Here is a 67,244-nt window from a genome sequence, read left to right on the forward strand (position 1 = left end):
ACCTTTCTCTCATTACATTTAATTAAAACACTTGCATGATATCAAGATATTTTTTGAATGATCTACATACAGTTGTAGCTTATTTCTTGCCAAAGACAATTTTCATTTCACTGTAATTTCTACACCAATTTACTCTATTCTAGAAATATTTTTTTCTGTATTTTAAGCAAATGAAAAAAAAAAAAAGATAAATTCTAAATACTAAAGTTTCTTCTCATAAAACAAAGGTATTCATCCCATAATGAAATGGATGGTGCACGTAAATATTTTTAAACAGAAATACTTTGCAGGTGCCAGATATTAATTTTGCCTTAAAAGATAATTAAGAGTCACAAGAACAGCTGGTTAGGAATAATAATAAATAAATAATAAATAAATAATAAATTTCTAAAGCAAGGATCCATTGATCCTCTAGACCTCACTAATTAAATGTCTTCATTTCTAATCACTGTATATTTTAAAAGGCTGAGGTCAGTAAACTAAACAAGAGGGGTAAAAATCTAGAGTTATATACACAAGCAGCATGATAAATGCAATGAACAGAAAGATCAACTAAACCAAGCTCAGTAAGTAAACTAGTAACTGAAGTATGAGTAGGATAATTATATAGAACAGGTATTATATACATCATTGGGACATTTAAAAAGATTGTTGTAACATTTTTACTCTTTTATTTATTTTTTTTTTGTCATGGTAAGACATAGTGATAAACACTATTAAATCAGAAGGATCAGACCAAAATTCCTGGTGAATGGCAACTGAGCAGTATTTCCTGAAGCTGACAAAACAAAAACAAGAAAAAAAAATCTTTGTTCTAATTAAATTTAATGCAGGTAGCTTCAAATCAAGGAAATGTAGTTGTTAATGAGATGTTAATAAGGGATTTATCCATTGGTTACAGAATATAAGGTTACAAAAATGGAATTTAGGCTACAAAACTAATTTTTTGGGAAAAAAAAAAAGTGGAAAGTATGAGTTATGCTATCAAAAAGTGTATAAAATAGTAATTTCTCATTTAAAAGATGGAAACACTATGTGTGTGTGTGTCATATATATGTGAGTGTGCGTTTAAAATTCACAGCCACAATAAAATTACATTTTTACCTGAGCCTTAAAAACAATGCTTTAGAATAGCGATTGATAAAACATTAGTTCTACAAAAAATAAATATATTTTATAAATAAAGATGTCTAAAGTGTATTTCTGAAGATACAAGAACTTAGTCTTCAAAATACAAAACCAAATACCTTTAAACCCCAAAGCTGCTAACAACAGATAACAAATGCACTCATATCTGAATCATGTACAACATCTGTAATGATTTGGACAACTGGAATTACCAAAAAAAGAATCAGAAGTATAATGTTCACTTAAAGGTTTTTTTTTGTTTAATTTATTTTATTTTAATTATTTATATTACAGATGTATAACTGCAATAAAATGTCTTTTAAATTCCAAATACAATTAGTTCTTGTTATAGGGAATAATTAATTCTTGTGCATTTTGTAGAATAGTTTTATTTTGATCTGTAAGCAATTATCTGAAAAGAAATATATATTTTCTGTTTTGTAGGTATTCATTTGAAGATAAGCATTTTCAAAAGACAAAGTGGTTGGAAAGCTGCCTGGCGGAGAAGGACCTGGGAGTATTGGTGGATAGTCAGCTGAATATGAGCCAGCAGTGTGCTCAGGTGGCCAAGAAGGCCAACGGCATCCTGGCATGTATAAGAAGCAGTGTGGCCAGCAGGGCTAGGGAAGTGATTGTCCCCCTGGACTCGGATCTGGTGAGGCCGCACCTCGAGTACTGTGTTCAGTTTTGGGCCCCTCACTACAAGAAGGACATCCAGGTGCTTGAGCGATTCCAAAGAAGGGCGACGAAGCTGGTGAGGGGCCTGGAGAGCAAGTCCTACGAGGAGCGGCTGAGGGAGCTGGGCTTGTTCAGCCTGGAGAAAAGGAGGCTCAGGGGTGACCTTATTGCTCTCTACAGGTACGTCAAAGGAGGCTGTAGTGAGGTGGGGGTTGGTCTTTTCTCCCACATGCCTGGTGACAGGACGAAGGGGAATGGGCTAAAGTTGCGCCGGTGGAGTTTTAGGTTGGATCTTAGGAAGAACTTCTTTACCGAAAGGGTTGTTAGACATTGGAACAGGCTGCCCAGGGAAGTGGTGGAGTCACCATCCCTGGAAGTCTTTAAAAGACATTTAGATGTAGAGCTTAGGGATATGGTTTAGTGGGGACTGTTAGTGTTAGGTCAGAGGTTGGACTCGGTCATCTTGAGGTCTCTTCCAACCTAGAAATTCTGTGATTCTGTGAAAGCAAATCTAATATGCATTATATATATAATATATATTAAATATATTAAGCACACATTAAATGTATGTATTTATTACAAATGCTTATTTAATTTTATATTCAAGATGTAACAATATAAAAACTTTTGTAGTTTAGTGGGATTTTTTTTCATGAACCTGCTTTTATTTGATCCTAAAAAAATTATAATCATTCAATTTGTAGTTTAGGAACAACAAACAAGACAATATTAGAAAAAGTTTAATGGTTGGTTAGTTCTTTTATGAACTTCAATGCTTGTGAATATGAAGGGTTGAAAATATTGAATAAAGTGAGCCAAGTCCTTAGTGTTTCACAATTACTACCAACAAGTCATCTGTTATTCCTGTTGTCTATAAACTCTGGAGCAACAATAATGGCTACTTTAGTACTACTGTAGTGCCATACTGAGTTTTGAGTTCCGCTTTCTACTATTTTTATATGCTCTTCAACACCATTTTTAATAACTGCTTTCTGTACTGTGCATTTTGTTTTTGTTTTTACTGAGAATTGTTTCTTACAGGAAAAGATCAATTACTTATGAGTAACTGTCACTCAGGTAGTCTTACATTCATTGACCCTGTCCAACATGCATGAACAAATTCACTCTCTTCTGGGTGATGAACTGGCTCAATGGTAGAACGCAAAGGGGTGTAGTGAATGGGACTACATCTGGATGGTCATTAGAGGTGAAGTGCTTAGTTCTAGGGGCCAATCCTTTTCAACATTTTTATCAGAACTGGAGTGCATCCTTAGGAAGTTTGCTGACAATACTAAACTGGAAGGTGCTGCCAACTCCTTGTAGGGACAAGAGGCCTTGGAGAAGGATGTAGATAGATTGGAGCACTGGGCAATCAGCAACGGGTTGAAGTTCAACCTAGGAAAATACCAGGTTCTGCACCTGGGATGGAATAATGCTAGACATAGGTACACATTGGGAGGTGAGCGGCTGGAGAACAGCTCAGCAGAAAGGGACCTGGGGGTGCTGGTCAACAACAGTCTCAATATGAGCCAACATTTTGCCCTGGCTGCCATAGTTGGACATCACTGATACCTGCTGGGGTAAATGATCCCTGATAGTTCTCTTCTCTGGTGGTGCTGGGAAGACACCTTTCAAAGGCAGCTACATGTAGCAGCAACCTTTTCATATTTGTCTGCCACTATATATTAGACAGCAGAACAGATACTTGTAAATGACAGTAGTAACTTCTCTATCTTAATCTCATTACTGAGGTTGCTCAGTTTTAACATTCATACTCAATGATACTTGATAATCACATAGACTGGGACCTACACTGACCCACTTGAAGAAGCATGAATGTCTTCCTATTCTAAAAATGAAGTCTTAGATGTTGTCAGCACAGATTACATTACACCCTCATTGATCTTGCTTTCAAAGCTTTCTTTTGCAGGGGAATTGAGGCAGAAGCATGTTTCTTTCTTGCTCTCTTTTAAAAATCACTAACATGGGAGCACAGTTGTGCACAATGATTAGAACAACACAGTTACAGTAAGATAAGAACAAAATCTTTGCTGAAAAATAGGTCCTAAATGAACTGTTGTTTCTAAAGCAGCACCTACCTCTACATGGTAGCAAATTGTTTAATTGGCAATGATATTCCACCCCACTCCCTCTTATCAGCTTATTAACACCACAAGATTTGTTTATTATTTTGTGCATACTCTCTTACCTTGCAGTTCTGCTAATTATGCTCCTATCAATGCGGTTATTTTCCTTTGTGTTGAGCAATATGAATAAACTGTCAGAAAGCTAAATTTGGAAGTTGCATGTTTGCAAAAAGGTTCTTAAAGAAAAGCTTAAAGGTGGGTGGTTCTTGGACAAAAGCTTTTGCCTCCAATAATACTAACAAAAAAATTCTAATAATACTAACAAGACATTTTGTTAAACAAGATTTTGTTTATAGACAAAAATTCTAATAATTCTAACAAAAATATCATTAACAGAAAACTCAATTCAAGAACAAGACAAACAAACACAAAATCCAGAGAAAGAACGAATCAAGAAAAAGAATACTGAATTTTCTAAATAGCCATGATCTCTGTTTAAATAAATAAATAAATAAATGTTTCTTAAAACAAATATTGGTAACAGGAAAAATTTCGATTAATTGTTAATTCATGGTGAAGTTAGATGTATATATTTGGGTAAAAATATGAGAATATATTTTATTATTTAATTGGTAGAATTTAAAAGGTATTTTATTCTTTAAATAATATACATTGAAATGTCTAGGAATCTTTTTTTCCTGACACTCCCAAGGAATATATGATCTGTCATTTCACAAATACTTAGTTATAGGGAAAAAAAAAAAAAAAAAAAAAAAAGTAGATTAAAATGTACCAGCTAAAAATTCTGTGTAGTCTGGTCATAAAAGCATTGTAATTGTATTTGTAAGAGACTATATATGTCTTTAATTTAATTTGATTTTTTTTTTTTTACAAAGAAGCATGTGAGTTTTGTATACAGCTAAAGAGACAGAAAAGCACAACAAAAGAAGTCAAATCTTCAGAAACCTGTTAGTAAGTTGGATGTGTATATCTGTATGTGAATACTGACTACATATATTGTACCTTCTTAGTTAACATGATTAAATAATGAGATTTTCTAAACTGATTTTCACCTGAGTAAATCTGAGTAAATCTCAGATTCTTATTTCCCTAGAAGTTAGACCATGTTCTTGGTATGAACATAATGTCCTATCTTGTGCCATACTTGTTTTCCATAGAATGCAAGGGCATAGAGTGAGGGAGCCCAGTATAGACCCAATATAGAGTCTTGTGCAGTTAAAAAAAAAAAAAAAAGTCCTATAAAAAAAAGTCTTATAAAGTTTGTGCAAGTATTGAGTTAGTTATGGGTAGGATTTGCATTTAAAACCATACCTTAAAAAGCTCTCTAATGCTTTTTAGCACTCAGTGTAGATGTTAGCACTATAACAGACTACTCAAAACTTCTCAAAATCGGGAGGACTAGTTCTACAGTCTTACCATTATTAGATAGAAGTGCTTTCCAGAAGTTTCTTGCTACCTTTATTTATTTTTATTTAATTTTATTTCAGTATTTGATAATTAGATGTTGAGAGAACTTGAAGTAATCCCACTGTTGACATTCCACATTAATTTGTCAAAATGAAACAGGTCTCTTGACTTTTGTGAACATTCTTTTGTGAGTATTGTGCATTTTATTATTTCTATTACGTGAGGAAATGGTACCAGAATATAGAACTTTTCGATGTCACCAAGATTTAGTTCCTCTTTCAAGCCCTTTAAGCCTTTAAACCTTTAAGAGGTGTTTTGCTTCACTGCTAAACTCTTTGTGTATTTTCTAGAATGAATGAAGCACTTCATACCTTTGGGAGAAGAAAATTTTACTGCTGTTGATCTCTCTTTCAAGTTTTACTTGATCAAACCAAAATTTGTATGATTTTCTTAAAAATTCTTTTCCATAATACTTTTTTTTTTTTTTTTTTTTTTTTGAAAACCAACACTATCAAAAGAATCAGAATCAGAAAGGAGTGTTTTTATCTACAGAGGCATAGACAGCTTGAGGAATCTTCACAGGAACTTGGAAACCTCCCAAAGAATTTCAGGGAAAAGAACTATGTGTTCACCAGGTTCTCCAGCTGAGAATTTCATTCATTAAGTATTAGATACTTAATTGTTGAGTTGCTTAAATGAAGTAAAAGGTATCAGTGTAATCTTAACCATAACCCTAGCTCATCATGAATAGACTGGTACTTCCAGATTAAAAGTCATATTCTTGAATACACTTCAAGATAACACTTTATGTTTCATCATAATTTCTTAGCTTACTACCGAATGTCAACATCTCAGACAGGAGATATCTATGAAGATTTCAGTAATTTCTGTTGCCAGATTTATGTATTCCTTTTTTTAGACTTGACTCTGACTCTGTTAAAGGGAGCTGACTGGTCTATGACAATCATTTTTAAGTTCAGTATCTGTAAATATTCACCCCTGTGTGCTTGTGGCAGTCACAGTACCCCTTGAATTAATCTTAATGTTGTTGAGAGTGGGTACATTTTTTTTTTTTTAACTTGACATCCATCTCTTTATTTATTTATATGCCAAAGACTAGAATGTGAGAATTTCAGTGTATTTAAGAAATATTAGGTTATTCAGTAATATTTACAGACCTAAAAATGGTAGAGTTTCTCAGAGCTGGAAAATTAAATAAGTATGCTTTTACTATTTAAATTTGACTGAATTTTTAAAATATTTATTTTATATGTACATTTATATTAGTACCAACATATAAATATATTTATATATTGTAGCATTTAAATACTACTGTGAAAGTATCATATGAAAACATGTAGGCGTATACATTTTTTAACACAAAACCAAAAATGTTACTGAATTTCAAAATTGTGGAAACTGACAATCAAAATGTTTAACAACAGTAAAGATGATTGAAACAAATGTACGGTACCTCCATCTGGAGCAAGCAAAACTGGTACTTGCAATCAGTTATGGTATATCAATTACAATCATAGAATCACTAAAGTTGGAAAAGACCTCCAAGATCATCTGGTCCAACCATCACCCTATCACCAATATCACCCACTAAACCCTAAGCACCATGGACCTTAAACACCCCCAGGGACAGTGACTCCACCACATCCCTGGGAAACCAGTTCCAATGCCTGACTATTCTTTCTGAAAAGAAACGTCTCCTAATTTCAAACCTATACCTCCCCTGGCACAATTTGAGACCATTCCCTCTAATCCTATCACTAGTTATCTCCAAGAAGAGGTCATCCCCAAGCTTCCCACAGCTTCCTTTCAGGTAGTTGTAGGGAGCAGTAAAGTCTCCCCTGAGTTCTCCAGACTAAACAACCACACTTCCCTCATAGGACTTGTGGTCCAAGCCCTTCACCAGCTTCACAGCTCTTCTCTGGACATGTTCCAAGGCCTTGATATCTTTCTTGTACTGAGGGGCCCCAAACTGAACACAGTACTCAAGGTGTGACCTCACCAGAGCTGAGTACAAGGGAACAATCACCTCCCTGGTCCTGCTGGCTACACTGTTCCTGATACAAGCCAGGATGCCGTTGGCCTTTTTGGCCACCTGAGCACACTGCCGACTCATGTTCATGTAAACATCAGTCAGCACCCCCAGATCCTTTTCCTTTGCACACCTTTCCAGCCACTCTGCCCCAAGCATGTAGTGCTGCATGGGGTTCTGTTGTGATGCAGACGGTTGCAGATATTAACACATTCTTGTTTTTTCTCTGGAAAGAAACTTAGTGGGGCTGTGGCTCTCCAAGTACAGAGGTGCCTACATTTAGTTCATTCTTAGGCAAACTTACCTTTTTCTCTTTGGCATATTTTTTTTCCTTAAGCTTCTTTCATGTGCTGTTCAGACACTTCCACTTCTGCGACCACATGTGAGAATAGTGAACCGAATGGTGTTTACTTGTAGATATCTCAGGATTAAAAAACGAGAAAAAAAAATGCAGTAGGATTTTTCATCTGGATGATCTTCCCAGGCTCGCTCATAACATCACCACAGAAATAGCAGTATGTCCATATATGAACCAAAATTCTTTTTGTGTTTTGTGTCAAAATCAAGTTTACTGTAATACCCTCCAGATAAGAGCCAGGAAGAATGCTTGACGTCTTGTCAAACATCTGATACCCTGTCAGATCACCAGTGAAAAGCTATCAGAAATACATTTAGGGACCATCAGCTCTAATTGTGTTCCAACTGCTTGTCCATCCATATGGGACAATGATCTTTTTTCCTCAGGTAAGCATGAAGGAAACACCTATGTAAAAAAAAAAAAAGCAAGCAGACAAAAATATCTATTTCAGAAAAATCTCCTTGCAGTTTGGTAGGGAATATCACCATAAATAAAAAGGGCTTTGAGTAAGAGACAGCACGGGCAATACTTTTCAGGCCATGAAGACTCTTTTATTCATAAGTGGAAAGACCACATTAGGCAAAGTGTCTCATAGAACCATTGATTTTAATAGAAATAAAGTCTCAATGTTTGGGCTAATTTAGTACTACAGGCTTTTGAAGAATTCTTAAGAATTCTGCTTTTATTTTCTCAGTGTGTCTGATGGAACTGTATTGAGAGGACAGGTATCATAGAATCAATGGCTTAGGTTGGAAGAAACTTCAAAGATTATCTAGCTCTGTCCACACCCTCTCCCTGCTCCCCCTCCCAGCAATGTGCAAGGACACCTCCCACTACACCAGATTGCTCAGAGTCTCATCCAGCCTTGTCTTGAAGACTTCCAGGGATGGGGCACCCACAACGTCTCTGGGCAACCTGTTCCAGTGCCTCACCACCCTCTGAGTGAATTTCCTAACCTCTAATCTAAATCTCCCTTCTTTTAGTTTAAAACCATTCTTCCTTGTGCTGTCATTATCTGCTTGAGCAAAATGTTGCTCTCCATCTTTTTTCATTAGCCCCCTTTAAGCACTGAAAGGTTGCAATGAGGTCCCCCCAGAGCCTATGCTTCTTCAGGCTGAACATCCACAGCTCTTTTACATGAGCCAACAACCCACATGTGCAAACCCAGGAGGCCAACTGCATCCTTGCATCAAAAACATTCAATACATCAAGAGAGGAGTACCCAGCAGGTTGAGGGAGGTGATTCTACCCTGCCCTTGTTGAGGCCCCACTTGGAGTATTGCATCTAGGTCTGGGGCTGAACTTGCAGATTGTAATGTTTTGTTTGTAAACTCATGTCAAAATTTTTGTCCAACAAACCCCCCAAGTTCTTCTCTGCAGGGCTGCCTTCAATGAGTTCTCCATCCAGTTTGTACTCATGTATGGGACTGACCTGGCACTGGTGCAGCACTTAGACTTGCTGAATCTCAGTTTTTTTTAGCAATGTGAGTCACCCACATTTCAGAGGCATCTATCTGAGAAGAGACCTGAACTTAAAATTTAGAGCTAGAAACACTGATGAAATGCTTCACATACTTGGCTTCAAATCATCACTTTGAGGTATGGTAGTACCTGCACAGCCAGACCTTGGCTCACATGGTCTGCTCATGGTACAGCTCACTGATCCCAAGATTTTCTGTTTCTTCAAATACAGAGGAGGTTAACGAGGAGTTAATAAAGAGTTACAAAACATTGCAATCTGCAAGTTCATCAATATCACAATTAAGAGTAAGACTAGATGAGGGCTTCTATTAGCCAGCAACACTCAGACTTAGTAAATCTTTAATTTTTATCAATTATAGTGACATATATTGACAATGTATACAGATTTCAGCAAGGAATTATATTTTTCAGTGAAAAAGTCTGTTTTCATCCAGGAATACCACATGCATTCTGATTAAAAGAAAGACATTACCCAGTCAGTTCAGGATAGTCAGTTCAGGCCTGTCTAAGAGCAAAGTTGGGACCCTGAACATCAGAAGAGTCAGCTTCCAGATGTTCAAAGAATTTGTGGATGAGATCCGATGGGACACAGTCCTTAGGGACAAAGACTCTTATCAGAGCTGGCAACTCTAAGAATATTTTCCTAAGAGCAGAAGAACTCTCTATTCCCATATGGAATAAATCAAGCAGGGAAGGTAGGAAACTGGCATAGTTGAATAAGGACCTGCTGCTCAAACTTAGTCAAAAGAAAAAAATGTAAAGACAGGGGAAACAGGGCCATGTGCCCTAGGAAAAGTACAGGAATGCTGTCTGGATGTGCTAGGATGGGATCGGGAAAGCCAAGGCACTGACAGAACTAAACTTGGTGAGGGATGCAAAGAATAACAAGAAGGAGATCTACAGGTACATTATCCACAAAAGAATGACTAAGATAGTCAGCATTTGTCCTGGACAAATGACCAGATGGAGAACTGGTAACAACAAATGTGGAGAAGGCAGAGGTACATAACAACTTGTTTGCCTTGGTCTTCAATGGTGGTCAAGCTTCCCTGAATCCCTAGGCAAGGCTGGGGGAGCAGAGTCCCTCCCATTGTAAGAGAGGACCTCCTGACGCAACTTAACAACTACAAGTCTATGGGCCCTGATGTCATGCATCCCAAGGTCTTGAGGGAACTGGCTGATGTAGCCAAGCCACTCTCCATCATATTTGAAAAATCGTGGCAGTCAGGTGATAGGAAAAATGGAAACATGCCTCACATTTTTAAAAAGGGTTGAAAGGGGAACCTGAGGAACTACAGACTGGGGAGCCTCACCTCTGTGCCTGGCAAGATCATGGGACAGATCCTCCTGGAGGCCATGCTAAGGCACATGCAGGAGAAGGAGGTGATCTGTGAAAGCCAGCATGGCTTCACCAAGGGCAAATCGTGCCTGACCAACCTGGTGGGCTTCTATGATGGAATAACTGCATCAGTCGACTAATGTCATCTCCTAGGAATTCTGTAAGGCCTTTGACACAGTCCCATGTGACATCCTAATCTCTAAATTGGAAAAATATGGATTGGAAGGGTGGGACATCTGGTGGATAAGAAATTGGCTCAGTGGCTGCTCCCAGAGAGTGGTGGTCAATGGTTCTATGTCCAGGTAGAGGTCAGTGATGAGTGGTGTCCCTCAGAGATCTGAACTGGAACCGGTCCTTTCCTGTATCTTCATCAATGACATAGACGATGGGCTTGTGTGCATCCTCAACAAGTTTGCAGATGACACCAAGCTGAGTGGTGCAGCTGATACCAAAGAAGGAAGAGATGTCATTCAAAGGGACCTGGACAGGCTGGAGAAGTGAGCCCATGTGAACATCATGAAGTTCAAAAAAGTCAAAGTGCAAGGTGCTGCACCTGGATTGGTGCAATCCCAGACAGGAGAACAGATAGGGAGAAGAACTCATTGAGAGCAGCCCTGCGGAGAGAGACCTGGGGGGTTCTGGTAGCCAAAAGGCTTGACATGGGCCAGCAGTGCATGTTTGCATTCCAGAAGGCCAACTACATCAAATGAGGTGTGACCAGCAGGTTTAGTAAGGTGATTTTCCACCTTTTCTCTGCCCTCATGAGGTTTCACCTGAAGTACTTCGTCAGGTTTGGGGCCCCCAGCACAAGAAAGATATGGACCTGTTAGAATGAGTGCAGAGGAGGGCAACAAAGATGATCAGAGGGCTGAAACACCTCTCCTATGAAGAAAGGCTGAGAGAGATGAGCATGTTCAGCCTGGGGACAGGAAGGCTCCAGGGAGACCTCATTGTGACCTTTCAATACTTAAACGGGTCTTATGAAAATAATGTAGTAGGACTATTTACTTGGGTAGATATAATAATATATATATAATAGATATAATAGATATATATAATATAGATTATCTATACCTATTATTATATATATATCTATATTATAGATATTATATAATAGATATAATTAGACAAAGGGAAATGGTCTCGAACTAAAAGAGGATATATTTATACTAGACATTAGGAGGAAATTCTTTGCTGTAAGGGTAGTGAGGCACTGGAACAGGCTGCCAAGAGAAGTTGTAGATGCATCCCCATCCCTGGAGGTTTTCAAGAAGAGGTTGGATGAGCCTTGGCCAGCCTAATCTAGTGGGTGGAATCCCTGTCTGTGGAAGGGAGGCTGGAATTTGGTGATCTTTAAGGTCCCTTCCAACGCAAGTCATTCTATGATTTTATGAACTACAGAAGTAGAAAATTAATGATAACAGAAGTCCTCTTGATCTACAAGATGAAAATGTATTTCAATGAGGTTAAGAGAGAAAGCTAGAAAAAATCATAACAGAAATAAGGTATTTTATTCTAACGGTTTTTGTTACTGAATACTGGACTATACTACCAGGGACATAATAGGTAGTAGATTCTATATGCATCTGGAGTGCATAGTTTTAAAGTAAATGGATTTCTCAATAATAAACATCAGGTAGTAAAGAAGATTTAGAACAGAAATGTTAGTTTATGAAATTCTTTCTTCCACCACAGTAGAACAGGTAAAATTGCTATTCTAAAATAAAAGTAAAAATAAAAGTTTGTGAATTTGAGTATGAATACTCATATTTTATTATTATTAAACATAATTGGTCATTTTTAAAATACCGATGAGTACTGTTTTTTTTTTTTTTTTAGATTATTTAAAGCAAGTTAAGATCACCTTTAGGGGTAAATGAGTACCACATGCTGTCTCAGATGTTGCCTTCAGGGGGCAGTGGCGACCCGGTTCAGGAATGGCACGGCGACCAACCCTAGGCCGCTCGGTCCATCGGCTCACAGACACCAATGTGGTGGATGGCAAATGGTGTTTATTGTCGAGTCACATGGTGTTATATAGCCGAGGCCCACACTTCCGCTTGCTTACGTCAGACCATGTGCTACTGCCCATCAAGGGAGGGGCTCCACCTTTCCGTACAGCGTGACATCTTCCGGCCGCCGGACCCTAACTACCCATACTCAGATCTGAAAAAGTTTTTACTTCTGAAGAATAAACAATAAATAGGCATTAGTCTCCAATTTTTTTTTTTTTTAACTCTGTCTCATAGCTGTCAGTGTTCTTTGAACAAAGGGAATTCTGTGAGTTCTATTTCAAAAGAAGCCAGAGAAATGAAATCTCAAAGTTATGATCAAATAACTTTTTTTTTTTTTTTAAAAAAAAAAAAAAAAAAAAAAGGAGGGGTGTGGCAAAGAGTGCATGTGAAGAATCTTTATGAGAATCTAGATATTTTTCCGAGGAGGTTGTCATAAAATTGGTACTCTGAATTGTTAGAAAATCTGTGATGTTGTTTAATGGTTAGAATAGAAGATTTGAATAGATCTCCTACAGGAAAAATATCCATCTTTTCACCAAAAGATCAATTACTAAATTTAGGGAAACATCCTAAGATCAATTCCCAATGGTCTTTAAGCTTGTTTTCTTCTTTAAATTGCAACAAATTAACCATGTAGAATACCTAATTCAATGGTTTGTTGCCTTTCCTTTTGGGGGCTGGAACTCAGCTTTAACTACGAAGTTATGAAAATTCAAATATTTTAACAGCACTAGAAGGTGTACTTATTTGTTAATATTTTCCCTTTTATATTTAAAGTATAATGAAACAGAACACATTTTAAGGAAAATAATATTAATATTAAAAACTGTAAGAAGAATAAATAAAACCACTGCTTCTAAATATTTAATCACTGAATGTTATTGAAATGAAAATAATTTCATACCTAAGGAGCCCTACAGCTGGGACACTTCACATCTTATTTATATTCATAGTGACTTAAGAGTTTAATTAGGAGCAAGGACAAAAAATCCCTGGAACTGTTATATATATATATATATGTTATATATATTCTTATTTAGAGACTTTATTCTCTCTTGCTTAAGTACCTTTCATATTTTGTGCTAATACATGTAGTTGATTGGACATATAGCTGACTATTAAACCACTAAAAGTGAACAACGTTGACGTCCTTATAACTGAAGTCACAAATAACTACATTAGAATAAGCAAAGATAAAAATGGGTGTTTGAAAACATGATCAATCAGCTGACAGAAGACCTGTCTTTATCACAGAAGGATCTTAAAAAACATAAAAAAAATAGAAATTCCAAAAGGCTACTACAATCTGTCTAAAAAATTCTGAAGTAGAAAGACAAAGATGTCCTTCTTCTTTTTTTTTTTTTTTAAACAAAAATCTAGAGCCTGTATTGTGATTTTTTTTTTTTCCATTTCTCATCACTGGTTTTATCTTATCTGCCATACATATCAGAAAATTTTATGTACTTTATAAAGATTTCTGGAAAAAAAAAAAAAAGTGGGTGTCATATTTCAACTTTGATCTGATTTAACATGATACCAATAAAATATGGGAAATATCACATTAAGTTTTTGCTATTTTTTAAATAAATTAAATCAACTAGTTAAATTGACTTTTTGGGATAAGAATGATAGTACTATTATCTAATTGTGTCTTTGCAGGTAAGGAGGATACTACTCTGTAGAATTACAAATGAGAATTTTCTCTTATATATAAATTTAATAAATATTTTCAAATATTTCTGTTCATTGAAAATAGTCACATCTAATAATTCACAAGTAATGACACATTCCACATTTGAAATCTGTAAATGAAGGTATCATTTATGTTTCTTAAATGATAGATATCAGGACATCTGCTTTATGCACAATAATTTCTAATTTAAAACTTGCTTCTGATGTTGAAAAATCGATACAGTGACAAATCCTCCAAAGTCAAAGAATTTGAGCAGATCATACAAGAAAAAAGAAAAAAAAATTGCTAATATATTTGGTGGACAGAACAAAAATCTGTTCTTGAAACTAAAATTCCAAAGGAGACCTTGAAGTCACTGCTCCTGGGTGTAATAGCTTCCCAGCAGAAACACAAAGTGGAACTTGCTCAGCTAGAACAGCAGATAACAGCTTGAGAGACCTTACAGATGCCACTAAACTTTATAGTCAACAAGATTGAATCTGTTTTTGTTATGAGAATGAACAAAACAGCAGTCTCTTTAAAAATCACATTGCAAATGTGATTTGCTCCAGTGCAGTGCAGGAGCTTGGAATGCACTACTTCATACATATTTCTAATGAATTCTAGAGAAAAAAATACTTTTTGAGATAGCAATGAGGTCAAAATGCATGCTGATAAAAATAAAATGGTCACAGTAATATGACTTCTGTTATGTTTGGAGGTAGTTTTATGTTTGCTAGTTTTAACTGCAAATCTCATTTATACTCATTTTCAATATCTGAAATCTATCTTTTTGAACTTTTTCTTGGGATAAATGGTGCATAGGCTAAGGGGGTTTATTTACTCTTTTTACCTTGCTCTGTGAGTGTTCCTGCACAAAAAATATTCATAAAGTTAAAATGTTGTTGTTTGTTTGTTTGTTTTTATTATTATTATTATTATTTTTTATTGATTGTATAATGTCCACATTACTGAACTACACAATGACCAAAAATAATTTATCCTTGTTTGGGAACTTTGTCAAATACATCATTGCAATTAGACATTACAATTAAACATTGCAAATGTTTAAGAGACTGTTTCTCTATTATTATTTTTTATTAGTGTAATGAAAATAAAAAAATAGAAAGAAAAAACAGAAATCCCCATTTTCTGTTTGGGTTACAGAACGTTGTACAAGATACGTTAAACTGTGTACAGACAGCTTAAAAATCAGACAATGAAGAAAATGTGTTGATTGTTTAAATTCTAGAACTTATTTTTTTCTAAGAAAAAAAAAACAAACAAAAAAAACAAAACAAAAAACAGAGGGAATTACCCCTCCAACAATCTCATTCTTGTAATTAGAACCTTTTTGTTATTTACTGAATAAACAGAATGAAATTGAAACATATTAGCGTAGCAGGATATTATATGCTGTCTATTAAGTTTTACACACCTGAAAAAATATGTTAATACAAATAATTGTTGTCATGTTAACATTGCAGGTTTCAAGCTGTCTGAAACAATTTTACATTCTCAGTAAAGAATGTTTAACATTTGAACCAAAAACAGTACAGCACGAATAATTAAAGGCTTAAGTTAAATACATAGACAGTCATTTAAATTTAGATCTGCAATAACATTTACTATTATTCTCTAAGGCTTTGACTGTGCTTGACAGAAACAAAGTACTCTGGGATTAATTTCAAGAAATGGTGCCAACTGTGTGCAATTTGCTGTAATTAAGACATGAAAGAGTACTAAATATTCAGATTAAAAGAAGCATGATGGAGCATGATAGAGAATCAAGGTGTGGCATCAAGCCAATAAAGCACAGTTACTCATGAATTTACTCAATAGCGATTGATATGAAACATATCTATAAATTTGCAAGACATGGTTAAGTACTGTGTATATAAAAATTAAAACTGTAGCATAGTATTTTAAGGGAAAGGGCTCTTCTAAATACAGAGTAAGTTGTATGTAACATCTTCAGTAAAATAGAGTCTATGTATTATATATAGACTCCATATATAAAATAGAGTCTGTATATCTCTATATAGAGAGTCTTCAATAAAATAGAGTCTATATATTGTTCTTTTACATAGAGAAGAGGTGAGGGGGGAAAACTATAATGTAGTCTTTTTTTTTTTTCCTATGTTTTTTTGGATATCCTTATGGTCATATTAACCTGCTGCATTTTCCTGAGTGCCAAAGTTCTGTAGCAGTTGTCACCAAGAGGTTAACACCAAGAGGTTAAATACCCCCCTACTTTAAAAAAAATAAATAAATATTATTATAATTATTTTATTCATCAAACTTTTTTTTTTTTTTTTTTTTTTTTTTTTTTTTTTTTAAGGAAAATCATTCATTTAGATCAAACCATATTTCCCACTTTTCTCTCATAATTACATGGGATATTTCTTCTTGCCTTTGAACTTATAAGTATTGATTAATGATGTATTTATTGTAATACTGAATATTTTCTTCAACAGACTTTTCTAAATTAAAGTCCTTGTAACTTTTTGATCCTAGAGGAGATGTGGGTACTTGACCCAGTTGCTAATGAGGTGCTGTATAATCTCACATACCCCATAGCTCAAAATAGCAGGATGCAGTATAAAAAGTACATCATAAAAGGCACTATTGGAATGCTTTTTGTCTTCACAGGCAATACGCAAAAGAGATGACCTTCTGAGAAAGTCGGAAGGTGATTTCCTGCAGGCAAGGAAAGGTATCAAAGCAAAAGTGGCTGAGGTGGAGCACCTTGACAGTGTGGTCAAGAAACTGAAAGCCAGTATCCAGGACACACAGAAAGAAAGGAATCAGACGGAAACAGAGACCGCCATACTGAGAACTGAGATTCAGCAGCTAAATCGGGAACTGCAGGGTGTGCATAAGCAGTGCAGAAAGACAGGTAATAATGTACAAAAATAGTAATATTACAGAAATGTGAATTTGGCACAGTCTAATGGAACAGAATTTTCAATCACATGGACGTATGATTGTTGTAATCAAATGACTATAAAGGGTTCCCTGTACTGCTTTAGGGTAAATTTACAGCTATAGACTGTGTCTTCATCAAAACTAAATAAACACAACTGATTTCTTTTATTTCTATTTCTGTTCTCTTATCTTTGTAGTAATTTGGTAAAACAACTATTTCTGTCTCAAAACACCTGCTCATTCACTGGCAATACAAGGTATGATTTGAACTTAACAAATTTGATGTAATTGCTAATATTTAGGTGACTTTTTAAACTGATATGATTAATCCCCACTGTAGAGAAGGTAACAGCTTTAGCAGTAACACACTAATGAATATTATATATATATTTTTTTTTTTTGAGAGAGAATAATATCCACAAAAGCAAAATAAGATGCAAGAAAAACAAGCAATCATTTGATTATGGAAAAAAATGCTTTAAATCATTTTTTCATTGGTAATTTTGGTTTTTACACTTAACATCTGTGTTAGAACTGGTTTTCAAAATAAGCAAATGCAATGAGGAAATCGCTATATTAATATTTTGAAGTCATGGTATAGTAGAGTTTGAAATATACTACTTTTACCAAATAAATTATTAATGAAGTCATTTGGAACATAATAGACAGCCTGTGTCAACCCCTTAATTTTCTCTTCCACTATTCACAACATTGCCAGATACGTGTTTCTGGATAAAACCCCCTAGAGGTCTGCTGCAAATTCTTTTTCAATACAACCAGATCATTGCAGATAATTGTATTACACAGGGTATTGATCCAAAATCGTTGTGCACCGGAAACATCTGAAAAAACATGATTATAGCTTTCTGTTTATTGTTCGTACATCATATAAGCAGGCTTTTGTGTGAATCACCTGTAAGAAAGGCAAGGTGGAAACATCAGAGAAATTACCTCTTTACAAGAATCTATTGATCACTTTAAATCAAAGAAGTATGTTTGACATAAGATTACCTGCCAGTTTGAACATTAGGTACACTATGTTATAGCCTGGGGCAGTTGTAAGTCTGACAAAGGGATTGTAAATAAAGCATGCAGCTGCTAGCGCCTCTGGCTTGGGATCAACCAAGGCTCAAGTCCAAGGCATAGGTAAACTTAAAATAATTTAACCCTTTTTTACCAGGACACTGTGAATTAAAACAGGCTATTAAAAACAGTGACTAAGTGACTTTTTGCACGTTTAAATTGATATACTAATTGCACATACTAATATACATTGTTGGATCCATTTGCGAATCAAAACCAGTATAAATAAAATAGATTTAGAATGTACTTCGGTCTCCAGAAAACAGACAACACCTCTAAATGAATTCTAAGAACTTTAAAAACATTTTTAAGTATCTATTTATGGATAATACTGAGAATGTTATTTCAGATAAATTTGACAGTGACTTAATAAGTTCTGAAATTTGAATACATTTCATACAAAGGATTATCTTTTACATAAATAAATCAACAGCTGAAAAACTTTAAAGGGAAAAGGTAGGTATTACATGTAAAATATTTACCATTCTTTTGATTTCAAACTCAGATTGAATACTAGGAGCCCACAGATAATTAACTGTACTCAAATAAGGAGTCATGTTTTTTCAGTGAGACCATCTACCTCAGGAAATTTGCATACAAATGTATGACAGAAATGAGTCCAAAAAGCCCCAGTTTTGTTTTATATTATATTTCTTTTTGAATTATGGTAGTTTAGGCTTATTTACACCAAAACTATTATTGCTTAAAAAACTCATTTTTATATATGAACAAAAACTTGTAATAAGTTTTTCTATTAGACTACATTGTTATTTCAGCATTTGTTGGCATTACTAAACATTTAACTCATTAGTTAACAGACATTCAGATGTGCTTGAAATTCAGTAAAGATGAGCTGTGGCTCATATGTGTCACTTGTTAAACAATTAGCTGTTCTTCTCAGTTGTGTACTTTCCTTGGGCACAAATTTAGATAATTTGTAAACAGTACTTTTTTTTTTTTTTTTTTTAGCTTACAGAAATGGTTACTATTGTCTTGTTTTGTAAGAATTGCGGTTTTGTTATGGTCATAGAGAACAAAGCTTTTTTTTTTTTAATATATAGAGAGAAAAATAAATTGTTCTGGATGATCTAGGTTTGTAAAGATAGATATGATAGCTGTTCTTGTGCACAAGGCGAATATTGTTGGACATTAAAGACAATAAATGCAAAATCATTTAAACAGAAAACAAATGTTATTCTTTAAAGTATTCTATACATCTAAGCCCAGAAAACATTGTTTTTCTTGACTTCATTGAAGCCTAGTGTACTTATCACTCTTTAATATTATATTACAACACATTAAAACCAAGCTTTTTTTTTTTTTAATTTATTTATGATCATGTGAACTCCACTTGTATGGTACTTACTGCATTGCGATCACTAAAAGCTTCTTCATTTTTTTTTTTTTTTAATTCTCTCTTGTCAAATTTCAAAATAATTTTATTACCTACTGATGTGAATGCTTCCTATAACATGTCTGTTGTACTTGTTTAATGATCAGTTCAACTCCAGTATATCTAATATTAAAACTGGTACCTAAATGTGTGAATGTACCTGAAGCTGTATATTTACAGAACAAAAACAAATATGTGTGTACACATACACCCATACCTCCCCACAAATTCATACGTGCATATAATAAGGGTCAAATATTTAAATTAAAACCTATGTACATATATGTTTTAGGAAAATGGTCAACAAAGAACAAAGGAAAAATGTCTTTGTCTTAAATCACTTATTTTTCTGAGAGAGCTGGCAGCGTACAGCTATCTGGTTTCTTTTGGTCTAAGGAAAGATTGCCATCTATTGGATGACCTTGGAAACGAATGGGTTTTTACTATGTATGTAATCTGTAATTCAAAAAAATAATAATAAAAAAAAATAAAAATAATAAAATACACACACACACAAAGAAAAGTACCATAATGAAATTGAAGACTTTGAACTTAAATAGTATACATTATGATTATGAAACAGGAGAACAACTGCTATCGTCTCAAAACTGAGATTTTAAATTCCAGAATAATTTACATTATATGAAAACAATAGCTATTTGCTTTAGAATGAACTAAATACTGAATGTCTGTATATACAGTAATATTTGGTAGCAGTTTAAATGTTTTGCAGAATACTGAATCCAAGTTTCTTTATTTAACTTTACTGAAATATAAGGAAAGAGTTTTAAACCAGGTTTTAATATATTTGTAGCATATATTCCTCTCAAGATTTGGGAACAGAATGATGCTCTTCTCCTGCAAACAATATTTGTCCAGCTTTCACAGACTGTTGCACTGCATTACATTTAAAACAAAGATATCGCTTGGCTTGGGTTTAAAATGTAATGCTTTTTTTTTTTTTTCATATATATCTTTCAGCCCAAGAACTTGCCAGTCAAGATGAAAAACTTCTTCTAATGGAATCCAGCTTGAAAGCAACTCAAGAGCAGCTAAGTGAGCAAATAGCAGAAACAGTTCACCAAGAACAGAACAGTAGAAAATCACAGACAGAGCTGAAGACCCTGAGAGAACATATTATAACATCTGAAGAAGAAATTAGTGATTACAAGTGAGTTATTGCTTTTTCAGTATTTGATAAGCAGAAGACATAAAGTAAACAGTAAATCCTTTTAATAGTATACTGTGTTAAACACTTTTTCAGGTAAGATGTAATATAAATATTTTCTATAACTATTGAATTAAATTTTAAATCTAAATGGTTAAAATATGTTTTAAAATATATTGTGTACTTAAAAATTGAATTTAAAAATATTGTTGTTAGTAGTCTTTTTAAATTTTGAAATGAAAAAGATTCTGTAGTGTTGAAGCAAAATAATATGTATAATTATTACCTATATATTGATTGTATTCTCATCTTCCTCTTTTTAGAGAGCAAAGTTTACTTGTGGGCCTTACTGTCCTTATATATTTTTAAATGAAGCTGTCTCTAAGCAAGACAGTGTCAAATTAAAGGAAATTTGGTAACATCAAGGTACATACATATGAGGTTGCTAAAAAATTAAAATAAATAAATAAATAAAATACATACTGTACTTTAGAAAAGTTTACATTGAAAAAAATACCTCTGTTCTTCTCAGAATAATTTAATATCTATAAACTTAAATGTTAACTCTCAAGATTTAATTAAAAAGTACTAATCTTCAATAACTCTTAGTTATAAATTATCATGATTTTAAATATATTTTTGTATTGAGCCACAAACTGATTAATTATTCAATGATTTAGAGTATGGTAAAAATGATTCACTTCTGTTGATTTTTGCCTTATTGTATGCAAACTGTTACTCTATCCTTACAAATGTCATATTAAAAAAATGTTAAATCTATAAACAAAATCTCAAGCTGTTTTTTAATATCACAGAACACAGATGAATACTTTATACAAGACAGTTTGACTGAAAAAGTCTGTTCATTCAGTGGTACATTGAACACTCAAAGCTAAATATTTTATCTCAGATTTGTGGCAAGCATCAAAGATTGCCTCAGCAAATCTCCTCTGGTTTGCTACGTTTAGATGCAATAAACATAATATGTCTAAAATCACAATATGACAATGTTGTAATTTTTACACTCAGTGTAAATGACTTTCAGACTGAAGCTTCACCCTTTCTGTAGTCAAAAGGTTAAAATCAATTTTATTTGCAGAGGACTGGGAAAAGGTCCATAAAAAAAAACAAAACAAAACAAAACAAAAACAAAAACATTGTCTTCAGTAATGTGTCTTCATTTCTTTAAATAAAATAGCTTGGTGGTTTTCAACCTCCAGTTATATCTCTAAAGACATTACTACTACTTCTCTAGGGAGACTAGTGACACTGATTTGCTTTCCTAACCTAGCTTGACTCTTTTTCTACAGTAGGTTTTCTTAACCATTTCAAGCGACTCCTCAGTTGCCAAAATATCATGTTATGCAAATTCCTGTGGATACTTATTTGAAAATAAAAAGGTTAAAAACTTCTAGGACTACTGGTTGTAACTTACTGTGAGATAGTGGTGGTGGTGGTGTTGGGGGCAGGGAGGGGAGAATTGAAAATTCCAGCTGTATCCGATCAATCGTATGATGAAATACATTTGAGGGAGAAGGAATCTTGCAAAAGTTGAATGAAATGAGTCTTTCTGTTGTTGAACTAGAAATTCAAATGGTAAATGTTAGAAGACTTTGTGAGATACTTTTGTTTTTACATTTTTACAGTATACATTGTGTGAAAAAATCAAAACTTGAATGAATCTATTAACAAAAAAAATATTAACTAAACTACCCTTTTCTATTTTATTTCATATATTAGTTTAGTAACTTCAGAAGTTTGTTATTTTAGTACAGGAACTGAACTTTGAGCAATGGGAGTTTTTTGATAACTGTATAGATTATTAAAATATTTTATTGACATTGGTTAAGTTTTAACTTTAAATTTGTAATACTTGAATGTTAAGAGTACTATGACATTACTGCAGGATCATAGAGAAGTATTTGTCAAATTAAGAAAACTAACACTGTAGATTTAAAACAACAGTTTTAACTAAGTTGAGCTAATAAAGCTAAACTCTTAAAACTAAATAAAATATAGATTTTAGAAGCTGAAGTCTTCCTATAAAATAACATTTTACTGTATACCTGAAAACAAACATGTTGTGCCAGTCAGTATCTGCTGTGCTCAGTTCCTTGGGAGACAGAAAGAACAATGGATCTCTGTCCCCTGGGTCTTCTGGGACAGGGAATGTCATAAAGGTTATGTTCAGTCACTATGAAGGGTACAGCACATGTTGTAAATCAGGATCCCTTTGGTGCTGACTTCTTCGGAGTCATACAGTCCTGGACTTTACCTACTGCCCTACTTAGTGATTCTGGCAAATGCATCTGGTATCAAGGTGAGAGCATAGGACCTTACAACGAAAAATACAGTGCAGCATAAATTGATGGGTTTAAACTGCACAGAGAACTAAGATTCTGTTATGGCTGTTGTGGGGCCTTTAAGAGGAAAAGTCTATTTCTGCCATTTCTGCGTGTTTTTATTTCTTTATTATGAAATCATATATTAAAACTTATTTCTCCTGGAAGTGGTAAAAAGAGAAGGGATTGAAGAGCGCTTAAAAATAATAAAAGGAGCATTATTTTCATTAGATACACAAATAAAAATAATTAGTTTTAAAATAGAATAAAAATATTTCCTGCTAACTTCACAAGATGCCAAAAATGCATGCATTCCAGGTGGAAACAGCTAAATGTTTTAAGTAGTCACAAGATCTGTTCACTGTATACTGATTCTGGAAGAAATAAACTTAAAGTAACACCTGCCCCACCCCCCCACCTCCAATATAAGCCTGTTACACTTGAAAGATTTGTTCGGAATGTCCAGTGGGAACCTGGAAATCGTAATAATTTGTAGTATCGATTGTGTGAAGCTATGCAGCTGGGGCCTCTGGTGAATAGACAGGAATAGACATTTTATTGATTAACTTTTACAGTCATATTTTCAAGACTCTGCTGCAACATAATTTTCACTTCCCAGCTTTGTGCTGCTGCATCATGAAACTTGAATTCTTCTCTCTTAACATTTACCCACCTGAGGGAAACAGTATGGACTTGTCTCTTTTAAGCTGTGCTCTGCAGAAATGCATAATACTTGGTGCAATGAATTCTTCAGAATTTTCCCTCTGCTGTCACAATAAAATGAAAAATCTTCAGAAGTGATGTTAGTAAGTATTACATAAGTTGAACCTTTCATCCACAATAGATTATATGCTATTGTGTAATACCTTATAATAATTTTTATCCACCTTTGCTTTTTTATTATTTTTATTTATATATATTTTTATTTTCTAAGTGGCTAAGATCATTGCAAAAGCAACCCTTGTTCCTTACACCACCAAATTCCAGAAGTGTTTAATGGAATTAGTCCCATAATGATATAGGTGATTATAGTAGTCAGTGGAATTTTTAAAGAAAATATTAAATGGTTCCCTGAAAAACTGAAGTGAACTATGAATAAGAAAATACTCACTTTTAGGAGTGACAACATGCATTTACTAAAATTCCTTGTAAGAATACCAAAAGGGGAGTATTTGAATTTTTATCATTTAAAAAAATAAAAGTATATGTACTGAAGTCTAAAGTAGGTGAATCTTAGAAAGTGTTACTTTGTATTTCTGAAGTTACTCATTTCCAGAAAAGAAAGAAGTGGCATTATGCCATTTTGCAAAGAACTGTTGCATTTTTTTCCCCAGCATGGGTTTGCTTTCTAAATTATATGCCTAAAACATTACTCTTTCATGCACATACACAATTAGTAGGAAAAATCCCTGTCTGTTTTTCATACTTTACTTGGTTACTTTCACTTGGGTCATGTTTGTAAACTAAGTTTAATAATAGCTTTCACAAAATAGGCCGAATATTCACATGTGTTGCAACTGATGCTAGTATGATTTAGACCTCTGTCACGCCATTATTTATTTTTTTCTGAAATTTAATTTTTAATGTATTCTAAGTATACAAATATTTAAGATATTTGTGGTCATGTTTCCTTTTATCCTCCCCCTCTCATCAGAGACATCCCACTGTGCTCCACTTCATGGAGCCACCACTAAGGTGGAAATGCTCCCAGCCATTACTAAAGGTTCAGCTTGTTTACCAGAAAGAAATAATTCCTATTTTCACTTAAAAATTCAGAAAAAATGTGAACAACTTTAAGTTAAGAAAACAGCATTAAAGAAAGAGGGAGAACAGGAGCTACTGAAGGCCCTAATGCCTATTAGACCTGGAGTAATGTCGAAACAGAAACAGCCTCAGTCAGATGAAGAACTAGAAAAATTGTAAAAAGTAGGTAAGATTCTTTTTATGCAAGGAAAGACTTTATTATCTAGGAAATTGAGAAAAGTAACATCACATCCTACATCCTAAAGGCTTCCTAGGCCTCAGTCTTTCAAGCATTTATGAATGTCAACAGTTTCATGAAACCAATTACCTTATATACATGTCAAAGTCTGTTCACAGGTTTGCAAGATTGAAGATGAAAACTGTCTTAATATAACTATTGTTCATGATTTTATTTAGTAGTTGTGATGCTTTATTACAGATGTTAGGTAGTGAATCATAATAATAGGAAGTAGGTGAAGTGACTGATTATGTTAATTTAGATAAATTTAACAGAAATTCAAATGAATGTGATTTATGTGTGTGTGTGCACATGCATGTGATTTACTCAAAGAAGGGTGAAATAATATTATTTTTTTCTAAACATGTGTGGATATGTTTAAATGAGCTTAAAGTAGTAATTGAGTAAGTTTTTTATGTTCTAGGTAGATAATCCTCTAAGTGTTCAAGACTCCATGAATAGCATGGTAACTTCATTGCTTGATTTAATGTTTAGTTTCCTATTTCTTTTCTATTTTGAAATATCAAGGTTAAGACTTCTTACAGTTATCAGAAAACATTTTCATTATTAAATAAGAAAATTAAATTTTTAAATTTGCAAGTTAAACAAATTTGAAATATTTAAATTTTTTACTTATAGTAATTTAAAAAAAAAATCTCTATATAGCAAAATGTTCCCCAGGAAGTGCAATTATTTAGACTGCACAAATTCAGGACTAGTTCTATTTCTCAAATTTAACCGTAGAATTCCAGGTTTTACTGAGGGATAACTGAAGGCCAAGTGGATACATTGCTTTAGTTGTTTATCTCAGAGAGAACAGAAAATCTGACCAATTTTAATTAGCTTCTATTATTTAGTTTGATTTAAATGCAGAAGATATAAAATCATAAACATAGAAGTATGAAGTTATAGCTAAGAAACTAAAAAAATGAAATTACTGCAAAAATGAAATTACTGCAAAAATGAAGTCCTGAAGTAAGTGAAAAATTGTGCTTATTGACTTTCAGAGTACCTCTGACACAAATACTTAATTAAATAAATGAAATAATAACAATAATATATCAGATGACCATCCTGGTGTAGAATATGATCCTATACATTGTGTCTTCCCAGGCAGGATAGTTACTACTGGGAAAAGCTAAACTGATGGCAACAGAAATCTACATGACAGTAAGCATTAGCAGTGGCAGGCAAAATTATTTAAGAAAAGAGAATATAAAATTAAGAAAGACAGATGGACTCATAAGAGTGAAATACAAATCAGGATTGATTTCAACATAATGTGGTAGAGGAATCCCCATTTATTGATCAACTTTAAAGCCCATGCACAGCACTTAAAAAGATAAAGTAAGCAAGGTCAGATAATCAAAGCATTTAAATAGTAAAAACAGCAACTGCCACTGTAGACTGCTAAAATAAATCCATAATACAAATTGCTTTAGCAAAAAGTGGATGAGCAGCTGATCTTCCTATTGAACTTTATACTGTTCAGTGACCACACTGGGAAAAGGATTGGGAGAAATGCCTTGAAGATCAATATTGAGTGAGATGTAGCAGGGATTCATTCTGAACATGAAAGAATTACAAGTATGAGAGTAGAGATCTTGAGGAAATGTCATCAAGAAAGGACTGTTCTTTTAAAATATCACATACATTACACAAACGTGATATTAGATCTATTATCCCTGAGCATTGAAAGCTTATTAAATTAGATATTTACTTATTGTAAAGCATGAACATAAGAAAAAGATAACTAATAATATTACTGGAATTAGAAGAATTCAATAACTTCTGTCTTTAAAAAAAAAAAAAAAAGACTTTTTAATATATTAATTAAAATGGTACTCATTTGATACTAGTACTTTCCAGCCGTATGTATTTTAAGATATTTTGCTGACTAGAAATGATAAAACAGAGAATTGTATTCTTTCTTTCTCTCTTCCGCATTCTCTCTTCCTCTCTTTCTCTTCCCCTCTTTCTCTCTTTCGTTCTTTTTTTTTTTTCCTGTATCCTGTTGCTTTTCTGAGTTCAACGTGCAGCTTCAATTAACCTGTTTAAGAATTATTCTTCCAAATTTGTTTTAAATAACATTTTCATAGATGTTTTTAATGTTTTATAGAAAGTATAAAACATTAGAAAGAATCTATTTCAAATGGTCCAAAATTGAATTCCTACTAAACCTTTTCAGGTTTTTCATTTATTTATTTATTTATTTTTAAATAAGATGTTTAAAAAACACTATAGTTTTCACTTCTACATTAATTTTTGCAGCACTTTAAAAAGTATTTATGAGAAAGAAATACTAGATGTAGTAGTACTGTAGTAGTTTATGGTTTCATATATGTTGTATTTTTTCACAGTTTTATTATATAATTTTGTGAGAAATATTGCACTTTCAAGGACATTTTGCCCCATTTAAATGCAAAAGCCTATTTTTTTTATTTGTTTGTTTGCTTGTTTTTGAATTTAATCTTTCCATTTCACATCCACTTCTAAAGGAAAGGTGGGGAGGAAAGTGTTAATTTCAGAAAGCAATAACTCATCGTTTCAAGATATTTGTATTTCAAACAATAATAACAACAACAACAAAAAGAATTAAAACTAGAGTATTTCAAACATTGTTTTCTTTTTAAAGAGAGTGTTCATGCTTTATTTGAAGGCCTTATTCAGCAAACTATGTTAAGGAACTGAGTCCCAAAAGCATAAAATTTGTTCTCTGTGGTAGCTCTATGATAGCCCTTCCCATAATGAATAGTTATTTACAACTAGTACTGGTTCCATATTTGCAATATGAATTGCTGATTACAGCAATTTCAATGGCAAATTGCAAAATAATATTCCTAGTTGTCAGAGAAAGGTCAGCTTATTTGCATTCATTAGGAACTTGGAGGGCCATACTGCAAGCTTTTCTTTTGGGATGCTTACACTTATTGATTTTTATACAGCTGTAGGAAAAATTAATTACAATTATATTTCATTTACCATTGGAGGCTGTATGATAATAATTATAATAATAACAAAAAAGTTCAACATCAAAAAATCATTCAGGAAATTATTTTTTTTTTAATTAAAATTATTAGATTTAACTTATTTAAAATAATGTCTTGAATGGTCTGAGGTTCTTACAGAAAGTTCTTACAGAACTTTTGTGAATAGTCATAATACTTTTATTTTCATGGAGGTGCATAAGCACTTACATTAATGTGACATAAAGTATTCACTACTTTTCTCTTTAGGAGTGATTTTTAAAGATGCTTTTAAACTCAGAAAACATTGAATCATATGCATAACTTTCCTTATGTAAGGAACTTTCTTTATATCACTTGTATAATAATTAACTCCAAAATTTGATTTAAGCAAATGAATAATCCTGGCATAATAAATTATCTTATTTGCACACTTACATTTTTTATCTAGTTCTTAAAGACCTTTCAAGACCAAGAGCTACATAAAATAGAACGGAAATATTTTAGTTGCTGTTGTCTGCTAGCTGCTTAGGTCTGAGAAATGTAAGTAATCTCTTCAAAAAGCTGAAATGGGAAAAATGCCAACAATGTGGGACCAGGAAAGGCAAATTGTCAGACTGAGACAAAACTTTGTGGAAATGGAAAGAGAAATGGAGAACTTAAGATTTACACATAGCAGTGATGCTCAGATGGTATGCATTGATGTATTTGAAATCCTGTTTGTATTATATTGAGAAATACTGTACATGATTAGTGCATATTTCTGTGAACTTTTAACACTTCAGATGGATTAGAATGTCTTATTTTGATCATATCCATATTGTTCATTGTGATAAGATTAGGTCCTGAGTCATTAAAAAATGTTTGGCTTATTTCCATTACATTCAAGCATGTTTTAAGTAGAAAAATATAGAATACAGTTTTCCATATTGTGCATATATAACACATGTTTGAGATTAATCAAACCATAGTCACCTCTAATTAACAGCAGAGAGCAATTCCAACATGGGGCAGAGCCAGATGACAAAGAAGTGAAGCACATATTTAAAAGATAATAATAACCAAAAAAAAAAAAAAAAGCTATGACTGAAATACTGAATAAAAAAATACTGAACCTGTGGTTCTGTGGGTACAATGAATAGAAACTGTCAAATAGTTCAGTTTTATTTTTTTTCTTAGTATGGACAAAAAAATCCAGAACCAAACACTTGTATAAGTAAATATATTCTTTCTACATTAACATTTTTTTCCCTTTACCCTCAGATGATTATAAACCCCTTGAAATGAAGAGCAGAGCAGAGGCACAGAGAAACAGAGATATTGTATTATGAAAATTCCACTACTGGATTCATTTTAAAACACCCTGACCACAGCCAGGATTGAAAACTTTATACTGTAAAACTTTACACAGTAAAATCATTCCTGCAAATACACTGTAGCCAATAACTTCAGGGTGTTATCTTATTGGGTCTGTGAACCAGTCATTTCTACTTTGCTTTCACTCCATCTCTTATTCTAATCATATTATTTATTACTTTTTTTTTTTTTTTTGAAGTATTTTCAGTGAGTGATCTCTCCTCAGATTCAACACACTTAATTTAAGATGAGTAGCATCTTAAATTCTTGCTATATAAAAAAGTTGCTTCCTTTTTTGTGTGTGTGTGTTACACCTAGCACTACAGCATTTTCAAAAGCTTTGCGTGATCTGATTACATCATGGTATATTGTGGTCTTTTGCTAGGACTACTCTGCAAGAAAACTAGAAATCAGTATCAGAACCTGCTTCCAAGCCAAGCAGATTTCAGGAGGCACCCAGACTAAAAAGTAAAAATGGATTCACTTTTTTCTTATGAATACTTTTCAAACTGAAAAAGGATTCATGGCTTGGTATATTGTCTGACTTTCAGAGGTCAGACAATGATTTGGCAAGCAGACACATTCTCTAATAGGGATGTAATTTTTGTTATTTTTTTGGCCACCTTGTGCCAGTCAGGCTAAGGTATACTGCATCAATATAAGTCTATCTGAAAAATTTTCTTAGCCATTATTTTTCTTTTTTTTTCATGTACAAGCCAGGAAAAATGCAGGATAATAAATACCAATAGCAAGACACCACCTATCTCCAAGACATCAGAATTTTTGAACAGAATTAATGTTGAACTTTAAGGTAAATGCTCTGTTGCTCTCTTTCTGTATTCACACACATATACATACACATAGGTTTTTTAATCTCATTCTTGGAAATGACTGGATTATTTTCATTTAAACTTTCCAAGATAATTTGGCCTTGAGCAAAAACTTGGTGAGACGAATTTCAACATAAACAAATTATGTTTGACAAAGCTCTAAGCAACTTAAAACTGTGTCTTATGTTGGAAATTTTTTTGATAGGCAGCACAATGATATGCCATGATATTACCATCCTGCCAATAGAGGAAGATAGATCAACATGGACGATCAACACCATCTTGCTGAAATGGATGAGAGCAAGCACAGGCTTTTTGGCTGATAGGTATGAACTGAAACTTTGAAAATAACAAGTACAATCCCTAATGTATGAAACTTAAACTTGACATAAAATATAATGTTCACTTGCTTATAATTTTCAGAGTTGTATTGTATGCCTATGCATCTATGAGGACAACAGTCTGTGATAGCATGTAAAATTTTAAAATATTTTTAAATCAAGGAAAATGTCCTGTTCTTGTTCTTGAATTCTTTCAATATTTTACTCAGAAATTTGTATGGAAAGGACTCGTCGTCTGTCATTTTTGTCAGTAAAAGCCATTCTTCTAAAACCAAGAGCTGCTTCTTTCATTTCCTTTTGCTTGTTTATTTTGCATGTGTTGTTCTGCTTTAGAAGATGTCATGGTTCTTTATGATTTTTTAAAGTTAATTCATTTAAATTCTTTTGCAGTTTTCTTTCAGATGGATATTTTAGTCATCAGAGTTCATAGTGGCAATATGTGTTCTTTTTCAAAATCTGGCAACCTCAAGGCCCTTAAAGACTCGAAAAATCCTTAATGCCTTTAACCAGAAGTTATTTTCAGTATTTCCAGGGATCTGTCTTTACATCCTGATTTGTAGAATAATTCTTGGTAGATGGTTCCATGAGTCTTACAAGTCAGGTGGTGAATTTGAAGTACAAACTTTTATCATAGGACATGACAATATTAAGTCCATCCTTGTCATTACAGATTTCTCAGGAGAATTGAATGTTCTGTGGTAGACATATTGTTGAACATTATTTGAATCCAATTTTTCTGAATGACTTTGCTTCTTTCTTTGCAGCTACAAAGCAAAATTTAATCTGTGGATTTTATGGCACAAAAATTTCTTATATAACGTTGTCAGATTTGTTATATTAAATTTAACCAAACGTCTGTTTATCTAAAAAGCAAACAAAAAACAAAAAATAGAAAATATAGTAACACCCCCCAAAAAAATACAATAACCTTCCCCCAAGGGGAAAAAAAAAAAAAAAGACAAAAAAGATAATATTTCTTAAGGTTTTTGTTTGTTTGTTTGTTTGTTTTTGTTTTTGTTTTTGTTTTTGTTTTTTTTTAGTTATTATTCATTGTTCTTCTTTACTTCTGAGTATGTTAAGCCACTTTTGCCATAATTTTATCCATCTATTTGGATGAGAACTTTCTTCATCTGTTACCATTACCCTGACTCTTCATGTTTGACTTGCAGAAATACCAGCTCCCCATTTATTGATACATCTACATCATAGTAAATTTGCTGTTTTTTCATTGTTAATGAAAAACAAGAGTTTAAAATCCTTCCACTTTGTCTGTTGCCAGATTTAAGTATACTTACTTAAGTTTGCTTATACCAGTGGCTAAACAAGAAGTAATAAAGTATTTATATTTACTGCCCAAGGTCTGAGATGGAATGCTGCTCACAACCCACAGTAACTTCCTCACATATTCTCCTTCATTGGAAGCATATTTGTTATGGATTGCTCACCTTTCACACGTCTTTAATACCGTCTACTGAGAAAAATATTAAAAAGTCAAATATAACTATTACTTTAATCAAAGGTGTTTCCTTGATCTGACAGACGTTGGTTGGTTTTCTCTCATCTTCTTGTTTTATTGCTTCGAAAAGTTGGCCTGGGCTTTATGACTATTTGACATCTGTTTCTTCACTGAGATTTGCACCAATTATATTTTGCCATTCATGGAATGCAAGTTTGTTTATTGCTATCCTACATAAAAATTTCTGCCAACTCTTTTTGTTTGTGTGGCAATTACATCACTGCACAGTGTAAACAATATTTGTCATAGTATCTACATCTACTATTACTTTTTTCATGAAGAGAAATGCATAAAGGCAAACCACATAAAGTGGTTAGCAGAAGTGATCTAGCTTTTCCATATTTTGGAGTGGAGTGTTATACAGTGACTGTGACTGTGGTGACTGTGGTTGCTTAAGTTCTATAAGATGTACTGTCATGGTAGTGGACTAATTAGTAAAGCTAACTCCAGAAAAGGAAATGTAGCGTATGGAAGCAAGTAGACATACTCTTTCTGATTCCTAGGCTACCTTCATAACAGGATTTTATTTTATTTTGTCGTGTAGATGTTGACTCTATGATATTTGGCAGTATGGCTGTTTGAACAAGTTGTCTATTTCCTTACAGGCTAGAAAATATCCTAATAAGGCTCAGCCAACCCCTGAAGCACGTTTTTAGAGGTTCTGTTTCAGGTATGCATAGAAACAGACACCGGGAATGTTTTCAGACATGATCATCATACTCTGCTATGGTCTTTTTTTTTTTTTTTAATACTTAACATACTTAACAAAAATAAAATAAAATAAAATAAAATAAATAAATAAATAAAAATCCTGCTTTCTTTGGAAAGGTAATTACCAGGCAGTTGCCAAGTGAGTAATGAAAAACTTGTTTTCTTGATAATGACTTCTTGAAAAATACCCAGATAGATCCCACAATTATTCTCTCATTCCCATGAACCCAAAGTTTTTATGAATATGGTATTCTGATGAGGATCTGAGTATTCTGAGAAGGTGAGGTTTCATAATATACAGTAAGGTATATATAGTAAGGTATTCAAGATATCCTGAGTTTGCACAAGTGATACACTCCAACACTGAGACCTACATGACTAGAACAATGTTAGATAATACACCTAAGTTATGCAATAGACAACTGTTCCTTCTGATATATATATATATTAACAGATATTAATTATTTGCAGAGAAATAGCTTTCTGTAGCTTTTTTTTAAAGCCACATTTTCAAACACTAAGCTGAAAAGTATAGGAAAGAAAATAACATCTTAGCTAGTCTATCATAAAATATACTGATCAGTCTTTACAGAACAATTGAAAATATTCACTTATACACCTAACAAAAGTTTATCTCCAACCACCAGCTTATTTCCTCACTGTAAGAAAAGGAACACAGTATCTGCCTGGTCTCTGAGTATGACACTTTATTATTAAAATAGTCCAAGAAACTGGAAGTCTATATCTCTTCCAGAAGATAAAGAACTGGAAGGCTATATCTCTTCCAGAAGAAGAAGAATTGTAATATTTTATCTAATTATGCTTTTTTTTTTTTTTTTTTTTTTTCTTGGCCAGAATAAAAACTATGGTGCCAACCCTATGGAATTGGTAAGCCTTCACACTTTGGGGAAAAGTAATTTTGGAAAATATTTTGAAGTAATCTTTGTCAGAAAAACAGCTGACAAAAATCTGAAATGAGAACACAGTATGTCAGGGAAAATTCAGAAGTTAAGCTGTATCTTTATGTAACCTTACAGAATCCAGCCCAAATTCTGAAGAGTTATGGCATTTCTACTTGTATATTTAACTGAAAAAAACCACCACTTTTTTTGATAGAGAAGCTAAGGAGAGTCAGATAGAACAGTTGGGGCTTGGGGATTTATTTAGTTGGGAATTATTCTTAAATTATGAACATAAGCTCCTGAGAATTATAGGGCTGGTAAACTTACTGGCTGAATGAGTTTCTTGGAGTTTTTTCTTCTACAGTCCCTTAATGTACCCCAATGTTTTTAAAACAAATTTTAAAGAATTTACATTACATTAAGAGATTTTACATTTTCAAATGGGGGGGGGAATTATTTATTTATTTTTAATACTAGATTTTTTATGTGTTTGTATTTTTTATGTATTCTGGGATATAAATGGATTTTTATATGTAAAGATTTACAGGATAGTAAATTGTCTTGTCTTTGGTATCAAGATAAAAAATGGATACCATTTGAAGAAACGTATGCGAAGAACAAAATCAAAAGAACAAATAAGGAAATGTATTCACAGGAGCCGGGTATTGTATAGTGAATCTTGGTATATATGGCTGAAAGTTTGCCAAATTCATTTGCCCACTCTGGAGCTTTGGTTTAAATCATAGTTATTGATAAGGCCAGATAAAGTTCAAGAGAACTAGTTCTCTCAGCTGCCTTCTCTTACATATGTATTTATAGAAATGAATATCCTTTTGTTTGTTTGTTTATTGATTTTTACTTTTAACTTGACACAGTTTTTAAAAAAAATAATGTGGCTTGATTGGTCATAATTTGCATCCCTGAAATTAATAAGCAAGAATGAAAAGGATTAAGATGAGCAGAGCAATTAATGTAATATAATGTTTCTTTAAATAGGAACAGAAAGATTTGGCAGGAATGAAAACATCTAAATTATATCATATAATCTGACTTGTTTTATTTTTTAAAACCATGAAAATCACATAGCAAAACAGGAAGAAGAGATGGGCCAGACACAGAAAAAACTGCTATGTAAAGGAGGAGCCCTTAGAAGAACAGTCTCATTGCTGGGCGGCTATGCTGCAGTGCAAAAACTAATAAAATGCCCCAGTACTCAGGTAATAACCTTTGTACAACATGTGAAATGGAAACTTAATGTTTGAGTAAATGTTCTTAGAATATAAGTGAATGTTCTTAGAGGATATTTCCAATGCTACTTAAATAACATCTGCAAAATTCACTTTCAGCACAAACTTGAGAAATATTGCTTAAAATATCTACTAGCATTCTTTTTTTTTTTTTTTTTTTTTTTTTCAATATTGTGAGTGGGATTCATTTTGTCAAATTTGAGGTGTCTCTAGTCTGGATGGAAATATTTGAAGTGTTTAAGTTCCCATTACAGTGATCAGCAACTTAATCAATTCAGTGGGTAGAATCAAGGGCTGAATACCTTCCAGTGCCTAAAAGAAACCTATGAGAAAGTGGAGAGGGACTCTGTCAGGGAGTGTAGTGAAGCAAGGGGTAATGTCTTTAAACTAAAAGAGGGGAGATTTTAATTAGATATTAGGAAGAAATTCTTTGCTCTGAGCATTGCACTGGAACTGGCACAGGTTGCGCAGAGAAGCTGTGGATGCCCCATCCCTGGAAGTGTTCAAGCCCAGGTTGTACCAGGCCCTGAGCAACCTGGTGCATTGGGAGGTGTCTCTGATCATGGTGGGGGGGTAGGAACTAGGTCTCTTCCAACCCAAACCATTCTGTGATTCTACGATTCTGTGAATAAATGTACAGTCAAACAAGTACTAAAGTTTCCAGATGAGCAGAAAATCTTTCCAGATGACCGCATGACCAAATCTCAACTTGAGGTAATGGAAGAGTGGGTATAGAGTCATGCATAGTTATCTACATGCAGACATCGAAATTTAGGTGAGAGGAATTATTTCTGATAAGTTAGCAATTTTACAGTAATTCATTATATGCTCAAAAAACAAATACATGTATATATTTTTTATCTATTTTGGTAATAAATGTACTAGATATTTTAAAAGCTTAAATACTGGTAATTGCTCTAAGCAATATCCAATATATAAAGACAATGAGCTAGATGGGAATGATTAATGGCAGAGAGAAAGAGAAAGACAGGTTGAAATAATATATGTTTGTCTTTCCTGAGTCTGAGTACTAGAGCCCTTTCTTTCTTAACCATTACCATTTGTTTTATTATTTATAGTTGTTATTATTATTATTTATTATTATTATTATTATTATTATTATTATTATTATTATTATTATTATTATTATTATTATTATTATTATTATTTATTTCCCTCTAGAAAAAGAAGGATAAGAAAATGTGAATAGACATGAAAGTGAGAAAACCAAAAGACTTAGTAATATGACAATACTCTTCTTCCACTCTGTTGTTACTGGAAGGATGCCAAAAGATGGGTTCTCTACTATATTATTTCACTATAGTGGTGCTTGAATTTTGGAGCTTCACTGAGCCTTATGCACAGTATAATAAAGTTTATTGAACAGAAATAAGTTATCGCCTGTAGGCTGTATGATAGCAAAGTGCTTATATTGAAAAAATAATAAATATTCAGTTAAAAATGTTTAGAGAGTTGTAATTTGTCAAGGATTTATTGTATACAAGTTCTCTGGAAATATTAGTTCAAGAAATGCTACACAAATTTTGGATGAAATTTTTCACTTCACTTTTATGATAAATGTTTTGCATTTCCAATATTTGTAACATAATATAATTAGGATATGTATATAAAAAATGCAGTAAGTTCCTAATCAATTGTTTGAATATGTGCTTTAAAAAAAAATAAATAAAATAAATAAAAAAATTTGAGATTACAGGAAGATTTAACATAAAGATAAATACACAATGAAATTCTAATCAAGCAATTGAAATAGTTACTCATGATGAAGCTAGGGTTATCAATGTATCAGAACACAAATTGCTTTATGAATATTGATTTTCTGCTTGATAGAGGCAAATTACTACTGGGAGCAACTGGTTCCATTAAGATTCTGTATTAGTCAGTTCCCATTTTCTGAAGCTAAGTAACTTGGAAGGTATACTGAAGGTTTCATCTTTCTGAAAACAACATTATCTTATATAAAGAATTATTATATGTAAGAAAGATTTTTACATTGAACTATGGTAACTTTTTAGGCTGCTTTAATGCAGTCACATAAGTCTGGACATGAAAAAAAAAAAAATCGGACATACATCAGATAAAACTGCCTAATTCTCTAGATATTAATGTATCATACATTACAAAGACAGAAGAAACACTGTAATCAAGTCTGATATGTGGCACGATGCAGACCATGAGACTTCACTGAGTTAAGTGGTACATTGTGTCTAACTAAATGTGATTGAAATGTGGCGTATTAAAATGGATCATATATTTTGCAATACATTCTTGATCCAGTGTTAGACAATTCATGACAGCCCTTCATAGGTTGCTCCAATATTTAGTAAACTATCTTTTGAAAACATATAGCATGCTGACTCTGTATCATTTTATCACCTTACTATGCACATAATATGAAGCCTAATATATATCAAAAGTATTTTATAATGTCATCTTTATCAATAGCATTTGAAATCTCACAAAACTGATACAGCAGATGGTTTGACAAGATGTGTTTAAAGTAAGTTCATGGTAATAATGCATATTTGTTCCCTGTATCCACAATTAATGGAAATTACTCTGGATTTATGATATTAGTTGTTCTGATATTTTGCTTGGAACAGATAAGTAACTACCCTCCCTGAATTGTTTGAATAACTTGCTAAAAACTAAAAAGTATTAGCAGAGAATTAATATGTACTGTTTAAGAAGCTTTCAAGGTTGCCAAGACTAAACACCATAGAAATTATCTAGAATTTTTTTTTTTTTTCTCAAAAGTACTTCAAAAACTCTTAGGTATGTTTTACCTCAGCAAGATAAAATATATCTATATTTCTGTGATTGCAATCACTTTTATCATAAGCCCAAGATACCGTGCATTCTTTTGTTAGAATAGAAAAACTTAGTTGAAGGGACTTGTGAAGATTATTGAGTCCAACTGTCTGACCACTTCGGGTCTAAATGAAAGTTCAAGCATACTGTTGAGAACATTATTCAAATGCCTCTTGAACATTGAGAGGAGTGGGGCATCAGCATCCCTATGAATCTTGTTCCAGTGTCTGACCACCCTCACAGTAAAGAACTTTTTCCAAAAGTCCAGTCTGAATCTCCTTTGTGCCAGGGGACAGGCACAACCTGTTCTCATTTACCAGGGAGGAGAGACTGACACCTCCTTCTACTTCCCCTCCTCTGGAAGTTGAAGAGAGCAGTGAGGTCACCCCTCAGCTTTTTTTTTTTTTTTTTTCTCTAGACTAGACAACCCAAGTGTCCTCAGCCTCTTTTCAAAAGACATACCTTCCAGCCCTTTTGCCAGCTTAGTTGCCCTCCTCTGGATTCTTTCAACATCCATTTTATGTTATGATGCCCAGAACTCCACACAATATTCAAGGTGAGGATGACCAACAGTACATATAATGGAAGAATCACTTCTTTTGACCTTTTGCTGATCATGCTGTGTTTAACGCATTCCAAAATATCATTTGCCCTCTTGGCTGCCAGGGCATGCTGCTGCCTCATGTTGAGCTTGTTGTCAACAAGTACACCCAGTTCCCTTTCCAGAGAGCCTTTCTCCAGCCACTCATCTCGCATTGTATACCTGTGTAGAGCATTGCTCTATCCCAGAAGCAGAACCTTTTTCTTTGTTGAACTTCACAGAATCATGGAATCATCCAGGTTGGAAGAGACCTCCAAGTTCACCTAGTCCAACCTCTGATCTAACATTAACAAGTCCTACACTAAACCATATCACTAAGCTCTAAATCTAAACATCTTTTAAAGACCTCCAGAGATGGTGACTCATCCACTTCCCTGGGCAGCCTGTTCCAAAGTATGCCTTTCTGTAAAGAAGTTTTTCCTAAGATCTAACCTAAACCTCCCCTGGCACAACTTAAGCCCATTCCCCCTCATCCTGTCACCAGGCATGTGGGAGAATAGACCAATACCCACCTGGCTACAGCCTCCTTTTATGTACCTGTAGAGTACGATAAGGTCACCCCTGAGCCTCATTTTCTCCAGGCTGAACAAGCCCAGCTCCCTCAGCTGCTCCTCGTAAGACTTATTCTCCAGGCCCCTCACCAGCTTCGTCGCAAAGTGACCCCTTCTATGACAAAGTGACCCAGCGCGTCACTTTGTCATAGAAGGAGATCGGGTTCATCAAGCAGGACCTGCCTTTCATAAACCCATGCTGACTGGGCCTGATCACCTGCTTGCCCAGTAAGTGCCGCATGATGACTCTCAAGATAATCTGCTCCATGAGCTTCCCTGGTACTGAGGTCAAACTGACAGGCCTATTGTTCCCCGGGTCTACCCTTCGGCCCTTCTTGGGTGTCACGTTTGCTATCCGCCAGTTGACTGGGACCTCCCCCGATAGCCAGGACTGCTGATAAATGATGGATAGTGGCTTAGCCAGCTCCTCTGCCAGTTCTCTCAGTACCCTTGGGAGGATCCCATCCAGCCCCATCGACTTGTGCACATCCAAGTGCTGTAGCAGGTTGCCAACCATTTCCTCATAGATTACGAGGGCCACATGCTGCTCCCTATCCCCTTCCACCAGCTCACGGTACTGGGCATCCAGAGAACAGCTGGTTTTGCTGCTAAAGACTGAGGCAAAGAAGGCATTAAGCACCTTTTCCTCATCTCTTGTAACTAAGTTTCCCCCCGCATCCAGTAAAGGATGGAGATTCTCCTTAGTCCTTTTGTGTTGATGTATTTATAAAAACATTTTTTGTTATCTTTAACGGCAGTAGCCAGTTTGAGCTCCAGATGAGCTTTGGCTTTCCTAATTTTGTCCCTGCACAGCCTCGCTACATCCTTATAGTCCTCCCGAGTGGTCTGCCCACTTTTCCAAAGATTATAAACCCTCCTTTTTCTCCTAAGCTCAAGCCACAATTCTCTGTTGAGTCAGGCTGGTCTTCTTCTGCGCTGGCTCATCTTTGGGCACGTGGGGACAGACTGCTCCTGAGCCCCTAAGATTTCCTTCTTGAAGAGTGCCCAGCCTTCCTGGACTCCTCTGTGCTTTGGAACCACCTCCCAAGGGACTCTACCAACCAGTGTCCTCAGCAGCTCAAAGTCAGCCCTATGGAAGTCCACGACTGAGGTTTTACTGATCCTCTTCCTGACTTTGCCAAGAATATAGAACTCTAGTATTTCGTGGTCACTCTGCCCAGGACAGCTCCTGACCACCACATCTCCCACCAGTCCTCTGTTTGTGAACAGAGGTTTAGTGGGGCACCTCCCCGGGTAGGCTCACTAACCAGCTGCATCAGGAAGCTGTCTTCCATGCTCTCCAAAAACCTCCTAGACTGTTTTCTCTGGGCTGTGTTGTGCTTCCAGGATATGACTGGGAAGTTGAAGTCCCCCACTGAACAAGCGCTGATAATTTTGCAGCTTCTGCCAGCTCTCTGTAGAATTCCTCATCTGTCTCCTCATCCTGGTTCGGCGGCCTATAACAGACCCCCACCAGGATGCTAGCCTTGTTGGCCTTCCCGTTTATCCTAACCCCTAGGGACTCAACCTTATCATTCCCAGCCTCAAGTTCCACAACATCAAAAAACTCTCTGATGTAGAGAGCCACACCACCACCCCTTCTTTGCTGTCTGTCACTTCTGAAGAGCCTATAGCCAGACATTGCAGCACTGCAGTCATGAGAGTGGTCCCACCACATTTCCATGATGGCAACCAAGTCACAGCCTACCTGCTGCACGATGGCTTCCAGCTCCTCTTGTTTGTTACCCATTAGTGTAGATGCACTTCAGTTGGGCCACTGCCTTATCCCCCGGCCTTGCCATTGCTCCCCCTGGCACAGCTCCAACAAGCCTTATTTCAGCCCCATCCCCTTTCTTACCTAGTTTAAAGCCCTCTCAATGCCATGGGCAGGGACATCACCCACTACAACATGTTGTTCAGGGCCTTGTTTAACCTGGGCTTGAGCACTTCCAAGGATGGGGCATCCACAGCTTCTCTGGGCAACATGTGCCAGTGCCTTACCACCCTCAGAGCAAATATTTTTTTCTGTATATCTAATTGAAATCTCCCCTCTTTTAGTTTAAAGCTGTTACTCCTTGTCCTATTGGTACACTCCCTGACAAGAGTCCCTCCCCAGCTTTCCTGTAGGCCCCCTTTAAGTACTGGAAGGCTGCTATAAGGTGCCCCTAAAGTCTTCTCTTCTCCCGATTGAACAACCCCAACTCCCTTAGCCTGTCTTCATAGGGGAGGTGCTCCTGCCCCGTGATAATCCTCACGACCCTCTTCTGGACCTACTCTAACAGCCCGTGTCCTTCTTGTTTTGGGGGCCCCAGATCTGAATGCAGCACTCCAGGTGGTGTCTCACAAGAGCAGAATAGATATAGTATAGTATATAGTCGAGTGGCTGTTAGCAACTATTATGGTAAAAACCATACCATAAGTGAAAAAGATCAAATAAAGAGCTAAGTTTTCAGAGTGAAAAAAACAAAACAAAACAAAACAAAACACAAGGTGTTGATTTATATATTACTATAATACAGAATTAGACAATACCTAATAAAACAGGTTCAGTTGTTTCCTTGTTGCTCTTTGCTGTTCCTGTATCAGTATTTAATATATTGTAATCTGTTGTTACAGGACTGTATGTTTTAAATATCTAAATGTTGTAGCTATTGTATACCCGTTTTTTTCAGTACAGTTTTATCTTTTAAAAGAAAAGTATAGTATTTCTCATTTTCCCCAGTAAACTGGCTTTTGGTTGAAGTGTATTCAAGTCAGGATGATAATAATATCTATAGAAAATAGAACTAAGGGTACATTGTCCCCATTTGCTTCACTGTGTCCCCAATATTGCTGGAAATTAGGGAGCAATAAAGCCACTTCTGAGTGAATATAAGAAAAAAAAGTCCCCAAAACATAGGAGTTTCAAACAGTGTGCCCAATGATTCTGAGAGTCATGTCTATCAAGTCTCCTTTCATTTTTCCTTGTTATGCTTTAATCAGGGGTATTGCCTGTAAGTCATGTGAGATCATTCTCCAAAATGCATGCCAGTGAATAATTTATTCTTAATTTGGTATCCTCTCGGGAGAAATCCAAGGCACCCACATGATATATATTACATTGTATTAACCTGCATGAAGATTCTGAGTATTTGCGTGTCTGTTGCTGCTTTGCCAGTCCTACAAATATACAACAAATATACATGAAGTATATATATATGAAGTCCTAAATATACAACATTTTACTTCCCATATTTAAAATCCTTTATATGTTACTATATTACTCTTTTTCTCTTTTTGTTAAAAAGGTGTTTTTTTTTTTTTTTTTTTTTTTCCTACCACAGGAACTCTTTTCCAAATTAATTTAAAGAAATCTATGGAGAGGGACATGCAATTTCCTTGCTTTGTAAGGATTTATGCTCATGTAAATTGTGATTTAGAATATCTGATGTCCTTCATAATACATCACTTCATGACTCTTATGTAGTATGTTGAAGAAATATCTTAGGCTTGTTAAGTTTTCTTTGCACCACACACTGTAACCATACAATGAAGTGGTATTAATTTATAGGCAATATTGTGTTACATGATATTCATGGTACATGGCTTGTTCATGTGTGATAAGTGATGTTAGAGCTAGAAAAACTATTTTGAAATAAGTGATACCTTATATCTTAGAAAACTCAAGGGTATAACTTTAGGGAAAACTGTAGGGCATTACTTTCTTCCCCCTTTTTAAGCTCAGTGGCAGTGTTTGGAAATCATTTCTGTTACACCTTACTAATACCTTTAGTAAAGATCACACTCAGGTGGTATTACAGCTGCTGGTGCAGATCCACAACCATTGTGAAAATCAAATAATTGAAAAATAAATTTTCTATTTCACTTTTTATCATCTATATTAAATATACATACAAATGGCAGCCAGTTACACAGAATCACAGAATTTCTAGGTTGGAAGAGACCTCAAGATCATCAAGTCAAACCTCTGACCTAACACTAACAGTCCCCACTAAACCATATCCCTAAGCTCTACATCTAAATGTCTTTTAAAGACTTCCAGGGATGGTGACTCCACCACTTCCCTGGGCAGCCTGTTCCAATGTCTAAAGTATGCCTTTCTGTAAAGAAGCTCTTCCTAACATCTAACCTAAAACTCCCCTGGCGCAACTTTAGCCCATTCCCCCTTGTCCTGTCACCAGGCACGTGGGAGAACAGGCCAACCCCCACCTCTCTACAGCCTCCTTTGACGTACCTGTAGAGAGCAATAAGGTCGCCCCTGAGCCTCCTTTTCTCCAGGCTGAACAAGCCCAGCTTCCTCAGCCGCTCCTCATAGGACTTGTTCTCCAGGCCCCTCACCAGCTTCGTCGCCCTTCTCTATACCCGCTCAAGCACTTCGATGTCCTTCTTGTAGCGAGGGGCCCAAAACTGAACACAGTACTCGAGGTGCGGCCTCACCAGAGCCGAGTACAGAGGGACGATCACCTTCCTAGCCCTGCTGGTCACACTGTTTCTGATACAAGCCAGGATGCCGTTGGCCTTCTTGGCCACCTGAGCACACTGCTGGCTCATATTCAGCCGACTATCCACCAATACTCCCAGGTCCTTCTCCGCCAGGCAGCTCTCCAACCACTCATCTCCCAGCCTGTAGCTCTGCTTGGGGTTATTGCACCCCAGGTGCAGGACCCGGCACTTGGCCTTGCTGAACTTCATGCAGTTGACCTCAGCCCATCGGTGCAGCCTATCCAGATCCTCCTGCAGAGCCTTCCTACCCTCGAGCAGATTGACACACGCACCTAGCTTGGTGTCATCTGCAAACTTACTGAGGGTGCACTCAATGCCCTCATCCAGATCATTGATGAAGATATTAAAGAGGACCGGCCCCAGCACCGAGCCCTGGGGAACGCCACTAGTGACTGGCCTCCAACTGGACTTGACTCCATTCACCACGACTCTTTGGGCCCGGCATCCAGCCAGTTTCTAACTCAGTGAAGCGTGCGCCAGTCCAAGCCAAGAGCAGCCAGTTTCTTGAGGAGAATGCTGTGGGAGGCGGTGTCAAAAGCCTTGCTGAAGTCAAGGTAGACCACATCCACAGCCTTTCCCTCGTCCACCCAGCGCGTCACTTTGTCATAGAAGGAGATCAGGTTCGTCAAGCAGGACCTGCCTTTCATAAACCCATGCTGACTGGGCCTGATCGCCTGCTTGCCCTTCAAGTGCCGCATGATGACTCTCAAGATAATCTGCTCCATGAGCTTCCCTGGTACTGAGGTCAAATTGATAGGCCTGTAGTTCCCCATGTCTGCCCTCCAGCCCTTCTTGTAGATGGGCATCACATTTGCTATCCGCCAGTTGACTGGGACCTCCCCCGATAGCCAGGACTGCTGATAAATGATGGATAGTGGCTTAGCCAGCTCCTCTGCCAGTTCTCTCAGTACCCTTGGGTGGATCCCATCCAGCCACATCAACTTGTGCACATCCAAGTGCTGTAGCAGGTCACCAACCAGTTCTTCGTGGATGGTGAGGGCCACATCCTGCTCCCCATCCCCTTCCACCAGCTCAGAGTAGTGGGTATCCAGAGAACAACCGGTATTGCCGCTAAAGACTGAGGCAAAGAAGGCATTAAGCACCTTTTCCTCATCTCTTGTAACTAAGTTTCCCCCCGCATCCAGTAAAGGATGGAGATTCTCCTTAGTCCTTTTGTGTTGATGTATTTATAAAAACATTTTTTGTTATCTTTAACGGCAGTAGCCAGTTTGAGCTCCAGATGAGCTTTGGCTTTCCTAATTTTGTCCCTGCACAGCCTCGCTACATCCTTATAGTCCTCCCTAGCGGCCTGTCCACTTTTCCAAAGATTATAAACCCTCTTTTTTCTCCTAAGCTCAAGCCACAATTCTCTGTTGAGCCAGGCTGGTCTTCTTCCCCGCCAGCTCGCCTTTGGGCACGTAGGGACAGACCGCTCCTGCACCATTAGGATTTGCCTCTTTAAGAGTGCCCAGCCTTCCTGGACTCCTCTGCCCTTCAGAACCGCCTCCCAAGGGACTCTACCAACCAGTGTCCTCAGCAGGACAAAGTCAGCCCTCCGGAAGTCCAATACAGCGGTTTTACTGGTTCCCTTCCTGGCCTCGCCAAAAATAGTGAACTCCACCATTTCATGGTCACTCTGCCCAAGACAGTTTCCGACCACCACATCCTCCACCAGTCCTTCTCTGTTTGTGAAGAGAAGGTCTAGCGGGGCACCACCCCTGGTAGGTTCACTAACCAGATGCGTTAGGAAGCTGTCTTCCACACTCTCCAGAAACCTCCTAGATTGCTTTCTCTGGGCTGTGTTGTGCTTCCAGGATGTGTCAGGGAAATTGAAGTCCCCCACAAGAACAAGCGCTGAAGATTTCGCAACTTCTGTCAGCTGCCTGTACAACTCCTCATCCATCTCCTCATCCTGGTTCGGCGGTCTATAACAGACCCCGACCAGGATGCTAGCCTTGTTGTCCTTGCCGATCCTAACCCAAAGGGACTCAACCTTGTCATTCCCAGCCTCGAGTTCTACAACATCGAAAGACTCTCTAGTATAGAGAGCCACACCACCACCCCTTCTGTGCTGCCTGTCCCTTCTAAAGAGCTTATAGCCAGTCATTGCAGCACTCCAGTCATGAGACTGGTCCCACCACATCTCTGTGATAGCAACCAAGTCGTAGCCTGCCTGCTGCATGATGGCTTCCAGCTCCTCCTGTTTGTTACCCATGCTGCGTGCATTGGTGTAGATGCACTTCAGCTGGGCCATTGCCTTATCCCCCGGCCTTGCTATTGTTCCCCCTGGCCCAGCTCCAACAATCCTTGCTTTAGCCCCATCCTCCTTCTTACCTAGTTTAAAGCCCTCTCAATGAGCCCTGCCAGCTCCTTGCCCAGGATCCTTTTTCCCCTAAAAGATAGGAACCCGTCTGCGGCCATCAGGCCGGGTGCCGAGTAAAGTGCCCCATGGTTGAAAATCCCAAGATTTCTGCATTGGCACTAGCTCCTGAGCCACGTGTTTAACAGGTGGGCTTTCCATGTCCTCTCTGTACCCCTCCCTGCCACTGTAGGGATGGATGAAAACACCACCTGCACTCCTGCTCCATCCACTAACCGTCCCAGCCCCCTAAAGTCTCGTTTGATAGCCTTCAGGCTTCTCTCTTCAATGTCGTCACTACCTGCCTGGACTATCAAAAGAGGATAATAGTCAGAGGTTGAGAAGCTTCCTGGCAACGTCCTTGACCCTGGCCCCAGGGAGACAGCAGACTTCCCTACGGGTAGGGTCAGGCCGACAAATAGGGCCCTCTGTTCCCCTAAGAAGAGAGTCTCCCACAACAATAACCCTTCTGTCTTTCTTGGTGGAGGCAGTCCTGAGGCGTGGAGTTGACCTCCTCGCCCTAGGCATCCTCCTGGGAACACTTGCTACCTCATCCTCACCCACCGGTCTCTCAAGCTCCTGGGCCTCAAACCTGTTGCGTAAGGGCACCTGGGAAGGTGGGGCCGGAAGGGGAGGGCATCGCCTGCGATGTCGAGCAGGGACCTGTTTCCGTTCCTCCTCAACTCCCAGATCCCCTCCCTCTGCCCAACTGCGACAGGGCAGGGGGTCCACCCTCATTTGCGGTGTCTCACCTCGATACCTTTCCTTGAGGCCCTGCGGGGAGTAGCTCCACAAGTCTATCTCCCTCTCACACTCCCTGATATCCCTCAACCTCTCCACCTCCTCCTTGAGCTCCGCCACCATGTGAACCAGGTCATCCACCTGCTTGCACCTCATGCACGCAGTTTCACTGCCTCCTGCCGATGGCAGGAACAGGCTCAGACACTCCTTGCATTTTGTTGGGAATGTAACTACAAAGTATATCTTGATAAAGTAATATTTTGTTTCATCATACAGCTCTGTATAATCTTTTCCACAGACAAGATTGCATAGTTATATAGTTACAAACAAATATTTAAAAAGCTTAAATATCACTACTGACTCTATCAGATATAAATTGTGTAATATAAAGAGAAGTTCCTTTCTCATATTTCTTATTCTAAAATAGCTTTTGAGGTTTTCTATCATTTGATTATTTAGTTTCAGATTTCCAGTGGTTCCAGCTTTTCCAGTAAGTTCTGTCTCCCTCCCATCATTCAGCTTAGTATGTCAGAATGAAATGACTGTGAGGGGTAAGGGCATGTGAGAGCATCATGAGAGAGGTGTTAAGAAGTTTGCGCTCATTTTGTTTGTATTGTCTTCTTGTAGACTTCCACACTAAAAGAAAACATGAAAGTGGGAATAGAAATGGACCTTTCTTGAACCATTCATAATTTTGTCAAGTAGGCAAAATTCAGACTTCAAAGTCAATTCAAAATTTTATGATGGGTAGATCTGTGAACTGTAAAATTTTTTCACTTACACTGAAGAAACTTTCTCTTCTTCACTTACACTGAATAACACTGTCCAGAAAACTGTTTTCTGGATCAGTTGGTCTCACTGAGGACTTGGCTGTCTCCCTACTTCTAAATTACTATTAACAAGAGTTGTTACATCGTTTTTAAAAGTCCATCAGTATAGATATATTTAATTCTATTTTTCCACTCTATACCAATAGTTTATTTGCAGATTCGCAGTGAACATTTGTCCTTTCTTCAACACCTTTAATAAACTAAATTTCTCCATTCTGTTTCCTTCCATCAATACAGTAGTTTCTCTCCAGTTCCTTCCTTAATTGAAGTTCCGTAATTGAAGGTTTTCTGCTCTTCAGTAGGTCTTCTGTGGATGTGCACTGTATTATGTATTTGATCAGGTATCTGAAGACATGGCAGTAGTACAGTGTCATATAGACAGGTGAGTTAAATTTAAACTTGATTACTGCATTTTCAACAGCAGCCTACACAGAACATTTTCAGTTTAATAACATCCGTAAATTATACCCCATTAAAGGGAAGAGGGGAAGCCCCTTCATTGTACTTTGTATTTCAACATCTATCCTGTGACTGGAACCCAAACGATTTAATTTAAAATTTAACAAAGTATCTTCCAGTAGTGCATGAGAGATTCATTTAACTATAATGTTGATTAACCTAAAAAATAATGTTATGAATTCTGTGGTTCTAAATGAAAATTTGTTGTTTGTCTGATGTCTCATATCTGTGCAAATAAAACAATGTTTTACCACTTGCTTCATTCACCATCTCAGTGAGGAATGGAATGCCTGGTTTTCTCTAGTAAGCAAAGATGCTTGAATTTCTGAACATTAACATAGTTTTTGTTCATTTTTTTTTTTCTTAAGCTCAGCTCTTCGCAATGCACATACAAACTTTATCTCTTCTTTTGTGCTTCTAAACATGAGAATGACAAACCATTGTTTTCAGTATGATAATGAATCACCTAGCTGTATACTCCATTCCTATCACAGAAATCAGTGCACACATCACATGCACACACAAAAACACACACACTAAAAAAATAACAATCCAGAGGCCTTACAATTTCTAAACTCTACCTAAGTTTCTACACAGCCTTTATATTAAGTGAGTGGAAAAAGTTTACTACTGTTGAATCTTTTACATTAGAGGAAAGTACTATATATATTTATCATAATACTGATAATAGAAAAGCTTTTTTTCTTCTTCTCTTATTGAAAATCTTGTTTCTATTATTTTGTTTGTGTGACAGTTCATAGAGCATATTTTATATTTATCTTTAATCACCTTCAGAGGAAGAAGGTAAGCTACTTCATGTGTTTAAAGTTATTTGAATGTTAAAGAAAGCAAGGAACCATGAGTAGAATAATTTATTATATTCATATTTACAAAACCCCAGCCTCTTTTTAAAGGATTAATTTTACTACTTTTCCTCTGGGAATGTGTTTACATTATTAAAGAAAAATGTTTACAATTGCTAAACCTAATCACAGAAACCTTTTGCAAATAACACCAAGTAACACTTTCCTGTGACATTCTGATATTCTTGTAATGTTTTTTGTTTTCTTTTTAAAAATTTTGTATTCAATCTATATTTTTTATTCCTTTTTATTATCTTGCAACATGTTTATTGTTACAAATAGTCTAAACAGCGATAAAATCAACTTGATTTAGATACTTGATTGAACATGGTCTGTTCAAAAATGCCATGATGCCATGATGACTTACTTATTTGTTATTCTTAAAAATAAATAAATAAATATTAATATATATTTATATATATATAAATACAATCCCAGCATCTTTAGCTGGAATTTCGGAGAGAATAATCATATTTTGCCACAGAGTAAGAGTAAAGTATAAATCTATGTTGTAATACAATCTTAATGATTAATCTTATAATCATTTTTCTGTACTGCTCAAACTACTTTGTTATTGTAGTTTATTCTGGGATACTAGTTCTCCACTAAGCTGTGTGTGGCTTGGCAGTAGGAGATGGAATTACCATGGTATTATAGTAATGGAATTACCATTCCTGTATCATAGTAGGCACATGTGATAGAAAATAATGAATTCTTGATTTGCTTGGAAAGTTCAGTGCTTCTACTTTCCTACCTGTTTTGGCATTAAATTATGTGAGGGACCTATTCTGTCATTGCAAAACTGAGATTTTACAGGTGTGACTCTAGACAGAAGTGATCCTGGAGTTTTACTCTCTACTGTGCTCATTCTTATGTAGTCATCACAACATCAGTTGCTCCATTTGATCTACAGTATTTCCAGAATCATAAATAGAAATGTGTTAAACATAAATGATAAGAAAATATTTTTGAAAGACTATGTAACTCAAACAGACATGATAGTATTACTTCAGATGGCGTAAAAAAATAGTCCCAAAATTTATAATGAAGGCTTACTGAAAAGTACTTTTTGTTATCCTTTTGTATAAACGTGCAAATACCACCCACTTTTTACTATGTTCTGCAAAGCCATGGTACTGTTAAAGACAGTTCTCCACACATGAAACAATTTTAAATTTAATTTATATTGTTAATATATTAATTCAAAGTATACATTTATTTATGTAGCTATAGTTCTATTGGTTCTATCTGCTGTTTAGAGATAGGAGGTCATTTAGACAGTAAGTCCCGATAATGTTGTCCCATTACCCCTGACCAAATGCAGCAGTACTCTTTCTTCTCCCACACTCTCTGGTTCTTTTCTTCTTACCATAACCAGCTGAAGTTTAGTTCAAACTGACAAGAGCTGGCAACTGTTCCATGCTGCAGTATTATCAGTATTAAGCAGTATTAGGTTTACTGTTGATCTATAGTCTAATATTTTTCTCTTTGTGCAAAAGGTAATGGTTTGAAAGATGAGGGCAATATATAACTTGTCTCTTTCCACATATCTGCCACTACGAAATGAGACTTTGAACTGGTTTTGGCTACAATGGAGTTAACTTTCTTCATTTGGTGTTGTGCTTTGTATTTGAGGTTAAAACTGTGTAGATAATACAGCAGTGCCTGTATATTGCTGAGCAGTGCTTGTATAACATTAAAACTTTCCCTCTCCACTCCATGCTCCACCAAAATCAGTATGTAGCAGGTGGGCAAGAATCTGGGAGGAGACATAGATGAGACAGCTGACCCAAAGCGATTAAAGGAATATTGTATACCATATGATGTCACGCTCAAACATAAAAAGCACAGAGAAAGTAAAATGGGGGGGGGAGAAAAGGGAAGAGGGAGGAGGGGAGGTTTATAGTTATGGCATTTGTTTTCCCAAGCAACAGTTACACTAAGGTCCTGAATGCCAGGAAAAAGTTGAATATCTGCCTGCTGATGGGAAGCACCAAATTAATTCCTCTTTTTGCTTTGTTTGTGTGCACAAGGTTTGCTTTCTTTATTAAGTTGTCATTATCTTGATTCATGAGTCTTGCTTTCCTTCTATTTTGTCCCCATCCTGCCAGGGGTGGGAATGAGCAAGAGGCAAAAATGGTTGTCTGGCTGCTGGATAAGATGAACACAATACAGACTTCAAAAGGACAAAGTGAAAGTGTATATATATAGATACATATATACATTATAGATTATAGTAATATTAATTTATTATATATAATAGATCCATTTATACATTTCTTTATATATATTAATGGATTAGTGTTCTGTTTATTAGACAGCTTTTGCAGTGGGTCCCATTGATATAGCCTGAAGCAAAACATACAGCAAATTGAAATGAATAGAAATGAGAACTTTTTTTTTCAGAAAAAAAATTTATACATTTACAAACCTCTCTTCTCTGCATGAAAAATCCAAGACCTGAAATCAATTTTTTTCACACTGTGGTTATGAGGCTTAGATCAACATATTTTAAGCAGCTACTGCAGATTTCCATGTCTTTTTGGAAATAGAAATCCAATGGAAGTTTCCTATGGGGGATATCTTAAAATCTGAACTAAGAGATTAACAAATTAAACAAGTTATAAAAGATTCAAACTGTCAGATCACATACACTAACACATCAACAATACTCTGAGTGCATATATATATATATATATATATATATATAACAAAATATTTATGCATGTATACATGCATTTACTGTACTACCAAAATGTCTCTATTGCATTTGTTCTTTTGGGTTAATAAAAAGGAAATTTGGAGGAGAGGTGAAACCTGTGTGACATATCTGTCAAAATATTCATGACTAACAAAACTCTTACTACTTTTAACAGCAGATGGTATTTCATGAACATGTTTTGATGTCAGCATGATTATCACTTTGCCATTCCTAGTTTGTAAGTACTCTCCTTGTTTAATTTGACAGCATTTATTCTCCTTCTATACATTTTTGAATGTGTATTTCTTCAGAAAAGCTAGCATTTTCTTTCCAAGTGTACTTTTGCACCAGTAAGTAAATCATCATTGACCTTTTCTAGATTGCCTGCAGTGTCCCTTATATGACATGATTAACACCATGCAATTTATTGATCATCCTTTATTTCATTGTAACATTTAAGTACTGTATAATAATTAAAGTGCAGATTATTCTGTCATTTTTCTTCCATGCATTTACTCCTTGTGTATGTCTGTTTTTTTTATTATGTTTTAGAATTAAGAAGTCATTAATGGAAGAAGCAAGAGAAATAAATACAAAAATGTTTACATTTGATCTGGCAATCCATAAAACATTTCTTATTTATGAGTTGTTGAAAGTCTAGGACAGAAAATAACTCTGAAGTTTTCACAGTGTTTTAGTTTTGGATATCATACCTAAAGGTTGCACCATTATGAAAAGTACAAAATTGGAATGAATAGGTATTTTTTAAAAGAAAATGTCTCCTTAGTTAGATGCACAGAGATCAGGATTAGAATTTTGAATTTAATCAAGATAAGGCTGACAAATGATAATTAATGTAATAGCATGCATTAAAAAGAAAAGGCAGGCAAACATTTTTGAGCTTAGGCAAACATATTTATGAGCATTATTTGACAAAATGGCTCAGCACAACTTAAAGCAGTATGAGAGGAGTTCTGAAATTGCACCTACCTACTTATCCATTTGTATTATTGACAGAACATAGATTTGTAGTATGCAGAGTTGACAATTTCCAACCGGATGTTGAAGCACTGATCTACATGACAGGAACTGTGATCATTAGTTGCCATGCTTGAAAAGGATGTGGACAGATTCAATGTGGTTAGGTGCAATCAGTCCTGAAATTAATGCATAAATGGAAGAGACACTTTTTCATTATTGCCTACTTTGGGGGAAACAGTGGGTGCAGTACTGTCAGAGTTCAGACTGATAGATATTGATACAAATCATTTTTATATGATCTGCCTATTTATTAAAATTGCTTTTCTGCTCTCTATATGGAAGTCCATGATGCATTACATTCTGAACTTCCCAATGCTCAGATTGCTGTTCTCATTGCAAGAAATAATGAAATGGATTCATTACTTTATTCTTAAAATATTCTGATTTATTTTAGGATATAATCTCTTCAATGATTTCATATACCCTTTTGTTGTCCAGTTCATTTATTTTACTGTGGGAAGGAATGCATTATACATGTTCTGAAGAGATAAAATTCAAAAATATTTTAAGAACTTTGTAAGTACACAAACAGAAAGAGGGAAAAAGACATGAGATGATGTAAAGCACAAAGATGTTTTAGGATTTAGGTGAAACTCAAGATTGTTAATGTTATGACAGTATGATTATGAGCAACTGTTTCTCTATAAAACAGGAGATTATTTTTTTTTAATGTAAAATTTTAGATATTCTTTCAAAATTATATTTTGGAAAGCTGGTCTTGTCACTTACACTGTATCCAGAAGTGTAAAGTTGAATCAAACAATAATCTATTGGAATCTCAAATTTTGAATGGAGGGGAGTTGGGGGGGCAGGGAGGTCCTCCTTTACGTATTTATGTTTCAAATTCAGCAGTCAAAACAGTGAAAACCTGAGTGCTGAAAGCAATGACTGTGAGTTCTCTGTACAGAGGGGTATTAAAAGGAAATCAACACTATTACAGTGATATAAACAACCTTATTAATTAGATTAGATTTATTAGTCTAGGGCTGTAGTGTTACTTCTGGGTGTTAGACCAGTATCTCTTTAGAGAGCTATGTTTGTGGAGGAAAAGAAGAAAATATATCCTTCTTTGTTGCTTTTTAAAACAAATCAAACTATTTTGAAGCAGAATATAGGATTAAAAAAGTAGAAGCAGCAGCAGGAATATAAAACATTGATAAGATATGATAATAAATAATAATGATAATAAAAATAACTATAATAAATGTATCATTAACATAAACCCATGTACCTGACAATCTTTTTCTTAAGTATATTCAGCTGGGTTTGGATGTTTATAAGAGCTCATAAGAATTTTGCCTTCACCTCCACAACACACTTTATTTTTCAGAGCGACATGTGATTGTACTTTTTTTTTTTTCTTTTTAAGCTTTATTTCAAACCTACAACATTTGGGTTATGGCTCCTTATCTCTCTTGTTTCTAATAAATTCTTCTTCAGCCAAGCCATCTTACATGTTCAGGGTATTCACTGTTTACCTTTTTTTTTGTTTGTTTGCTTGAGGTATGTTCTGTGACAGGTGAGATGTTCTCTGTACTAACTTAATGAAATGCATATTTGACATATGAATAAATCCTCAAAATAACAATTGTGAGTGCTAGTGTTTTTTTCTGTAGTATGCTTTGAACTAATTAATTTTGATAATCTGCCATTTTCCTGGTGAAATTTGATATTGGAATCCACAAGCTCTGTATTTTTAGCATGGCTTGAAGAAAAGACACGGTTCAGATTCCTATAGACAATACAGATTTTTTGATGCACTACAGTGCCTGAGGTTAATGAGAACTGATTCTCAGCTGTCAGGTGTAAGAATATACAAAGACAGACATACTACTTCCAGATCCAAGACTAACTTATTTAACTCTAGCTTGATTATCTCTAATGATGTTTTAAGTTGTTTATGGACTAACATTAAAGTTTGGGAAGTTTTGTGCTAAAGAATAGTTCTGGGACAGATAATGTTGGACTACATAGACCCAGCTAGCCTCTCTATGGGTAACAGTCATGGGGCAAGTACTTTTCATGATCCACTTGACCTCTGGTCAGGTTCCTACTTCCTACATATGTCATCAGTAGCTTTTAATGTTGTACTATCTCCTATTTCCTCTACTATACTGGGTAGCCTCAGATGTAAAACTGAAGAAATACTGTGTCAGAGATGTCAGAAGTGCCTACAATAAAAGTAGATGCTTCACTTCACTTGTGTGTTCACCCTCAGATTACCGACAAGTATTTTAACTGCATGACCTGGAATGCCATTCACATTTAATGGGAATAATACAATCCAATAATTAAGGCAATTTAAGAATACTCCATTTCTTTAGCATATTTCTGTAGCTTATGTCTTATGACAGGAAAGCCTCTACTTGTTTGACAGAGTGTTGAACACTCATGAACAGAAGAACCAAACAGCCATATGCTGGGCCAAGAATGAATTAAAACAATATAAGTAAAGTGAGAAAAATAAAGTTAATAAGGAAACCAATCAAGGAAACATAAGATTTCTCATAGTCTTACTTGAAAGAATCATTGGTTCTGCCTTTGATCTTTTTCCAAAGCTGAGTAGCAAGAGGTCATGTTTTTCCAACACCTAGTTTCGTAGAAGAGAAGGTTAATGTACACTGCTAGTCTAAGTGACAATGAGATCTATTCCAAATGACATTACATTTGCCATAAAGATCAGCACTGAGAAAATACAGTTGAAAATTATTTTGGTGTGATTTAAAACAATCTTCTCATTAACATCTTTTGAGGGACAACATGGATGCCAACAGTGAACTTAGTCAGATTTTCCATTTCCAGGCTACTAGAACTTGCAGAATAATATTTCTCTTAAGATAGATCTTCTTCTCCCACATAGTAAGTATGAATATTCTGAAAAGCTATGTAAGACTCGACTAGGGCTAAAGGAGAAAGCTTTCACAAGAACTCTAGATATGGAAAATTAATTAAGGAATTTTATTTACATGTAAGAGGTTTGAAAAATCATGGAGAAGTGTGGGGAGATTATGTCTAACAGCCATTGCATATGGAGAAGATGATTGTTAAATTTACATGGAAAAAAAAAATTGATAAACTGGAAATTAAAACAAAGTTATTAAAGCTAGGCATCTTTATTGCCTTACTGCCTCCTCTAAATCTCTCACCACTTATTCCAGTACACTCCACTCTGGAAAATGTCATAGACTCATAAAATTGGTGGAAAGGTAGGATGGGGGGGGCGGAGGGACGACACATGACACCTGTTTAAAGAGACCTCCAGAAATCTTGTAGTTCAACAAGACAGTAAATTACTTAAGACTGTATTCAGATGAGTTTTGAATACCTCCAAGGAAGGAGATTTCACAGTCTATATAGGAAACACGTTCATGTATCTGACCAACTTCACAGACAAGAAAAAATTCCTTACTTGTACTGTAAACTTACCATTATACAAATTGTGTCTGTTTCCTATTGTCCTAATGTTTTGCACTCTAAAGAAGACTTTTTGTCTCCATCTTCTCCATACCATCCAACTAGGAGAAAAGCATCCTGGTCAATCTCTGGTAAACCTTATCCTCCTAAGACTGAATAATGCCACTTATCTCAGCTTATCCTCTCCTGTAATGTACACCTAATTATTTGATTGCCTTACACTGGACGTACTCTGGTATGTCAATATTTTATTTCTGTTACTGGAAAGCACACCATGCTCCAATTTCATAAGTGTGAAAAATTAGTGGAAGTACTATTTGCCTTTACGTGCTGTCAGTACTCTTGTTAATCCAGCCCAGGATGTTGGTCTTTGCTGCAAGGGCACATGCTCAAAATCTTGTCACCAGGATGCTCAGAAAATTTTCTGCAAAATTGTTTTTTATCCTATTGAGATTAATCCTGTCCAGGTGCAGCATTTTTCAGGTTCATGTCAGCCCATTTCTCCAGGATGTCAAGATCCTCCTAAATAGCAGCCCTACTATCCAACTGAGTGAATAATGCAGAATTTGTACTAGGAAGTTTAAATGTAAAGAGAAGATTTTTCTGCAGTCCATATTTTCCCTGTTAATTTTACAAAGAGGTCTGATACTTTCTGTTAATTTCCACCACTTTCACCACCCTGAAAGTGGATCAATAAACAAAGTTTTTATATCTCTCCTGACTTAAGATGGGTGCTTTAAACATAGGACTTGTTTTGGCTAGTAGGCCAAAGACCTGCATGCTTCACCAGGAACTCTTTGCTATTCCTGTGCATGAAGAAGCAGCCATAAGTGATGGTCCTTTCTTTGTCTTTCCACATGATTTTTTCTGCCTCAATATAGAGTCCCTTTAGGATATCTTTAACCACTCGCAAGGCTTTAGTTCCTGTGCTTCATATTTTGGTGTAGAAGAGCTGCAAAATCTTGTCTCATTTTTTGTCTGGGAAAAAAAAAAAATAAATAAATGGTCAGTGTAGCATAAGAAAGTAGACATGCTAAAGTTATTTGAAATAAAAATGTTGGGGAACAAAATAGTTTAATAGTTGAGACAGCACCTATTGGCAGCTCAAGGACTTAAGAAGAAAAATAACGACCTAAAAGGATACAAAAAAATAGAAAATGCCCTCAAAGAACAGGATGATGGTGATCAATGCATTCTTAGCAGCAATGGAGTTCAACTTCTTCCCACTTGAGAGATGACAACCTGATCACAGAGATTCATTTGTTATCTTATTGGGCTTTGTGGCCAAGTTAAAACTTGTTTTAGAAGATATTAGTTCCAGGCACTTATTTTCCTTGTATTATCCAATAGAAATTTGTACTGTGCTTTTAAGTTTTGTTTGTCTTGCTGTGTCTGGTGTAAGATATCCAAGGAAAAGAAATCCAGAGAGGGAGGATTACAGAATCAGCATTACAAGAAGATTGTTGCAGACTGCCTAACTGTTCAGTCTGAAAATCTTGATGTGCTTTACAGAGGTAACATGAAAATATATGCTGTATGCCTATTCCTACACCAAGAAATTCCCCTAGGCAAGTAGTTTCAACTACTCAGCTTGAGTAGCTTTCCCTTCTCAGCTTGGTTTTGTTTTCTTTAACAAGAGCTTATGGCAGTTGGGAACCCTAGACAATGCCTTGCTTGCTACATGTCAAGGACGGAAAGCAACTCTCACCTGTCTGGTGAATGAGATGGAAGATACAAGGTGTAGGTGTAAAACCATGTTCTGCAACTTTTAATGTTTTCATTTTGACTGAATGAAAAAAGAAAAACAAGAAACAATGGAAATGGCTGTCATTTACTAAGATATCTTTGTTCTTGAGCAGAACACCTCCCAGCATAAGAAAGACATGAACCTGTTAGAAGAGGTACAGAGGAGGACCAAAAAAATGATCAGAGGGTTGGATAACCTCTTTTATAAAGACAGGCTGAAGGATTTGGGGTTGTCCAGCTTGGAGAAGGGAAGGCTCAAAGGAGACATTATAGCAGCCTCCCAATATTAAAAGGGGCCTACAAAGATGAGGATGGGGATATCAGGGAGTGTAGGAAAGGGGTATTGGTTTAAGACTAAAAGAGGGTAGATTTAGATTAGATACCCAGAAGAAATTCCTTTCTATGAGGCTGATGAGTCACTTGAACAAGATACCTAGAGAAGTTGTGGATTCCCCAACCCTGAAAGGATTGAAGGCCAGGCTGGATGGGGCTTTGAACAAACTGGTCCAGCAGAAGGTGTCCCTGCCCATGGCAAAGGGGTAGGAATCAGGTGGTCTTTGAGATCCCTTCCAACGCAAGTCATTCTATGATTCTGTGATTCTATCATTCATCATTCTTTCTTCTGTTGCAGATAGGAACAATCTTGTAATCCTCCTTATTCCTTTTCCATAGGGGGAAAAAAACTCAAGTAGTCCTCTGACGTCCAACAGTTTTCTCTACAAGCCTGTTCTCCTTCTGGTCCACTTCCTTTACAATTAAGAAATCAGAACTGCACAAAACTAATTTTTAACACTGTAAGGAAATATTTGAGCCACATTATTTATATAAATTATTTTTTTCTTGATTTATGTAACATATGTGCCTAAAGTGGATGATTTGTTTTACTGAGATCACTGTAAGGAAGAAAAAAAATTAAAAACTTAAAATTAAGCATTAATAATTCATACTTTTTTAAAAAACATTTGTATCAGTTAAATAAAATAGAAACATAGCCACATAAAAATCCATATAGTTTTAAGCTGATTAGATCAATAAAGTATGATCTCATGAAGGATTTTATTATTATTCTTCCTTTCTGTGCTAACTGCCTTCAGAAAAATGTTTCTGTATCTACTTTGTATTGTATACAGTAAAACTATAAACTGGATTTAATGTAAAATCATTCAAAATATTATGCTAGTTCAAACTAACTTCTTTGCTAAGCTTTAGCATTATAGTTATTCAACTGATAAAAAAAAAAAAAAAGTAAACCCAAATATTGTCCATTGTCTCCAGATAGCTTAACTTAGATAAAATATTGTCATCAGACTTCATAGTGAAATACAAGGTTTCAACTTATTTTTCAAAATCAACTGATTTCATTCAAAAGTGTTTCTAGAACACACAGTTGCAGAGACGACTCCAGAGAAAATCATGCCACAATATTCATTTGCTTCTATAAAGACCTTGAAAATATAGTCATGAAGAATAAGAGATACCTTGTACCATTCATGATCTTATAGCCCATTACTTGAAGAAATTGTTACATGTATACAAACACTGTTATCCTTTCCAGTGATGATGAAACGTCTTTTAACAGGGATTGGCAGAAAAGCAAGACAAAGACAACAAATAAGTCTGAAAGGCTAAGAGGACAGAAAAGGGAACATAACATGTTCTGAACATCACTTAACATTGGATCCTTATTTTGTCATTCTGCTAGGAAGAGTTTCATCTTTAGGGAGAACTTGGTCAAACTGCAATATAAAGTTGAAGTTTGGTGTGGCTGAACAAGGACATGCTGATAGAATTTAGGCAAAAGAAGGAAATGTACAGACAGAGGAAATAGGGCCACATGCCCTGTGAAGAGTACAGGAATGCTGTCTGGATGTGCTGGGATGGGATCGGGAAAGCCAAGGCACTGACAGAACTAAACTTGGTGAGGGATGCAAAGAATAACAAGAAGGAGATCTACAGGTACATTATCCACAAAAGAATGACTAAGATAGTCAGCATTTGTCCTGGACAAATGACCAGATGGAGAACTGGTAACAACAAATGTGGAGAAGGCAGAGGTACATAACAACTTGTTTGCCTTGGTCTTCAATGGTGGTCAAGCTTCCCTGAATCCCTAGGCAAGGCTGGGGGAGCAGAGTCCCTCCCATTGTAAGAGAGGACCTCCTGACGCAACTTAACAACTACAAGTCTATGGGCCCTGATGTCATGCATCCCAAGGTCTTGAGGGAACTGGCTGATGTAGCCAAGCCACTCTCCATCATATTTGAAAAATCGTGGCAGTCAGGTGATAGGAAAAATGGAAACATGCCTCACATTTTTAAAAAGGGTTGAAAGGGGAACCTGAGGAACTACAGACTGGGGAGCCTCACCTCTGTGCCTGGCAAGATCATGGGACAGATCCTCCTGGAGGCCATGCTAAGGCACATGCAGGAGAAGGAGGTGATCTGTGAAAGCCAGCATGGCTTCACCAAGGGCAAATCGTGCCTGACCAACCTGGTGGGCTTCTATGATGGAATAACTGCATCAGTCGACTAATGTCATCTCCTAGGAATTCTGTAAGGCCTTTGACACAGTCCCATGTGACATCCTAATCTCTAAATTGGAAAGATATGTATTGGAAGGGTGGGACATCTGGTGGATAAGAAATTGGCTCAGTGGCTGCTCCCAGAGAGTGGTGGTCAATGGTTCTATGTCCAGGTAGAGGTCAGTTATGAGTGGTGTCCCTCAGAGGTCTGTCCTGGGACCAGTCCTTTCCTATATCTTCATCAATAACATAGACGATGGGCTTGTGTGCATCCTCAGCAAGTTTGCAGATGACACCAAGCTGAGTGGTGCCGCTGATACCAAAGAAGGAAGAGTTGTCATTCAAAGGGACCTGGACAGGCTGGAGAAGTGAGCCCATGTGAACATCATGAAGTTCAAAAAAGTCAAAGTACAAGGTGCTGCACCTGGATTGGTGCAATCCCAGACAGGAGAACAGATAGGGAGAAGAATTCATTGAGAGCAGCCCTGCGGAGAGAGACCTGGGGGTTCTGGTAGCCAAAAGGCTTAATACGGGCCAGCAGTGTGCACATGCAGCCCAGAAGACCAGTTGCATCTTCTGCTGCATCAAAAGAGGTGTGACCAGCAGGTTGAAGGAGTTGATTGCCCCCCTCTACTCTTCCCTCAGTATGCCCCACCTGGAGTACTCTGTCCAGGTTTGGGGGCTCCAGCACAAGAAAGATATGGACCTATTAGAGTGAGTCCAGAGGAGGGCAACAAAGATGATCAGAGGGCTGAAACACCTCTCCTACAAAGAATGGCTGAGAGAGATGGGTATGTTGAGCCTGGAGAAGAGAAGGCTTCAGGGAGACCTTACTTCAGGTTTTCAGTACTTAAAAGGGGTCTTGTAAAAAGGATGTAGAAGGACTGTTTACTTGGGTATATAATTACAGGAAAAGGGTGAAGGGTCTTAAACTAAAAGAGGATAGATCTATACTAGACATTAGGAGTAATTTCTTTAAGGGTAGTGAGTCACTGGAATAGTTTTCCAAGAGAAGTTGTGGATGCACTCCCATCCCTGGAGGTGTTCAAGAATAGGCTGGATGGGCCTTAGCCAACCTGATCTAGCAGGAGGCATCCCTGGGAGTCCACCAGGGAGGTGGAATTAGATGATCTTTAAGGTCTCTTCAACACAAGTCATTCTATGATTCTATCATAAAGTTAACAAGACACACTTGTTGATTGATTGACACTCTCGTGTCAGTGTCTGTTAATAATCTATATAAAACCAGAATGAATAATTAAAGTTTGTGTTTATTAAAATCTGCATAAAGACATTGCTCCTCAAAAGAAGAGCAACTAGTATATATTTAGATGCAATATGGCATGGAGAAGCAGACTTTTCCTGTAAAGGAAATTAATATAGGGACTTGTAACTTTGGGGCATAACTAAATTGTTGGTGCGGAATTCATCAGTGTATCTTAGTACTTAATGTACAAAGAGGACAGAGGCTCTCTCTTCTCAAGCAGCCACACTAAGAAGACAAAGGGAAATGGTTGAACATTGCACTGGGAGAGGTTTGTCTTGATATAAAATATCAAGATATATATCAAATATATATATATATATATTTATGCTTTTTTTTTTTAACAATCAGAACTATTGATCATTGGAACAACTTTCACAGGGATGTGGCAGAATCCCAGCCACTGGAGGGATCACACAAGATGTGATTAGACAGGGTGGACAGCATGCTAAATATTCTGATCTTGTCTCCCTTTTCCAAAGAAAGGTTGGTCCCAATGATCTTTTGAGCTCCCTTCCAAATATGTTTGTTTTATGATTTTATGACTCTATAATCCTACATACTTCTGATTAAAGCAAAATATAATCAGACAATTTTAACATATAGTACCATATCTATATAATGATGTAGATTTTTACAACTGAAAAACAGAAACTGTGTATATTGAAAATGCTTCTGCAATAGTATTACATACATTCTTGTTCTGATACTATATATATATAAAAAAAAAAAAGAATAAAAATTGTGTATGTGTAAGTCTCGTACTTGTCCAACTATATCAATAGTGAGGAAAGTGAGGAACGAACAGGAAAACCTACATTCTACTAAAAAAATAAAAAATAAATAAATAAAATTATCTGATTTTAAATCAAAATCGTCCTGGAATTGTAACCATTGTAGAATTGAAGTCACAACCAATTTTCACATAGTTAATAAAATAGTTAATAAAAGCTGCTCACAAATTGAAATTGGGGATACAATAAAAATAATAATAATAAAAAAAAGATTTCCGATGCAGCTTTAGTTGGAAGGTAGATTTATTTATTAATAGCATCTATTGAAACTACTTTTTCCTCTCCTGAAATGTGGAGGGTGCAATTTCAGTGACTGTGCTGTAATTCTTCTATAACTCTTCCACAGATGCTTTAATGTCAATCAATCTTGTTTCTCTGTAGTAGCTGACTGTCCCCCTAGCACCGCAATTCTATTCACTCAATTCATATTGAATTCTATTGCTGTATTAAAGGGACAGTTGGCTAGCATGGGGAGGACAGGGTTGATTGACTAGGATTCTGTGCAAGAATTACAGTAGAATTACAGCACAGATGCAGAAATTGCAGCCTGCTGCTCCGTGGAGGAGTTTGAATGGAAATGGTTCTGGGAGAAAGGAATTGCACCTATCAAAGATAGTAGGAAAGTCTCCCCAGAACTAATCCCCATCAAAAAACAATTTGGGAAAGAAATAATGAAACTTAAACATTTTAAAGTACAGTGTTACTGAAAAAAAATAAAAAATAAAAAGGAGAAAAAAAAAAGAAAAAAAAAAGAAAAACAAATCATTAAGTATTCAACCTTCTTTTAAATTACTGTTTGAAAAACTGTTTTTCTAATGATTGTACTAATGTTATACTGTTCTGATAGCAGTACTACTCTATGGTTTTTATCATCTAAATATCAAGGATATATTAAAAGCCAGATAGCAGGTTTTGTGAGTAGAAATGGTTCGAGTGTGTTCTTTAAATCTTTGGCATTTCCATCCTGATTCTTCATGTCAGCAGCAATTTAAAATACAGAGTTTCCTTAAACTGGTATTGCCACATTTATGCACAAAATACATAAAAATAAATACATTAAATAAAGTAAGTTAAATATGTAAATACATTAAATAAATACATAAAAATAAAAAAGTAGATATTGTAGGGGAATTTCAGGTATGTTACCCATAGGCCACAATCACTTACTTTAAAACTAGACCAGTTCTTGAATTTTCTTTTACCAAAATAGATTTTGGAAGTGATTTAGCAGATTATAAATGCTTCTGAGTTAATATGTTTGTGTCATCATAGTTACATTTTAACATATTAAGATCATTACCACATATAGGGGTACAGTGTAATCACTCAAAAGCCTTATTAACTACCATTTTACTCTAATTTGCCATGTGATAAAATTCACAAAGATATTGCTTATGCTATGAGAGATACATTTGGTAACAGATTTATATTATATCATATATATTATTGTATTATTTATGTATTTATTAACCTATTTGGTACCTGTTGTATTGTTTTTGTAACTTTTTTTTTTTTAAATTTCAGCCAGTTTTTTTTCTTACATAAATAAAATGTATTGTACATTCTGATCAATAGAGAATAACATTTAGCAGGATTTACTCTTGTTACAAAATATATTCCCCGGAGCAGACTATATAAACACTTTTTACAGAAAAAGTAGCACAGACTTTGATTAATTCTGCCCCAAACTAATAATCCTGATAAGCATTCTCTAATATCTTGGCTTATACTTTTTAATCTGGATATGAATAATGTTAATCAATTCAGCCTTCGGAATGTCTAGAAACCTTTGATTTCCCTGACTGTAGTTGCTGTATACACAATGACTGCCACATAGTTATGACTGGATAATTGTTTGGACATGGTCTTGGGCAGGTTGCCCTACTTGACCCTGCTTGAGGAGGGGCATTTGACTAGATGACCATCAGATGACCTGAACCATTCTGTGATTCTGTCATGTTCTGCTTCTGATGAGGAATAAAAATCTCAAAATTCAGAAATATATATGGTTTTAACACGAAGAAATGAAGACAGAGAGGATCTAGCATTTGTTTCTTTTGGTGTTTATTTACCCTCATTGCCAAATTACTAACTCCTCCATTCTGAAGCACTTCATCCTATACATATCATTTGTGCTTGGTTATTTGAACAAGATAGTTGTTGTGGTGGTATTCAGTGTGGTGGTATCACCCAGATGGGTAGCTGAGCTACACTACAGATGCTCATTCACTCCTGTTCCTCAGAGGGAAAGGGGGAGAAAATACAATAAAAAGGACTGGGAGATCACTCAACAATTATCATCAAAGGAAAAACAGACTCAGAATAGTGAGATTAATAAAATTTATTATCTATACTGACAGGCTAGAGGAGTTAGAAACAAACAAGCAAACAACAACAACAAAACTAAAAACACCATACTCCCATCCACCCTCTTCCACCTCCTCCCCCCAGTCATTGATTGTACGTGGGCTTCCCACAGGCAGCAGCTATTCAAGAACTGCTCCCACATGGTTCTGTACCAGAGTCCATCTGTCAGGAACAAACTGCTCCAGCATGGGTCCCCCACAGGCAACAGCTCCCCCCAGACCTCCTAATTTTTGATTACTATTTGATTAATATTTTTCCAATTCATTTCTAATTTCCACCTGCACTTTGATACAAGTGAACTTCCATCAAATTTGTCCTGTTTCTTTAGAGATAGTGTTTTCTTATCTGTGGTCCTTCCTTGAGCTGGATAGAACTTCTTTTCTCTTGGAGATATTTCAAAGCACAGGTGTAATAAATCCCTTTTTTGTGTGTGCGTGTGCATGTGTGTTGTGTGTTTTTCATTTGACTTCTCAGGGGAGTTATGTTCATTATTATTCTCTTATTTGAACACTTTAACATGTAACAAAGGTCACTCAGAAATCTAATGAGAAAGCATATGGCATTATGCTTTCAGTATGCATTCTCATCTTTATTGGAATGATTTATTTGTATGCAGGTTACACTGCCTTTCCCAGTTTAGCATGGGTAAAGCTGCATGAGATCTCGTGTGGAAAGAAGTATGCCAGCTGAGTCAAATCTGAGCTGTACAATATAATGCTGCCCTTTATCACAATTAAAGTGGGAAGGTGTTTTGGGTTGTCAGTTCCATTGATTGAAATCTTTTTTTTTTTCAGTGCCTAGAGTTGGATCTGTATCAGATATTTAATCCAAGATATATAGACCAAAGCAAACAATTTATATTTTTTACAGCATTTGACTCTTTCTTTGCTACCTGAAAATAGCAGCAACAACAAAACACAAAACAGAATAATCATACCTGTACTGTGATGTTGCAATAATTTCCACAAAAGAATGTGAATATGCTGTATAAACATATGGCTGAATTTGGCTGATTTATTAAATAATGACCTTGTGCATTCCTCACTGATTGTTTAGGTACCTGACCAGCCTAGAAAATAGTAATGGCTTCAGCTCACATGAGATGCAGACTGGTATATGGACAGGAGCTATCTGGTTAATACTCATTCTAAAGAAAAATATAGAAAGTATTGGAGTTTGGAGGAAGATATTGAGGCAGAAATTGGAGTTTGGAGGAAGATATTGAGGCAGAAAATAAAACTAACTCCTCTGAGAGTATTACATGTTCTTGCTTAGAAAGCCAAGCTGTCTAAGTTTTGGAAATTGCTACTATTAGTAGATCATTTCATGACAATGTTCACAAGTGCTTTCTTCTCAACAATCTGCTTAGGAACTTTCAACCTTTTCTTCCAGATATGGATATTATAACTATCAATGCCACTATCTTCTCTTCATTGGACTACTGAGAGGACTGCCTGTAAAAATATTCTAACTGACTCAGAATATTCAGAGACAATCTGGAGTTGGATGTGCTTCTCTGTAGCATCTGTAACAGTACAAAATATTATGTGCCTATCCCACTCACTCATTTTTCATTTGTTGGCTTTCTTTCCCTCTCTTCAGAATTCACCACTTTGACACTCTCCTTTATGTGGCATTCTAATCACATTCTGTCAAAAAGAATGAGGTTAGGAAAACCCGTTATTATTAAACATATAAGATTATTTGTATTGTCTAGACAAATTTTTTAAAAGGTCTTTGATACATGCACATCTGCCAGCAAAGCAGGGGAGGTCAAATTAGGAAGGAGTGAGCCTCTGTGTGTGACCTGAGAAAGACAATCCATTTGCAGGAGCCCACCACAGCCACAGAAGTTTGCCTGAGCAAGCTGATATGGGTGATAGCAAACTTAATTACTTTGGGTTCTGCACTGGCTATGTCTACTTTTCCACAAGATGTTTAATATGTGAATTTTGAATTGAAACGATTAATTGATCTACATCTTGCCTTACCTGAAAGCTTTCCTCAGTTTTTCACAAATGAAAATGGAATGTTTACCCTCCCCCCTTTTTTAAAATAATCTAGATGTACAGAGGTGATGTACAGTGCTTTATGTTGATTTATTTGTTAATGTGTCATCAAAAGCATTTTCTGATATGCAGCTTGAACTGTTTCATTTTTGCTTTAATCTTATTACTGCTGTTTAAATCCCTGTTTATCACCTTGAGTGATTCTTCTCCTGGTCTGGATGTACACTTCCAAGATATAGACTGTTATCATATCCCCCTAATTCAGCAAAGAGTTTACCATGGTATACTATACATATATCATCATTTAAAATATGTATTCCTCTACCTCTCCTACTGTTTTGTAATAGTTAGTGTTGTCCGAAACTTCTTTAGTTTCTGGATAGGGCTTTGGTAATTAGAAACCTTCAGTACAGCATGCATTTCAGCTCTGCTTCTTCTTGAACCAAACCTAATTTAAAGGAAATTAAAAATCTGCTTTTATACTGTGTGCAAAGAGAAGGACTATGAGGCTCTCCTATAATGTGTCTCCTGAAAAACAAACAACAACAACAAAACTATCTCTGTCTTTATCATTTGTATGAGTAATATTCCATTCTATGGAACAAAACTTGTCTAATTAACTGTTTACTGTGATCAACCCAATAATT

General features: G+C 35.7%; 1 long non-coding RNA gene across 1 annotated transcript; it reads left to right on the forward strand.

Annotated features, from left to right (window-relative positions):
* The first annotated feature begins 20,623 nt into the window (after positions 1-20,623).
* On the forward strand, positions 20,624-54,038 carry LOC137851217 (uncharacterized). The gene is made up of 6 exons (XR_011093077.1): positions 20,624-20,812; positions 30,490-30,610; positions 32,747-32,811; positions 33,708-33,740; positions 34,841-34,971; positions 47,656-54,038. It is a non-coding gene; the product is annotated as an uncharacterized lncRNA (long non-coding RNA).
* Positions 54,039-67,244: the final 13,206 nt, after the last annotated feature.

This window comes from Anas acuta, chromosome 2 (assembly GCF_963932015.1).
Source record: "Anas acuta chromosome 2, bAnaAcu1.1, whole genome shotgun sequence".
Taxonomy (NCBI): Eukaryota; Metazoa; Chordata; class Aves; order Anseriformes; family Anatidae; genus Anas; species Anas acuta.